Here is a 55,364-nt window from a genome sequence, read left to right on the forward strand (position 1 = left end):
AAAATACTGCCTGTTCTTTTCTGTATGTTACATCTCCTTCGAATAAAGAGTTACCGACTGGAATACATGTATGCTGGAACTCGCAATGTCGGGGGGAATTGTTACTGGCCTTGATCATTGACTTTGAGTGTATGACAAACAGAACTGAAATTTTCTTGACAATAAAGTAGCATGATAAACGATCAAACCTCCTTTCTTAAACCAACTATGTTATTCGATTTCTCATGAGGGGTGCAACCAAATGTCCTAGGATTCGAATCTGGCTGAAAGGACGTAGCTGACATTTCCTTATCCGGATTACCCTCATCTGAACTGACCCAGGGGAGAAACCATACTGCCTGCAATTAGCCATATAACCAAGCGAGTAATGATCTGCCACCTGCAGCCTTTTGTAACTGATCTTGCTACCTTTCAACCAATATCCAACATGTCCGAATACTAGTATCCCAGACTGCCACTTTGCTGACCAACATCCTGTTATAAGCACATTCTATTAAACAAAGCTTTGTTCTCTCCACCCCCATCCCCACATTAACAAAAAAAGAACCAAACAAACAAAAAACAAGAAATAAACAAAGAAAAACAACACTTTTTTTTCGACATTACTCTATTTCTATTTTGTGAGGAGGATGGGGTGGTACATGAAACTGGTATATCGTCTACACGCAATGTTTTTATTTGTTGTTTTCGAGGGTTTTATAATAATTTTTAGATGTATATTTTCTATTTCTTGAGGGGATTGGTATATGAAAATCGTAAACATCGTTCAATAGCAACTACTGTAAGAACAACTATGCTCATAGAAAAAAGCATGCGATGATGCACTTTCAAAACTTTCATTATCATCACGAGTCTCATTTCTCTTTCTTTTTTTCCAGTTCAAAGGTATTTGATCTTTCTTCAATCAGCAATGCCAAAGTTTAATCATTCAAAATGTTCTCTTCAACCAAATGAAGCGCAACACGTTTCTTGTTTTCCCCTTTGGAGTCCTAGCATGAAGGCATGTATACAGTCAACGGAACAAATCACACTACCCCAAACTGTTCATGTTCTTTCTTGAAGACTCAATAAATATCTGAACCTAGAATTCCACTTCACTGATACTGATTTCACAATACCGCAGAGTAAATTACGTTAGAATGAGCACTTGCATTTTTAACACTGATTGCGTGTGTTCACAAATCTGGAATTTTCATCAAATATAGTTAAGATCACAGCCGAGCTCCCAATTTCCGGTACAAAGTGATTTCCAAATTGAGGTTAAATGAAAACTCGTTTTGCTCGTAATTAAATTGCGGAATCAGCTATTGGCCACACAAAAACAATGAATAATCAATATATTTAAATTATATTTGTTAGGTTTACAATCAAATGGATAATGTAGTGAGTCAGAAAAGTGAAAGTAGCAATGAGGGGGTTAGGGAGTGAGTGAGTTTAGATTTACGTACTCTGCAATATTCCAGTCATATGGCGGAGGTCTGTGAACAATCGAGTTGGACCGGACAATCCAGTGATCCTCTGAACCTCGATCTACGAGACATGTGTCAACCAAGTCAGTGAGCCTGATCACCCGATCCAGTTAGTATGGGTTACTGAAGATGAAATCTAACCTGGATGTCTAGTAGCAATGATGGACTTGCCACAGAAACATACAGGATGTTCAGAATACTGTCTCCAATAAATGTTTTGAATGCTGTTGGAAACTAACAGGGACTCGGTGTTTCCAAATAGGTATTCAAACTGCAGTGTGATCGGAAAATGTGAGTGAGTGAATATTGTTTTACACCACCTTAAGCAATAGTTAAGCAATATCGCGTATGTGATACCACGGTTAGGGGCAACAGAAATGGGTTTCACATACTGTACCCATGTGGGGAATCGAATTCCGATTTTCGGCATGACAAACGAACGCACTGACCGCCTTGCTACCCCACCGTCCCTGGGAAATATGAACGATGGTAGGTCGAATAGCCTTCGCCCCTACGTTCATGAGAACAGCAAACGTTCAAGAAACTGTCTCCTCTAGATATGATGTAAGATCACGCCCTTTCAGCTTCATCAAACCAGACTGAATAACTGCTGCAAACATCGATTCTTCTCTTTGTATGTCAGATCTGCATCACAGTACTGACATATCTTCCATTATTATGTATTATCTATACAAGCGTTACCATAGCGACGATGGAATCAAACACCTTAATTACAGGTTTGTCATAAATAAATCTTGACGGATAATTTCATTATACATAACTGAACCAAGATAAGGCAAATGTCATTGAATAGTTGTCTTTTCCACGTCCTTTGGGGACAACGGCAGTGTGTCATGCACATCTTCCATTACGTACTTAATTTGCTGACAATTTAGACAGACAGACGAGAGTTGACGGTTAAACTTTCAGCAGCTGTGAGATTCTCAGGAACCGGCTAGTGACAACACCTTTGAAACAGGACGCGTGCTTCCATTAGCCTGTTTCAAAATATATATAAACATATAGGATTCACCAAGAAGACATATTTCAAAGTCGATTTTCAGATCTGATTTTGAAACACACACATTAGATCATGATCATTGCTTGACTCCAGGAACTGTGTATAATATTGCATTGTTATCGACGTACAATTAAACAAATTTGTTCGCATAACTTTTCTGTGTTGCATCACTTAATGCTTGAATTGATTACTTTGAAAACAACATCTTAAAGTGACGCACCAGATGTAGGTCAGTATTCTCACACAGGAAGCCGAGTGAGGATGGTGTAACGCCCTACGAGGGACATCAGAAATGGGCTTCACACATTGTACCCATATTGGAAATCGAACCCAGGTCGTCGGTGTGACAAACGAACGCTTTGACTACTAGATTACCCCACCGCGCCCTTAACAATAAATATAAGGGGAGTAACGTAGCGGACAAATACTACTATCACCCTAAAACAATCCACCTGCCACCGATTTGGACACGGGGGTAATAGTTTTAAAATCCTGAGTAAAGTTTTCAGACTAATTGTCCCGACTGTGTTCTCGTTCCGACTTGCACCAAATGACCTCACTTTTTACAGATACGTCCTATAATAATCAACGATACTTTTATCTCGTGGAAGTCTTTACAAATAACACACTGTCAGGAATTAAGAACATATTTTTTCCAATGAATACTTTACTTAAGTTAAGTCAAAAAATGTTGGTTCGTGCAACGAATACTACCAACGAATGTCACATCACAATATACCAGCCTACTTACATAGCAAAAACAACTGATTGACCGTTTAGATATTCCTGTACATGCATCTAATAACTATCTCTCCCTTTCTGCGTCGATATTCCTTCTATTACCAGCTGGCTGAGCCTAACAAAGTTTACGTTCCCTCCTAATCCAGCCAGTTATCATGTGAGCTTGTGAAAAGGAGCATGTTAAGGTTGGGTATTTGAGTGCTAATTACCGCAATTTGGGCTGAATTCCCCGTAATTGAGGAGTCACAAACAGGACAGCTGGACCAATCGATGCCATTTTCTGACAAAGGCATCTCAAATAGCTAGTGCAGTGAAATCGATGTTATTATTCCACAAGGACTAGTGTGTGCCGGACACGGACCACCAGTCGCTCAGGAACATCTGTGGAGCCTCTGCTTCCTATGGCGCCTAAAGTGGTGGTTATTCTTTAGAATGTATAATGTGCCCAACCAGGCCGCAGAGTCCTGTGGAGCTGTGTATAGAGTAATACTCGTTCGTGTTGACACTACTTCAAACAATGGTCTAAGTGGAGACTCGTACTCTAGACTTGAAGAGTGGAGCAGGAGTGTTATTGTCTCTCGTTGACATCTCTCCGCACAGAAACGAAAAAGAAGACGAAGTACTTAGCTCTAGAATCAGGCTGATGAAGAAACTCCCCAATGTGTAAACCATGGTACATCCCATTAGTGTGTTATTGCTGTGCTTTATCCACAGGATTCACCCCTTTAGGTGGTATTTCAATCTGTTAACGCAGATTACCGTACTTTTCTTCACTTTCTTTTTCCCAGTTATTTCCCTTTGACGACCACTCTGAAGCAGTAGAAACTGGTATCCAGTGAATATCATCTCGTCTGTTCTCGTACTCCACATCTGAGTAAACGAATCGGATTAAACCAGCTACCTCCACCTAAACATATACATTGTCAAGAGGTTTATTTCTACAGACTAGAGCTATGCTGTGGTAAGACAAAGTAGCTCCGTAATTGTCGATCTGAATGGTCTTTGTGGAACAAACCTCGAAGTGCTTGTTTTAAGGCCGGTATAGAGGGTTAATTACCCACGATTAAAATACAGAAAAAAATTTGGCTAAGTCGTCTCATTTAATTTTTCGAGTTGTTGGGTGGTTTAGCACATGTGTACTATTCAGGGATAAATATGATGTTTTACGTATATGCATATGTTTATATATTTAAGATGTGTCAGGAAGACACGTACCGAATCGAGTCTAGACCAGGAAATTGGTTGGCATTATCAGAGAGGTGATGTAATCTACAAGCAATACTCACCACGCGAGACCACACGTTGCGGGTACTCTCCTACCATCAGAGGGTATTTGGGGATTTGATTTCGTGTCCTCATGTAAATGAAAACATGCAACAAAAACATCATGAAATATTCAGAGATCATCCTATGTAATATTAATGTTTCACTGTAGTATAAAACAGAACAGATACACAGCAAGGTATTGAACTGACATTGACTTGAGAATGCATGTTTAAGCACCATTCCTCTGCCCATACATTAAAACGCCATAACGTACACATGCACATACACATTAACACATAAAGACGCGAAAGTAAACAATGCCAGTGATTTCCATTTCTGCAAAGGTCACCTCGTCCTCCTTTCAAAATTACCCGATAGAGTGACATCACGGGAAACCAGTCTCAAAACCTCCTTTGGCATTTAATCAGCTAATATGCAGATTTGGTCGGATCTGTGGTGAATGTGGTGTTGGTCGCCCTGCACTAATTCAGAGAGCCATTTCACTGCTTTTTCCATTAGTGGCTTGTCATCCATCAGCCATGCTTCAATCCCCCCTGACCGTCAGTCACGGACAAGCACATTGTTCTCAATATTTATGGGCATTACCAGCTTTCGTTACTTCATGAAGGTCATCAGCAAATGCGTTTTCCATCGCTTGCATTAGTTTAAGAAATATTCATAATCTCCAAAGGCTCCATGGAACTGCAAATACACAACTGAAGATTTCTCCAAAGAAAATATTTTCAGGGTTCACAGGTTAAGAGTCATACCAATGGGCAACGATCTTCTGTTGTCATCACGGATGTTAAGTAATCCACCTATATGAATATGTGGATCTACGGATCTACGCATCTATGGATCTATGAATCTATGCATCTATGAATCTATGGATTAATGGATCTGTTCCCAAATGTAACTCTTTCTAAAGACAGTCAAAACGTCTTTCACATAATGGGATCATTAGTCTGTCGCTGGAAGTGTAACACGCATGACGATTACTGTTATCAGATTCAGTTATCAACCAGGACAGTTAAGCCAGGCGAATCTTGCATACTAATTATGATTAGTGTGTAAGACTGTTGTAGACAATGGTACCGCTATTGACGCCAGTCAGTAACATTCTGCCACGTAATTCAGACGGTGCTGACAAGGAACAGTGCTTGTGGGTACTTCACAATACACCCAATTCGACACTTACTCTTGTCGACCTAATTAAAATGTTATCGTAAGTGAATAATTCTTGAAGCCACAGCGTTTACGTGATCGTGAGGTCACGACATATAAATGAGTGTGTTGGTATAGTTTTACGCCGCTTTCCCGCTGTTCCACCAATATCACGTCTTTGAAAACTAGAAATGGACTTCACACATTTTACCAGTGTGATGAATCAGCGTGACAAGCCAACGTTTTAACCACTAGGCACAGTGAATCTAATTGGTCATGATGAAGTCCAACTCACACCTGCTAGATTATTCACATGTGAAAAGGCTTTGACGTTTATATTTCCTGAACAATTATATATCCAATGTTTATCAATCAGATATATTATTTTCTGAACTCTTCAAACTGTAGTTTGCCTGTCACATTACTGTTACTGTCTGCGACTATTTTCTGAACACTCCAAACTGTAGTTTGTCCGTCCTAGTGCCGAATACTGGGAGATTATACATTACAGTTCTCACATCTTGTTACTCCACTGCACTCGAAGAAGTCACTTCCAGGCGCCTAGACTATATTGTCACCCAACGCTCTGCTGCAGCGTTGGATTTGCTTTCATATGTTGTTCAATTTCCAGCGTTGTATGGCGAGGCTCTGAAGTGGGTGCGGGTTGTTCTGAGTCATCAGTGTCTCTTGAAACTGGAGTTTCCAGCGATACTTTCGAACTGTGTGATCCGGTAACAAGGTCGGGGAATAGAATCGGCATTTTTGGTTTGGCAGAAAAGGATATAAATGTCGTTTCCATGGTGACCAGTCTATATATTGATTTTGTGAAGAGAATGTGACTGTATAGATGCAATATTTCTGTTTCGTTTGTTTCTCATTTTGGTGTTGATACCGCTGCCCTCAAGATCAGTGCGGATCGGTGTAAACATCAGATTAAATACAAGGCTTCGGGAAAATTGTTTTAACACGGAGGTTCACACTGCAAGAGTGGTGATGAATATTGCCACTAATAACAGGGAACACAGGGTTGTAGTAAGATAGGAATTTAGAATAAAATGGACAAAACTAGACTGAAATTTACCATCGGACATTGGGAATAGGTAATGACACTTACAAAGTAATTCACAGCGAATATTGTGCCGAAAATAATGAAAATGGCGAAAAGTATTAAAACACCTTTGTACAGTCATTATGATACAACGTTACAAGAGAAACATCCGCCATTTGCACCAATGTATCACGGGGTATATCACGACAGTGGTGATAACATGCTCCTTAATGAGAAATAGATGGTTATATGTGCTAACAACCATCAACAATACGAGATGACAGCGATTAACGACTGTCAATAACAGGGGACGTGGAATCATCATTAGTAGGTGACTTAATGACTATCACACCTATAGGAAGAGTATTGAAACACCACATGGCAGTGCTAATATGCCACTTAAGGGGAAATGGTATGGCTGTTAAGATTAATCAGAGAAATGAAGGGAACAATGCTGCAGTTGTCAATAACAGTAATATGACAACGGCACCACGACAGTAATACTCGGATCGCTGATTTGTTGTTACTTTTGAAAAGGAACATGATATTGCTGACCTTTATCCTCCGGTCATCCGACACTAGCCGGCCTTTGACATCAACCAATTAATGATGCCGTCTCATTTTTCATTCTAGCTTGTTGGGGTGCCTAATAAGAACGCTACCAGAATATTTGAACCCTTTAAATATTGTTTACAATGGAATAAGTATAGATGGGTAGTCTATGAAAGCTATCTCAAATGAAGAAGATTGGAGAAGGTCAATACACTCAATATGTGTATAAGGATGAAACAGCTTTAGATGAGTGACTGAGTGGATATGGTTTTAGCAACATTCCATCAACATCATGTCGAGGGAAACCAGAAATGGGCATAGCTCATTGTGCCTATACAGTGAATCGAACCAGAGTCTTTGGCGCGAAGAGCAAACGCTTTACCCACTAGGACAACCCACCGCCCTAGCAGCTTACGGTTTCGCATAGTCAGCACAGAAGTGAAGATCATGATCGACTACATACTGGCCTAGCAATGTGTCAGGACCATATAATGCGATTTTAACTACAATCTCAAAGGAGTGACATGTCTTCGATACTTAAGCTTAAAACAAGAAAGCAGCAAGAGTGTAGGTCCTATCAGGTCCTGTGTGTGACGTCAAGTTTGGCGTTATGTACGAGGTTCTTCGCGAATATATTGTGTGGTTTGTATGTATCTTTGTGTAATACTACGTGTGATTTTTCAATGTAATGTTATGTACTGTCACTTTATGCCTTATGTCATAACATGTTTGTATTGAATGATTTTGTTCTGTTCTACGGAACATTCATTCTATGGTGCATCTGTGCTTCGCAGGGACAAGATAATTCACACATACATGCTTGTACATGTATCTACAAACGCTTTGTTTAAAAACAATATAACAGTTTTCCCACTAATTCCATTTACGGCAGTTTGAGACAAAACACAATTTCTAACGTTAACACAAACCCCAGACTCTTTTTTCTTATGAACAAATTCCTTTGTATATGATTCAATCACCGAAACAAGTGATGACACCAGGTGTTTGTAAAGGGAATGGTACCGTCTTCCTGAACAAGGCGACGAAGATAAATACATAACTGACTGAACTGGAGGCGTTAGCCGTCGTTTGGAAAGTAATGGTGTTAACCAGAATAGACGATGAGAGACGCAAATGTCAATGCCCTATTCCATGTAGACCTAGCCAAACTAATGCTCCGATGAATATTTAAGCAACGGTTTTCGCGATTGATATGAGGACGAAACCTGCTGATCTGACAGACAAAGGCAACCGGACATGCTTCTGCTTCCTCCAGTGAAGCTCACACTACTTCATCAGTCTTTTGCCTTCTACACTCATTAAGTCCCGTCAGGGAAATGTCGAGACCACTGTGTCACTGCTGTCGACGTCTTGAATTTATGTGACTGATACGTGTCCGCCAAGGCAGTTTGATAGTTTGAGGCATCATCTCAACGGTGCGGATTGAAAGAATTATGGTAATATTTTGAAATTAAATCAAACTGGACAAAATTCATACTGTACCCAAAAACATCTTAACATACAGTGAAGACACCTGGTGTTTCAGAAGCGTATAGCGCGACTTCCTGATTAACAACAAATACGAAGCGAGCAAAAACGTTACACGTGAGAATAACCCCCTTTTGTGGTTTTCATAACATGCTGGACTATAAATATATTTAGTGGTTATAACCACAGGTACAAGTTAAAATAACCACTGCAGTCATAATAAAGGTATTTTATTTAGCGTAAGGATCAAACCAAGTGATACCCCTGTACAAAAAAATGGTTCTGATATCCAATACACAGGTGGAAGGCAAACCTTGACAGATATATATCGTGGTGGTGTCACAGACTGTCAACGGCCTTTCTGTCGAGTATACGGATGTACGGGTTTGTTAATATCATACATATGCAGTAGAAGTATATCAGTTAAAAAGACATTGTCGTTGAAAAACGAACGTTTCTAGTCGACCTTGTCGACCCAGACGGTGAATACCACTGCAAACAAATTACATGTGAAGATCATGTGAAAATAATTCTCCATAACAATGGCATGTTATTTTTTAAAAAAACAATGTCGTTAATAACATGTACATTTCAGTACAAACATGACAGACAGATTAATTGAAACATATTAGCCAGCACTGCTCCATCTATCACACTGATGCGCAAGCTTGTAATAAACCAATGTTTGAATAAACCGTTCTGGCAAAATTGGTCACGACGGTGAAGTGGTGAAGTTTTTCAACAAATGGTGCCTTCATCAAACACGACCTACAGCGTTCGCCCACAATCCTCCTCCAGGATAGGGGAGCTATTACCCGGGTCAAATGGGGTCAATACTCATAACTGCGACTTCTGTAAATGTGTTTTAGAACAATGAAAATAACAAAGGGAAATGAACACACTCCATTAAGCGATTCTGTTAATACCTTAGGCTCTTCATTTATTACCTTGATATTGTGATGCAAATTTGCGAGACTACAACCCACTGTCCTCTGGTAGCAAAGAATTAGATTGGATCTAAGGATTTCAAATGTGTGTTTTCTTCTGAATATAACAGTTCCCAATTACTAACCTGATATTATATATAAACAAAGTCTCACTGTGGATATTGTTAGTAAACATACACATAAAAACTATGAAATAATGAGTTTCATGAAAACGTTTCAAAGATTCTTTTGCCTTAGGTCCATGTTTCAAAACACAATCAAGACAATGACAATGTACATCATCTCATAAAGAAAACTTCATTTGACATATTATGAAAAACATGACTTTTAGCATATATACACACATGACTGCGGATGTTTAACATAGGAATATATAGATGGTATTCGTAGAAAACAAGAGAAGGGGTTCTCCGAGTGGGACATAGTCAGGTCTACTGCTGCTCGTGTCTCTGAACGTTTTTTTCTATCAGTAACCAATTGAACTGTATGAATACGGTTACTCCTACTGTCCTACTGAGTGTGTTACATATTACATATTCGACGTTGTCATTTAGGTCACGAGTGCGTGTCATACCTCGAAGATGAGATGCCACCATTTCTGCCGAAGACTTACGTAGCGAATCTTAATGCTACAAAGACTGTCCGACATACTTATCTCAAAGTTATGAATGCCACATCTCGTGATGAGCAAATGTCTGACACCACAAAGCTATGATTATCACCCCTTATGCTAAACGAATGTCTGACATAATTATCTCAGAGGTATGAATGCCAATACTCATGTTGAACGAATGTCTGACATAATTGAATATCCGACATTATCTTTGAGCTATTTCAGAGCTATGTATGGAATCACTCCTGCTGGTCGAGTTTGTGGCAAATGTTAAAACTATGAATGGAAACACTCCCGCTGGTCGAATTTGGTCACTCCTGCTGAATACTGTCATTCCTACAGAACATTTCGATTACTCCGTTTAAAGACAAAGTCATTTTCCATGAACTTTCATAATCGCAAATTATATCTCCTGACTAAGCATTTATGTGGGATGTGTATTGGCGTTTGCTGTGTGACATACCTCAAGTTCATGAACAACATCAGCTTGTGAATATCACAATAAAATTATTCACTCATACAACTCAGAAATCAAATCAAAATTTTCAACATAACGCTGATACCTTCAAGCTAACACTTGAGGTGGACTTATATCACATGATCCAGCCAGGTTATGTGAAGGACAATTATGTTTATCTCAAAGCAGTCCTTTAGTCCTTAACCTTGCACCATGAATCTCCAAGCATAGTTAGTGAACGTGCATGAGTTATGTCCATGAACTGAAGGTGTGTCTTACAAATATATCGTGTTAAAAGAAGGAGCACCTATGTGCACAGTTGTGATTTATGGCAAGGTGACAGCTATCCAAGTGCTGTAAAAATATCAGTTTGATTAAACGACATAAAGTTGTAAATATACATGTCAAATATGTGCCTCACGTAAGGCGAAAAAGTAGATAAACAGTACTACATGAAATATTGCAATTTTTACCAGGGACTCACAAAATAAGAGCTAAATATAACTCATTCATCAAACATAGTGCTTTCATTCTCGAATGAATTAAAAGTCGTCCGTACTGGATACATACGTTATGTTTATGCTTTTACGGCAAAAAATGTAAGAAACATCAAATATGTCATTTCAAGACGTCATGGTTAACTCTGTGAAGCAAACAAGGTATTCTGCAATGATAGGATAACAAACTATGAGGCATAAAGAAGGAGGACTCTAAGGTTTCTCTGGGTGAAATGAAGATTTGAATCTGGTATATTGGGAGACAGATATGGAGGACTGTGAAAGGATGGATCCTCCAGGGTGGGGTGGGAGGTTTGTAGGGTTTGGGTGAAGAAAGAAAGGCATAAAATACTTACGAAAAGAAACACAAGTTAAAGGTAAAAGGAAAGTATGTTGAAGGAGTAAGGTGAGAAAGGGTGGATCAATGAAGAGGTATGGAAAGGTGAGAAAGGAAAATGGACATGAGAGGGACGGGACGGGACCAATAGAGAACAAATAAATCAAGTTCAAGAATTGGTTTAAACGGAAAGTATGTTGAAGGTATGAGTTGAATCTGATAGAACGGGTAGACAGTCGAGGAGTACACACCTAATGAGGGAGGGGGTATAGAGGGATGAAGAAACATAGATTGTAGGATTGTTTGACATGGACGCTGGATTGGTTGACATGGAAAGAAAGGAAAGAAGGCGGGATGGACTGTAGACAGTCCATGGATAACAGGCATGACGCAGGAGAGTGCTGACAGGACTAGTAAGGGGAAACGAGTGAGTGAGTGAGTGAATAGGGTTTAATGCCGCTTTTAGCAATATTCCAGCAGTATCCCGACGGGGGACACCAAAAGTGGACTTCAAACATTTTACCCGTGTGGGGAATCGAACCCGGGGCTTCGGCGCGACGAAGGGTAAACGAACTGAGAGTAGGGTTGGCAAGTTCAAGAGGAGGATGTAGAGGTGAGAGTGTGAAAATAAGGTAGGCAAGTTGGAAGCGGAAGGAATGGAACTGATGAAACGATTTGGAAGGGAATGGTTTGTATGCAGCTGAGAATGGTGAGGCGGTGATTGATGAGGATACTGGTTTGCCAGGTGATGAAGACAGCGTTGATACATATTGGAATGGGAAGTGCTGGTTTGGTAAAGTGAACAGGGCACGATGAAGCATCTGATGAATACAGACGGATGAGGAAGGTGAAGAGCTGCTGAGAGCAATGTTAACGTTATGGTGCGCTGAATGGTTTGGACAGAGGGTGTGTAAGGAAGAAAGGTGCATGTTACATGAGGATGATGCTTGTATGTAAGGAATTTAGACAAGGTATCGTTGGGTGAAAACATGTGAAGGGGTGGAGGGGAACGATGTGAGAAATTCAAGGGTTTGTTTACACGAAGACATGTGTGATATACTACCATCACACATCACATGGTCTCCAAGAGTCACTTGCTTGGACTGCGTGCAGGACTCATGCATCTCAGTCCAGCCTTGGTAAGACATCTCCAAGCTGTGGTAAGACGTATTGTCAGTGAGTATATTTTCTCCTCAGTTTGTCCTGGTATTCTTCTGCTCCAACTGTCTCATGTTTAAACATCAGCGGTAACAGGGTACAGGCTATCATCACACAAAACAGTTTTTGTGCAGTTGGTACTATCGAAGCATAAGTTCCAGTCAAGTTTCGTCATCGACATCGACACTGATTGTCGTAGACCAAGAAGCAAAGACATATATAATGCAATATTGCACGCCTTTGACCATTACATACAATTCCTTCTAAATAACTTGCAAATGACATATTTTAAAAATATTTCATGTGCAAAATGTATGTTATAGTGCGACAGCACGTTCATTAAAAGGCTCAGGTAACATTTGTTGTACTGAAAGTTTATTTTGCCGAACTGACTTGCACAACGGTTTGTGATTTTATGCAAGAGGACCATGGATGTTTCCCTGATCGAATATCAACATTAGGCTTTTCTGTTTCGACGCCATGAAAAATATGACTCATTGTCTCCTTAGTGAAATATCGCAGTGTCGTTTTCCACTTGTAAAATATACACACACACGAAACACAGAATTATTCCATATGGAAGCCATTGAAATTGGAGGCAGAATCAGTGAGCAGGGACTCCGGTGCGTGGACATATAAACATGTGCCCAGATGTTTAAACTACGTTTAAAAGACGCCAAAACACTGTCACAAATGAAAAATGCGAAGAAATGACGTGTAGGCTATCCATTGTAATCTACAACCAAATTCGGTATCCTAGATCGTCCTCCAGTTGGTGCGTTGCGAAGTGGCAGCGTATATTGGTGATATTTGTATCCAGCCTTGAGGTGCTTCTCCGGCTCGTGCAGGGCTTGTGGGACGCAGGGCCTTCCGCCTTCTGTACGCTGCATTGCCCATAGACACAGCTACAACTACCGACGTACAAAGAACTCGCTACATGCTGAGACCATACCTCTTGGTATCAACTACAACATTTATCTTAATGCTCTAGACTTCAGTTCCACAACCAGTCTAGTTTAGCTCAGCCTGCTGCCCTGGGAAAGTCTTTCTATCAGAAGGCCACAAAATATAGTTTGAGCAGGATTTATGTAATCTCCCATCACCATTAGGAAACTTCAGACTTTAACACTATCAGTCCTTACACCTCCGTTGATCATCAATTCCGTCTCATCTGTGTGACGCATGGCCGAGTCGGACACATCTTCAACAGTTATAGACACCGTGGGTTTGGAGGGCGACCTGGAACATGCAACGACAGGGGACATTGTTCAAAACCGTTGTTTAGAAGATTGATTTAAGCCACATAGCTAGCCAAGGCATACCTTGGAGGGATCATTGTGAAGGCTGGTTATTCTCTTACACTTATATTTACAATACACTATCCTCCCTAAACAGCTTAGTGGTGTTCAGAATGGGCATGTGGGTTTGGTTTAACACAGGTTTTAATAGTATTCCAGTAATATCAGGGCGTGTCTGCTTTTAAATGTGGGAGACCCGAAGGTGAAGCAGGTCTGGGATGTTCACTACTTCGAAGAAATCTGAGCGTGAGTGATCTAAAAACAGAATTGTCGCGAACCGATTCGATGCCAGGCTTCTGGTGTACCCAAGGGTTTAACTCAGCATGTCGGAACTGGGATGGGAAGGCATCTTAGCGACCGCGGCTATCGATAGATATTTCGAGAGAATAGCTTGTGTTACTTCTTTCCTCTGTAATTATGCTACACGCTGTGCCATATCTATATCTACATAAGCGACTATCCGTGACGATCCGGAATAGAAGTGGTCTTTAGTAACCCGTGTTTCTCGTAAGAGGCGACTAATGGGATCGGGTGGCCAGGCTCCGTGATTTGGTTGACACATATCATCGGTTCCCATTTGCGTAGAACAATAATCACGATGTGGGTAAGTGGATTGTCTGGCTTGGACTCGATTATCTAAATATTACCGAATGCGTCGTAAAACTGAACTTGCTCACTCACATAAACGGAGTAAACACAGCTCCCTTCAGATTATTCCCCAATGCCATAACATGATTTAGATCACGGAGCTTGTGATGTACCCTTCATGAACAGAGTAATATTTGTGTTTCAACTATGGATAGTTTCATGAATAATTCATATCACAGACTCAATGTATTTGACAATCAGACAGTAATCAATAAAGCTGGGTTACTTACGAACTGTCTATCGTTGAGAAGTTTTCCGATGGAGCAAGGGGTACTGCCTCTTCATCAGAGCCCATGTTCGCGTGGTATTGGTGGTGGTGCGATGTGTGATGTTGATGTGGAGAGTGATGCTCTCCCTTGTAACTAGGGCGACGAATGACTCCATCAGGCGATCCGAGATGGCTACCATTTTCATGGTGACTTCGTATACTAGCATGCGTTCCTTGGTTTCCTTTCGATTCGGATGACATCACAGAACTCTGTCAACAAAAAACAGCTCATATTAACCCTTGACTATATGAGATCCTGAATTATTCTTTTGATCGTAATACATCTCTAAATAACGAAGCATTGTACTTTTCACATAAAATCCACTTACTTTTCCAAAGTTAATCATAGCAGTATTAACATTTGACATCCCCGCCTTTTGTGTGGGCATAGGGGTCAAGTGGTCAGACTCGGTGAACTTTCGACAATGGGGTATTTCCAGATGTCAACAGTCGAAAACAGAGTCACGTTCGTGTCAATTTATGATTGACTTGTCCGGTCATACTGACAAAGAATTACATTGCCAGACAATTACGTATATTCCTGATAATATATTGAAGTTATTTAGCAATATTTCAATTTGCAAGCAAGCAATCTTTTTGCGGTATGGTTCCACAAAACGAAGTATGGAGGCAATGTCATCACACCTTGCACACACTTTCCTAAATACGATGAGCCGATTTACACTTTAGACATATCTGTCCTTACCTCTTAACCTTCGGAAAAAAAACAAAACAAAAAACTCTTATAAAAAAACACAAATGTAAAAATTATACAGGAAATAATCCCGACAAAAACAGTCGTTACATTAATGTTACATAATGTCTTATATGAAGTCAACACAGTGATGATACGTCAAAACAGCGCTTAGTCCTAGAAACATTCATCCAAGTGACGACCAGAACAATGATTATTGTACGGTTAATAGCTGAGGCATGAGATGCACCGTCTTCCTGGATTCGAGTTCCTTTCCTAATATACCTTCTTGGGTCAGGAAGACGGAAATAAGGACCATGGAATCAGTAACTGTTATTGATGCTAAAACATTCCTTGACATGACATGCACTATCCACCATGACCCCTAGGCCAAAGCTCCATTAATGGCACCCGCTACATAATATTGCGGTCAAATCTAGTTTATAGACAAATATATTGTGTGTATTTTGTTATGAGCTGGAAAATACATCAATATACTGGACTGGTTAAGTGTAGCTCTCGAAGTTATTACCGAATGACATGTAGGTCAAACAGATAAACACAGAGCTCAAGGGTTATATAAGATCAAACTTTGTAGGCTGTTTCTTCCCACGTGCGCAAACTTTCATAAAACAGCAAACATGGTATTATCGTGGACGTATGATTCTAGCGTCCCATGTAATAATTGTCCACATTTGACCGTACCTTTTAATACATCTGTGTAATTGTTCATCTAGCCTCACACCTCAATTGCAGAGTGCTGCACCACCCAGACCTTTAATCAAGAACATACACAAGCCCGAACGTTGGATTCACAGTTATTCGCTGCTGGCTATAGATTTCCAAATGTGAAAGGATTACGAACAAAACCTCCTCTGGTAAAGTCAGTCAGTAACATTAGAGGACCCGGCACCGACAGCGCCTGACACGGGAGCTGGAAAGCCACCCCGAAAAATCGATCAGAAAAAGTACTCTCGGGAAAAGAGACACTGTGCTTCCATGGTTGCCAATATCGACGAGGCCTGATAATGTTTTCCATCAGAATAAGCCAAAATTATTGATTCCATTGGTCTTCCCATGCTGTTTCCCTAGCAGGGATTTCCAGACCTTATGCTGCTTCTGAGTTAAAGATGTTGTTTCGTTTCCGAACATAAGTATCTATAAATCCCGACAACTGAAGCATCTTTACCAACGATTTACGTAACTGCCCCATGGTCAAATGCCCTATTCAAAGACGGCTCTGGTCAAATACCATTAGTAAAATATTGTAATGCCAAGAGCCACAAACAGTACGAGGTTTCAATGGTTCTTCAAACTCGGTCAGCGCATTAGGTATTTATTTGACAATGTACATAGCTCTGGAGATATCTGCACACTGAATTGTTAATTACAGGTACCATCCATTATTCATGCAGAAGATATGTCATTATGTCCAATATAGTACCATATCAGATTGCACTATCAGGTTACTCAGACATACACTACATGGCGTTCACTTGGGACAAGAATAATTCACGACTTCGCATCGCCATAGCCTCAAGTACAAAGAAATAGTAATGGCATACTGATGTAAATCCTGTTCATTACAGTCCCGCCATTAGGCATCAATAAACACAATCAATGCTGTTCATGAACCGTCAGGATGCTCGATACTATTACTATTCAGGGATTTGGCTAGAGATAGATGTCTCTTGAACATGTCAGTGTTATCAATCTTTATTAGGACTTTCTTCTTGGAAAACATCGTTTAATTACTGAGGATGTTTCGAAACGTGTGTCTGAATGACCCAGAAATTGACCTATTTGAATGAAAACAAGTGTTGAGTTGCATGGGCACGATACCTTGATATAGACCAGAGCGTCATATAATTGCGGTGCTGACAAAAAAAAACAGTGCTTGTGGATACTTCATAATAACATAATAGATCCTCATTATTGTCGACCTAATTGAAATGTAAGTGCAGCTTATGCACTTTTGCAGATTTTACATGATCGTGAGGTCATGACATATGAGTAATAGAGTTAATATAGTTTAACTCTGCTTTTAGAAATGTTCCAGCAATATCATAACGTGAAACACTAGATATGGGCCTCACACGTTATCCCCTTGTGTGGAATCGAACCCCGGTCTTCGCCGTGACGTGCGGACGCTTTAACCACTTGGCTACCCCACCACCCCTCACAAAATATGACCATGATCTAACAGCGTCATTGTATTGCACAGGCGACGTTCATGCAGTCAGCCTCCGGGGATGGGGAGTTATGTTTACATTATAGGGAACTGGATTGTTGTGATGACTATAACGACTTGTTCCATAGTGGTCTCTCATATTCACATAGCTAATATTTTTTGGCTTTAACAATCGTACTATATTTTTCTTTGATCCGTTTAACGAGTGCAGAGAACAGAAAACTCTCTTTACTGTATTTGTTTCCAAATCTGACCTGCTATTAATCCAAGAAACGGCAGATTGCTGTACATGAAAATAATTGCTCAAGGTGATAGAATATACAAGCTGGTGTGTAGTGTTTGCGCCAGCGAAGAAAGATAATACACCTTTGTCGTGTGACAAAACCTGTTAACCCTTCTCTCCCCTTGTCTTTTATCGTATTTTCATTTATTTGTGTGTAGAAGATTTTTCGAAAAGGTAAAAATAAAACATTTAAAGAAACCTTTAAAAGAAGCCTTGTTGTGATGGCCATATTACAATGGTTAAACTCATCCCGCTATGCATCAAGGTGGAACGGTACAGGTTAGAAACGAATACTTCTTGAGTTTAAGGAATATAACTTTTAAGTCAAAATAAGCAGTTGTATTGTGTACGTTCAAGTGCTCTTCAAACACCATTTAAATAAAGAGATAATGGAAGATCAGGCCATGGTGAAAATATTCATCCCACCTTTATGATAATACTCTCGAACGTGCAATTAAGTAAGAATTTATCCATCTACCCGCCTCTGGAGTATTCCCCCACTAATCACACAGAACGAATTCTATCCAGCCAACCATTAACAAGATTCCACCATATTGATCAACGATGAGGCCGCATATCCATTCATCTGGCCGCCATAGAAGTCAAAGCCCACTGGTGATTACTTCAGTGCTAAGGTTGTCTATATTACTAAACACGGGGCACATCACGTCTTCTGCGCTATAGGATGCTAGGTATAGCTGGCAACAACAGCACCAGGAACCTTCCAACAGACCTCATTTTCTGGTAATTGCGCATTCGTGTTGTAGGGAAAACCGACGGCAAATAGCTGAGGTCTTCCATCCCAACGGTAACCTCATGACCGTGGAATAGCGCACTTAACCGTGGATTTAGACTTAGAATATCGGACAACCTAATGAAACAACTAGCTGTTGAATAACCGCATATCTCAAATGCCGGCTTTTCTGGAAGTCTTTAATTTGCTGACATCTTGCTTCTCGTCACATTACCTTTTCAGAGTTCCCTTGTTCTTAACGATTCCCTTATCACTGTAATACATATTCACATATTTGCCTGGATGACTCTTGAAAAATTTTCAATCCTCGGAGCCTTTCCAGTTATCAAGGTACTGATATGATAGCTATAAAAGGGCAACACCGAAATTGAAACCACATCAACATGTATCGTATCAGGTGAAGGATTTAGCAAGCTTAAAAGTCAATACATTCAGAATAGTGCAAACGTTTAGGGTTAGAATCAGTATTTGATAGTAAACAGCGGTCTTGTAAAACATTTTCCCTAAACTGCCCCTTGTGCCATTTCACGACATTATGCATTTATGCACAGAGGCGGGGAGCTGGGAGACAGAGAAAGAGAGAGTTTGAGAGGCACAAAGAAAAACAGACAGGGAAAGAGAAACACAGAGAATGTGAGAATGTGAGAGGTACACAGAGAGAGACAGAGTGAGAGAAAAACAAAGTGGAGTGAGAATCAAATTACATCAAAACTATAAAATGCCATGAAATTGTAACTTATAATCTTTCACACCAATTCCGGAACCTATTAAAAAACATAAATACATAATTTCAGTTATTATCACATAATTCAAGTTTAATAAATAATGCATATTCTGTAAGCGTTCCATTTTACATGGTGCTTTTAGTTAAAGTCTCTTCTGGAATAGCTTGATAATTATATTTAGGTGCTTGGAAACATTTTGTCCTTTCTCTAACACGTAAAGGCGCATCTAAATTGGGTGTGCAAACAAATAAACGTCGAATGCATCTTTGAAGAAAATGTCTGTAATACCGAAATTAACACCGACAATATAGTGAAACGATCCCGATTAATATATTTGCCCGTACATTTTAGTCAACCTCGCCGAATTTAAGCTATCCGTGGGGTATAAGCCGTGTCCAAACTTCGCTAGAAAAGATTTCACAGGGCTCAGCGGTATGTTTATACGAGGGCATCACTAAAAGTCAGTGATGACACCAGTTGTTCGCTAAACGACGGTCTTTGAACCAAGGGAACACAAGGGCTCGTTTCCTATTATGGTTCTACTGAGAGTGAAGGACAATATGGTGATGACAGTTGTATGAATGGAAACTCACTGGTGACGTAAAGCGTCTGTCAAAAAGGAAATCATGCATCATCCGCCAATCAGTAGCATCCGCCTCTCACACAGCTCCACTATTTAACCATATTTAGTCATTTCCATTAGTCATTGTCTTGAAGCCAAGGTTTCCGTTGCTTCATTATAAACTGCACGTCATAACGCCTTCAAACACAATAATATCAACTGGTAACATGAAACGATAGTCAAAGGCAATCAATGATTTATGAGGAAACATATGATAGTACACAATGTTTTTCAAACCCCCTTTCACGTGAAAGTCACGTGAAAATGACCACCCTCATAGGTACATGTAAATGTATATACAGGTACCCATAAAATATCTCCTGATAATTACAATAGTTACTGCGTATTTGGCCTTATTCTTGAAGTACCTTTCAGGTGTATAATTACCGTATGGACTTATATTTCTAATCTCAGCGAACATCTGTGCATACAGGTGTATATAATCCATATCAAGTGGAAGGTCTGGCTCGCTTTCCCAGGAGCCGACTTTTTACATAGTGTATATACTTCACAAATGTTCACACAAGAACACAACCCCTCAGCATGTGTTCCACCTGACCGTAGCAGAAGAGGAGATTGGAAGAGAGGGGATGGGAGTGAGTACAGGTAGACGGCAGAAAAAGTAGGAGAACCGGGGCTAAGGGGGGTGGGGGTGATTCATTCCTCTGTGTTCAGCCTCTCAAAACCTCTATTTCTTCCTTTGTTCCTTTAGAGCATATTGTCTTTGATTGTTGTGGATATTACGAAGCGGATGTTCTTATCTTGACAACTTGTACCCAAGGTTTTCGAGCGAACGGCATTCGAAAATGATAAACATCAAAGGAAGAAATTTGGGAATTCTGTAATCTGAGGAACACACCGTGTTTGGAGTATTTTCTTACTCTTTCATCAGGAGAATGAAAGGTAATGTACGGTTTGACCCCAAACTGATTCATAAACTTCATGCGTCTATTAACATCAACAAAAAATCGGACAACCTAAAAATTTGGGAACATATTAAATTTTGTGATTAATAGTAGAAAATTGTCTCGTAGATACTAGAGCACAGAAGACCCGAAGCATTACAAAGGGAGACAATGCTATCGAAGCAGACGAAACATGTAGTGAGACATGCATATGTGGAATAACCAGTGACATGATTTCAAAAAAGGTTTAAAAACTTGTACCGGTCTGTTTCACAGAAGATATGTTTTGTTTAAACTGAAAGATATATTTCCCTTGCTTGTTAGCTTCTGGACATTTCTACCGGTAATTACAGGTAAATAAAAGTTTTTTTCTGTGACTTACCTGTTGGTTGACATCTCTCCGGATCTGATCTCCCATTCCATAGCAACAATAGTAAACCACAGCTCCAAATAGCATCCCCACTCCGAGAGTGCACATTATAGGGCCTACCGCTTTGTACATACTGGAAACAGCACATAGTTACAATCAGAATTATTGTTTAACGGCGGATCTGTAGCACAGTAGATGGCACATTAGCTATGTTAAGCAAAATATTAAAAACGTACCAAACGCCTTGTTCTCATTCGGAAGTTATCTCACAGAAACATCTCCGTGTTGGAACATTGTTCACAACATGAGTGAATGAGCTAAGTTTTACGCCGGAGTTAGCGATATCCCAGCTATATGGCGTGGGACTGTAAACAATCGAGTCTGGACCAGGCAATCCAGTGATCAACAACATGAGCATGGATGACCTAATCTGGAATACGGTGACATCTATCGGCCAAGTCAGTGAGTCTGACCATCCACCTCTTGTGACAAGCATGGGTTACTGAAGATCAATTCTAACCCGATCTTCAAGGGTATATTCATAAGAAGAGAAAATTATATATCAATAAATATTTATCCAGAAAGTAATGTTTTGTTTAATGTCTAAACTTCAGATCGAACTCTTTCCTAATATTACACCATGTTCACTATTTTGGAGCACCATTGCTTACATAATTAGGTCTGTGTTACACAAAATATGTTTACGAGACTACTGATATAAATGTTGTTCTACAGCAATCAGCATGGCGGAATTACCAGTTGTGAAGTAATGGGTTAGAACGTTATTAATCAACGGCCAAACGTTGGTCACATAAAAGGAAAAGTTGTCACAATATTCTTTTTCTCATACTGTACGCCATAACATTGGGATCGGATATTCAAGTACAATAAAGCCATCGTAACCTGCCTGCAGACAACGCCGTTCACAAAATGTTCGGCTCACCAGTAACTGTGTACCCAGTTTCAGTTTCCTCACAATTTTAGCCCTGAATACTTACAAATGTATTTAGCACTCAAACTGCACTTTAGTCCGTGTGACGGATTTACAGAGTAATTTTCATACATTTATGATTTCAGTTTTGCTTGACACAGATGTTTTCAGAATAAATCGTGTAATGGCTGTCTGACTACACTCAAAGGCTATTAGACGTGGGCATTCCTACTAACTAAATCTGGTGGACGACATTTTCCTGAAATAGTAAAACAAAAGATCATATTGTCCGTGGTATTTTTGTACATGTGAAATATGTGTACGTGGAATTTTCCTATACATTAAATGTCGAACTATCGAACGATATATTATGCCAGCGATATATTAATAATATTATATATTTGACTGTGTTCTTCCTCTGTACCTTTAAACTAAATACACCAACAGGGTTAATGTACGTTATATTTACGGTTACATTGATTAGTACAGATTCTAGTACTTTGGGTGGGTTGAGTCCCATCCGGGATTCAAACCAATACCCACGTCAGGCATCTAATCACCAGCACACCAGTCAGGCCTAACCCGTTTGGCCGACGCGACTTCCGCTGGCGATTAGGTGCCTGACTCTGAGGGTGTGGATGTGAATCCGGAAAGGGACTCAACCCAATAAACTACTTGAATCTGTACGTTACTAAGAAAGTGTAACAGCAAATATAACATGAGTTAAATTTGACCACTTTCAAAATGGCATTTTCTAATCTAAAGTATTGTACTTACATCCCTTTGCCGGGAGACATCGAGTCCGTATCTTTTGCCTGCTGTAATCCGAGAATCGTCAAAGTAAGCCCCGGAATAAAGAGGATGGATCCAACAAGTATTATCATTAACAAGCGACTGAGTGAGAAAGTATGGGGTCTGTTGTAGAGTCGCCGGGCCCGCTGACTGCGGTGCCGCAGCATATTGGCGTGCAACGCAGGTCTCATGACGACACAATGACGTAATCACAAGTTATGAAAGACTGAGAGTATCCAATTGGTGTCACTTGAATCCCGACACTTGGCCTCACATGTTGACCTGGAACAAACAGACATACACATATACGTAATAACGACTGATAGGTGAGTGGGTTTACCGCTGCTTTAACGGTACTGTAGTTATTTCTTCAGGAAGAAAGCCCGAAATGGTGCTATTAGGTGAGGCAGGCAAAGGACGAGATGGGATTCGAACACACGGTCACAGATTTCTGGTACACGCAAAGGGACGCAACCCTGAAGAACGAGTATCACGATAAAATCAGAACGAAACGTATCTGTGAAAAAATTAATTCGTGCTAATTATGAATTTGCAAAAGGGACTTCGTTTGTAATGGGCAAATTATTAAACGCTTTATGCAACTGATGGAGATCCGTTTGGCTGAGTATTTGTCAGTCATTTGTTGCGCAGAGCTACCTCCCTCACATCTGCCAGAATTTGTCTGATACCCATTGGCAGCGGAATGTACGGAAGGAAATGTGTTCACCTTCGACAAAAATGGAACACATTCAACACAACTAGATATAGTGGTGGATATACTAAAGGAAACGAATAAGAGAGTACAAGAAACAGTACAAACATTCCTGTGTGAGTTTCCAGAATTTCACTGCATACCTTGTGAAGAAAACTGGAAAAGGAGAAAGAATAAAGGAATATCTGTACCAGCATTTGTTCCCTTGCTCGTGTCCAGGGGTCTATATGTACACAAACAGGTAGAAGTATTACAGGACATGCATGGAGGAGTCTATATCCATTGGCACCTTGGTAATATCGTCTTGATGAAAGTTGACAGAAACGTTGTTATGCCATATGTGAACAAGTTAACACAAGTCTCAAGTATCCATTGTAAATCTAACCAAGCATATTCGTCAACGGTTATCCAGTGCAGGCAATCTACAACTGGATTTTTCAAGCCGGCGTGGTACAATTGTAATTGTGCTTGAATAATCTAGTGTGCACATGGTTCACAAACCACACACGCATTAGCTATTTCACAATGCCTGCAGCCAAGTTGAGCTAAACACCACCGCCTATGTCCACATTATCCTGTTTGTTTTGTTTGATTGCTGTTTAGCGCCGCACTCAGCAATATCCCAGATAAATGACTCGCGACATCATACTGATAGCACCCATGACGTCAGTACAAGCGACGAATCCTTTCCAGTGATTGCAGTTGATGTTACATAATATGTGTTATTGTTGCTGTGTTGGCAATATTAGCCTCCAAGCACGGCACTCTCAAGAACAAATTGTTGCTCGTCCGTCCAGTAAATGTGAAAGTACACACGCTCGAGAAAGTCAGATATCACAAACATTCATGTGTGTATACTTATCGATACAATTATAAGCAGAATAGGAGCTTCGTAAGTAACTTATAAGAGAGTGCATCATGAAATTACCCCTCAGCATGAACTGTCGTCGCCAGTGCCACAGAATCAAGATGTCCTCATATTATGACAAGATCACATCATGTGCAATGTGCAATTACCGTGACAGCAAATAGCTCAACATATGTCATATTGGGGTTTCACTTTCTTAGTAAAGTACAAATTCTAGTACTTTTTTTCGGTTGAGTCCCATCCGGGATTCGAACCCGCACCCTCAGAGTCAGGCACCTAATCGCCAGCACACAAAGTCAGCCGCCTAGCCCGCTGAGCCACCGCGACTTCCAACCGAAAAAAAGTACTAGAATTTGTACTTTACTAAGAAAGTGAAACCCCAATATGACATATGTTGCATTTGACCACTTTCTAAATGGCATCGTGTAATCATAGCAAATAGCACCATAACAACAGCACTGCAGAACAAATAATCATGATACTAGACTAACAGTATGGACAAACCGTCATCAAATAATAGGAGCAGCCCCTCTCTCCCACTCTCACGATGGATAGTTGTTCACAGTATCACAATCAACAAGGTATTTTGTAAAAGAGTGATTTTGACCGTTCAAAATACAAAAAGACATTACTATCAACATCAAAGTAAATCACACGTGCTAATTAATGTAAGGTGAAATGATGTGCGGTTGCTTTTATTGTCTTATCCTGGTTGGATACTCGGACACTCTGCCGCAGTTTACCGTGCCTAACCTATCCAGACAAATTTTACAGACTCTGGCACTTGTGTCAATGTCGAAAGCCAGGCACGGTAACAACAAGATTCATCTTCTATTGTATTTTGGGATCACCAGGGATCGAACCGCCGACTTTTCACTCTGTGCTGACGCTATATCTATTAGCCCACTGGTAAACACCCTTAAGGATCAGATTGACGGAACAGGTGGAACAAACACCCAACATCCACAGAGAGTGTGGGAGACCTGCCATGAATAGGATCAGATGTTTGATGGGCATTTAGAACTTGGAAGATAACATAACAATGTGTGGTGTGGATTTACAACTTCTTTGTTATTTACAGCATGGCGTTTCTAGGTTACTTCTTGTCCCTACATTCACCTGATGACGCCAAGAAACGATAAAGAACTTGTAAACCAATGCCAGACGTTGTTATACCATAAGTCTGTTAGTTTCGTCGGCAACATACACATAGGACTGCTTAAATGATACGTTATTTGACCTTTTTATATTGGAATTGCAATCGGAAGCTGCTACATTGTTGCATTGTTAAGTCATCTTCCGACAGAGTCGTCTCTTTTCAAATTCAAATTGGTGTGCAATATTCAGCACAGGGAGATGGAGCAACAATGTCAGTTCTATTTAAACGACTAAATTGTTTTCATAAATGTCACTGGGAACAAATGCCATAGTCTTCACGATTCCAACTAAGACATCAAATTTTGACAGAAAAAATATGGACGCAGTCAGCACCCAACTCTCCTCTTATCTGATTGTTTAAGTCATTCTTGTTGAAGACAAAACACTGAAGCAATGGCATAGACAAATACAAAACACCTCTAAAAGAACGAAGACCAGCGGTTCTCCTGCTCCAAATGATGATTTAACATTACGCCGCTACCAGTGGCTAGTTTACAAAACCCGTTACTAGACTTAATTTATTGGAAAGCTAATGTTCCTGTTCTTGTCTAATGCGAGCTTTCGTATTCGCATTATCTTTTATTTGGTATAATTGTTTTGATATAAACCTATTTATTCATTGAAGTAAAGATTGGGAACAAGTTATCTCAATAACTTTAATGACGCCCTCTCCCAATATTTACAACAAATATATTTACATGAGACACAAAGAATATATACATGAGAGGTCTTGTGTTTGAGAATATATACACGAGAGGTCTTGTGTTTGAGAATATATACACGAGAGGTCTTGCGTTTGAGAATATATACACGAGAGGACTTGGGTTTGAGAATATATACATGAGAGGTCTTGTGTTTGAGAATATATACATGAGAGGTCTTGCGTTTGAGAATATATACACGAGAGGTCTTGTGTTTGAGAATATATACACGAGAGGTCTTGCGTTTGAGAATATATCAACGAGAGGTCTTGTGTTTGAGGATATATACATGAGAGGTCTTGTGTTTGAGAATATGTACCTGAGAGGTCTTGTGTTTGAGAATATATACATGAGAGGTCTTGTGTTTGAGAATATATACATGAGAGGTCCTGTGTTTGAGAATATATACATGAGAGGTCTTGTGTTTGAGAATATATACACGAGAGGTCTTGTGTTTGAGAATATATACATGAGAGGTCTTGTGTTTGAGAATATATACATGAGAGGTCTTGTGTTTGAAAATATATACATGAGAGGTGTTGTGTTTGAGAATATATACATGAGAGGTCTTGTGTTTGAGAATATATACATTAGAGGTCTTGTGTTTGAGAATATATACATGAGAGGTCTTGTGTTTGAGAATATATACATGAGAGGTCCTGTGTTTGAGAATATATACACGAGAGGTGTTGTGTTTGAGAATATATACATGAGAGGTCTTGTGTTTGAGAATATATACATGAGAGGTCTTGTGTTTGAGAATATATACATGAGAGGTCTTGTGTTTGAGAATATATACATGAGGGGTCTTGTGTTTGAGAATATATACATGAGAGGTCTTGTGTTTGAGAATATATACATGAGAGGTCCTGTGTTTGAGAATATATACATGACAGGTCTTGTGTTTGAGAATATATACATGAGAGGTCCTGTGTTTGAGAATATATACATGACAGGTCTTGTGTTTGAGAATATATACATGAGAGGTCTTGTGTTTGAGAATATATACATGAGAGGTCTTGTGTTTGAGAATATATACATGTGAGGGCTTGTGTTTGAGAATATGTACATGAGAGGTCTTGTGTTTGAGAATATATACATGAGAGGTCTTGTGTTTGAGAATATATACATGAGAGGTCTTGTGTTTGAGAATATATACATGAGAGGTCCTGTGTTTGAGAATATATACATGAGAGGTCTTGTGTTTGAGAATATATACATTAGAGGTCTTGTGTTTGAGAATATATACATGAGAGGTGTTGTGTTTGAGAATATATACATGAGAGGTCTTGTGTTTGAAAATATATACATGAGAGGTCTTGTGTTTGAGAATATATACATGAGAGGTCTTGTGTTTGAGAATATACATAGGATGAACATAGGAATCGTTAAGTTTTATTCATGCAATGATGGACATGTTTGAAGATATTCAGATGTGTACAACAGCTGAAACAATATAATATGATAACTACACGAATTGAAATACGTTTAAGGAATTTCTTTAGCTATCCATGTTTGTTGTAAAACGCTACTTAAGAGATCGATGGGTCAGGCTGACTGACAAGGTTGACATACATGCCATAGCATCCCAATTGGGTAATCGATGCTCATGATATCAACCACCGGATTGTCTGGGCTGTTATTTATAGAACGCCGACTTATGAGATCTGTTGGTCAGGCTCGTTGACATGGTTGACATACATTTCATAGCATCCTAGTTGGGTAAGCGGTGCTCGTGATATCAATAACCGGATTGTCTGGTCCATTGTTTATAGACCGCCGTCATATAGCTGGAACATTGCTGTCTTCGGCGTTAAATAACCAACAAATAACCTGAACCGAACATGCCTTGACGGATCAGGTGAAATAATTTCCAGTATGGAAATATCTCCAACGACCAAGATGTTTGGTGTGTAACGTGCTAGTAGTGATCTTTGAGAAGCATTAATAAGTTGAGGTAGTAATGATGAACTATATGGATGAACATCATTGTAAAGACAGAAGGCTTTCATCCATATATCTCATCCTTACTTAGCACGACGGACCATGATGTAGTGTACCTCATGGACATAATAAGCGGAGACCGGTGTATGCCTTATTCTTATCGACATAGATAAGATTCAGTATTACTGATTGATAAGTCGTCTCGATGCTGATCTTAAAGAGAGAAGGCGGCATGTCATATAATGACCTAGAAAGAGCAGTATTGTGTTTATTGCCTATCATAACCCAGAACGGCGTGTTGAAGGGATAGCGGGATTCTATAGATTAAAAAATAACATGAAAAAGCAGTAGAGGCTTCAAAAGGATAGCAGAAAACAGACAGTTGTCGATTCCAAATTGATAACTGAAGAATGTGTTCTATTCTGATCGCTGTTGATTGATAATAAACTCGGCATGCAAGATTGGCACACTTTATGGATAACAACTTCGTTATTACGATAGTGTGACGTTTCGGTACAGACGTGTCGGTACAGACGTTTCGGTCCTGCTTGACAACGGTGCAAGAATCTGTACCGACACGTCGCACTATCGTAATAAAGTTGTTAACCATAAAGATTGTCAATCTTGTACTCCCCAACTTCTAAAAGGCCTCTCAAAGAAGAAACTTGGCATGCTAAACATATATACAAAACTGAGGTGATGAGTTTGAGAGGTGCTAATGCAAGAAGGTGTTGAAATGGAGAGGTGCCGAAATAGAAAGATGCTGATATATGAGGTTGCTAAAATAAAGAGGTGCTGGGGTAGAAAGGTGCTGAGATAAGAAGGTGCTGAAATAGAGAGGTGCTGAGGTTGAAAGGTGTTGAAGTAGACAGGTGCTTGAATTGAGATGAAATCGGGGAACGTAAAGGTAGGGCGTCTGACACACAGACAGGCACTAATGGTATTGCACACTGTTCGCGGGTGAAAGAGGGATTATGCTGCTTTTAACAATATTGCTGCAATATCCTAGCGAGCACAAAACACTCAGGGGGAATCAACTCGGGTCCGGAGCGTGACGAGCAAATGCATGAACTACAAAACTACACCATGCCTGTTGCTCTACTAAACCATCGGACAACCGAAATTATATACCTTGAAAATTATATATGAAATACAGCACCATCGAAACACTAATTCTTGTTTTATTTCACATTTAGCCGGTGTCAAACATGGGCCACTATGCACATCTTCCTTTTGTGCCACCATGCACATCTTCCTTTTGTCTGGCGTTCATTTGAGGAAACAGCTGATATGAAATAGAAAATACCTATCAAATTCAATAACGATGAAACTACATTAGGTATATTTAATATAGAGGTATGGACACTTTTTGCAATACCTATTCTATCATTTATGTAAAAACAACTATTATGCGTTACAAGTCAAATCAGATTTTAAACTAAACTTTCTGACAAAGAACTTATCTTGATAGTCAATATCAGACATGGGAGTGCCAAATGATAATTCAGAATGTTAAGGTGAAACTAGACTGGAACTCGCTAAATGTTAACTGGACTACCTTGCCCAACAGGGAAACAAAGTTGCAATACAAGACTCGATAAATGTTAACAAAGAAACAAAGTTGCAATACAAGACTCGATAAATGTTAACAAAGAAACAAAGTTGCAATACAAGACTCGATAAATGTTAACAAAGAAACAAAGTTGCAATACAAGACTCGATAAATGTTAACAAAGAAACAAAGTTGCAATACAAGACTCGATAAATGTTAACAAAGAAACAAAGTTGCAATAAAACGGCCGCTACTCGGTATAGACTGCTAGAAAGAAACTCCAGAACCTCGTCGGTATTAGCCGCTAAATGAAGATGATGCACATACGTCACAAGGAAATGATGCTCGTTTCAGGAGAGTGGCTCCGCTGCTGAATACGACAATCGCAGAAGAGAGATCGCAACGTGAAAGTGGGGTTCTTGGCGCATTAGGGGTAAAAACGGCCCTCAGGATGACACTGAGATGGCAGCCCCGTTTCCAAGAATGCAGTAAACGACAGCGTCAGATTTAAGGGTCTTTAATGTCAGTAAAGCAAGCCCTCGTCGCTGTGCGGAGATTAAGACAGTGTTAGCGTTTAGATTGCTTCTTGCCTGTTGGGCAACGGCACAGGTCATCCCACTGTGGTACAACAGGAAGTCATCAGCCCTTATATCAAGGGACGTGTCTGCATTGTACTCAACAGATAGCACCATCGCATGACGAAGGAAATGTCAATATGGCCATCGATCTACGTATCTCGTCGCCCTCGCCACTGCCACCACTATAATCAAAACACATCGCTGGAGTTGACACAAATTAATGATTGATTTCGACTGCGGTAATTTGAGCGTCATTAGTACTCCGCGTTCCACTGAGGATCAAGCAGTTGAAATCTTCTCTGCTGCCGTGTCTAGAGATCATTTCGCGACATCCTCGCAGACAGGGATATTGGACACTGGTTCCAAGTTGAAATTTGGGTATTGATCAGCTTGGTGTTGTGACATAGAACTTATCTTACAAACTGTATCATTGTTTATTACGTCTGTGGGGAATGTAGGTCAGCTCTACAGCCACGCCCGTGGCTTTCACCAAGGTAGTAAATGGCAAGCGTCACTGAGGGTTTACTTCCAATATTGTGCTGACACAACTTCATGGTGTACAAATACCCATCCAACGTTAATTAACTCTGTTGAATGTTAAGGTGAATATTGGAGTGCCGTGTACATGTATGTGTCGGACAGGAGCCATTCTCTAAACTGCAGTCCACATTTTACGGCTTTCTACGTCCGTGTAATAACGGTTTTTTTTCTCTCTATTGTTCGTCCTTAGTGTACAGATCACATGACCTTCTTCTCCCAAGGCAAATGTGCCATCTGTTCTCACACATGAGCGTTACTGATAGAAATTAAATGTTGTTGATGTTGTTGTGGATTATATCAATAAGGTGGCGTGTGGGAATAAAACTGAATATAGATTACTATTTTATGTGAATACAGAGTACCTGGAAATAGCAGAGTTAGGGACTCTAGTTCCTCATGACACTGTCACTATGGTTAAGTTGTATCACTGTTTTGTGTTCTGTTGTAACAGCTTAGCAGGGTGTGGAATATTGATGAAACAGCGTAGTTCCAGTCACGGAGAACTGGGAGGACTTAGCATAGATTCCAACTGGGATGCACTGTTGCTTCATAGTTCAGTTAACGTCATTTGATATTCTGTTAGGGTTACAGGATAACTAGTTTCGAACAAACGATGTAATAGTGTTCAGACGTACACGTAGTTCAAACAGACGATGTGCTATTGCTAAACAGGACAGCAGACATGGTGTTGCTAAAGGAACACCTCACATCCATCACCAGATGTAACGCTGCTCCAGATGAACATTCATCCTCAAGTGATTTGGTATCGGTACACATTCACCTCTATCCAAAATGGGATTGATGTTGTACAAGATAGTTGTTCCTACTGAGGGATGCAGTACTTCAACAGGGGACGTCATGCTATTACTGGTAAACACATATAAGATGATCCACGACCTGACAAATGACCCCAATTTGCATACTTGAGAACGCCCCACAGAACGATCCACTTGAAACAAGAGGGAGACAGGTTGTCTGATAAATATCGAAATCTCTTTAACAGTATTGAGACAGGTGTAAAACAGTAGCGAGACAGGTGTTACACAGTAGCGAGACGGGTGTTAATCAGTAGCGGTGTTGATTTCATGTCACGGTTAGCATGTATTGCACGTGCATAATCGTCAAGTTACCTGTAGCAGCCAAGTGTACTCGCCCAATTCGTTGTACCACCTCTCTTGTCACAAATACGTTTAGTGCGCAGGATCATCTAATATGTGTCTAGCAGTATGTTTGACACATTTCCTGTAGACAATATTATACTGAAGGTTAGCATACTTCCTACTGACGATATTGTATTTCTGCTGTAATATTTTTACTGATTAATATATACCCTACGCCATATTGTACTAAATTAACACACATCTAACTGACGGTGTAATGCTTATATATGTCAACACATTTCCTGCAGAAAACACTATATTGTAGATTAGCACACCGTCTACTGACAATATTCTACGTCTACTATAATATACTCTCTACACCATATTGTAATAGACTAACATATCCAACAGACGGTGTAATGCTAATATATGTTAACACACGTCTGACAGACAAAGTCACACTCTGATAGGTTAACATACATAACATGTCGCTCTAAAAGACAATGAAATAATTAGAGTTTGCAACGTAAGATAACCGTCTAATCGTTGCTATATCTATTAAGTGGCAAATTTCAATATTTATTTTTGATATATTCGGAGTAAAAAAGTGTTATCTGTGAGGATGAATTTGTTCGAGCCTTCTGTCTGATACAAATTAGTTGGATATTGGATGTGATATGGACACATTATATAGAATCCTCCAGCTGATATAAGAATATAAATGCTGATCATGCAAATAAAATTTGCATTGCAGAATAACTGCATCAAGTAATGGTGTAACAAAAATCAATGAAGTATCAAACAAACCATTAAGATCTGGAGAATGCGCTCCTATAACAACCTACTTATATCTGTAAATCCAAAATGTCACTGAATGATAATAACATATAATACTGGGATAACTATTTCTTGTTACCGTTAATGGTTCTATGTGTTGGCGACATTATATCATAGCAAATACGTAACCGAACTAAGTTAATCATCTAAAGATGTGCTATAAGCGAGCTATAAATCCATTCACGTAATCAACGAACAAAGACTTATTGGCAGTACTTCGATGGATGTCCACGTCCATGGTAATGGTGTTGACAGTCACGTGTAATTATTTTACTTCACCAAATTGCATCTTTCTAACCTGGGAATATCATAATGATCTTAACACCCAGATGGCAGCTACGTGTAATGTTATATCTAGCCCAATGCATCAAATTACCCGCACTGTAGACTGCAGAAAGAGAACTCACACCGAGAAAATGACCTTTATGCGTGCTATTGTGTATGCACTGTCAGATCACTGATAGAATAGGATAGATGTTTCTGCGCTTGCCGATACGGATGTGAAAAGACTATGGGCCTGTGAGTAATCCCTGTAACGTGAAGAATTACACATTCATCCAATTTCGCTGAAATTCTTTTAATGCCATCTCACTTGATTTGTTGGCATGATCTAATTTAACAGGAACGGTCCATAATGGAATGATGGAATAAAAAATGAAAATACGCCAAAGGCGTTTGCATGTGTTTCGACACACAAAATCCCATCTATTTACCAAATTATTACAATAATCATATTACGGAATTCATCTTGGACTTAGGAGAGGCTTCATGAAGGAGGTTATTCACAAGAATGAGCATTCAAAGTCTCACTTTTTACTGAGGAAGTCATGTACGACAACGAGACATTCGTTGCTCTGCTCAATCAATTATTATTCAACTGCTAATATGCAGTATGTTATAATATTGCTTAGTTTATTTTACCCCATATAATATTTTGTCCAATTTTATTCATTGATTTGACTAAAATCATTGATTTGAACTGTTTCAGTGAAGGGGTTGGTAAGAATGTTCATTATACATTTAGGTGTCAAAATGTCATGCTATCTGAGCAATATTGCAAATTTAAAATAAATTTTTAGGATACATGCATAATTTCATATTTAATGTTTCATCAAATTTCTTTTAAAATTCAATTTGAAGCAACTGCAAATTTCAAAGCCTAACAATTTCGGATACAAGCATAATTTCTAAATAAATTCTTCATCAAATTTCATTCAAAATTACAATTTATGCAACCGCAAATGTTTTCAGGAAATGGCTCCGCTGTTGTCCATGGAGGCCGACAGTCGATAGCTCCACACATAGTCTGAAACACGCCTGTGATACATTCCCTGATTCACTACACAGGGGCAGCATGGGGATACGTGTAAGAAAGACGTGGTTCGCAGACAGCGAGAAAAGGACAGAGTGACTGACAGGACTGCTCAAACTGTTCAGCTTCATGTCATGGAATACATGTATTGTAACTGGCACAACGTACAATATCTAACTTATGTTTCTTTTACCTCAGAGCTTGTACAAGGGGACACGCCAGTGAACGGTTACCGGAATGGCCATTTTGTCCACAAACAAATGCTACAGTTTCTAGTTCACATGTTAACCATACGCACCGTAATCAAACCGCACAAGATTCATCTGCTTGTGCGGCCCCGGAAAAAAACACGTTTCATTGTCTGTTGTATCCTTGGATACCACAGTGGTATAGATTCTAGTGTTCTACGTTGTCTGCTATGGCACAGTGTTCAGATTATAGTGTTCATTGTCGCCTTAGATGACAATCCACTGACTGTATATTATTCACCTTGATGACATATTGGGGCAAATTTGATATTTGTTTGTTCGTCTGGTCCGTAAATTATGCATATTATGCTAAAATGGGCAGCATGGTAAAAAAGACAGTTTTAACGCTATCCACATTCAGACCATGGTAACGGCATCGAACAAAGGTCTCGGAATTCATGAATTTCTAATGAATCCTCTTGGAGATTTAGCGTTGTTCAGATCTCTGAGGGAATAATAAAACTAGACTGCTACAATTGTTGCCAAGCTCATGTGTGGAGTCCTCGACTACCAGTCTGTAAGCGATAGCCCTCCAATGGAAACACAGCCGAGTCTGATGCTAACTACGATTTCATGGTGCCGACATCGATGGTTCATATCCATGCTGATTATGAATACAAGATATGAATACACAAAGCTTCAAAGCTGCTGGCAGAAATGTGAGAAAGACTCTCAAAGCATGCTTCCCGTACAAATATGCGTCTTCAAGTAGAAGCAAAACAACACCCACATGTCTGGTGTTACAGTAATAATATAATCCTAAAGGATGGTCCGATTGAATGAATGTGTACTATATAATTAGTCCTTTGTAATTCCTTTCCCATCTTGACTCCTGTCCTGCGTTGTGTCGTTGATAGAGCGTTTGGTCGTTGAACGGAAGTTTGGTGGTTACTCGGATACGTCATATAAAAAGGAATCTTACGAAAACGCATGTTGTTTTACGACGCTCGCTTTATTTGCTAAACGACCAGGGATTTCTATTGCATACTGCATTCTGAGTCTAAGTGGGGATCCATGTAAAGCTGCTGCATGGTAGCTCAGTGGACTAGCCAGGTCAAACTGCGGCATAGAAGTTTAGTGGGCTAGCCATGTCAAACTGCAGCATAGAAATCAGTGGGGTAGCCAGGTCAAACTGCAGCATTGAAGTTCAGTGGGATAGCCAGGTCAAACTGCAGCATAGGGGTTCAGTGGGGTAGCCAGGTCAAACTGCTGCATAGGAGTTCAGTGGGGTAGCCAGGTCAAACTGCAGTATAGAAGTTCAGTGGGGTAGCCAAGTTAAACTGCAGTATAGAAGTTCACTGGGATAACCATGCTAAACTGCAGCATAGAAGTTCAGTGGGGTAGCCAAGATAAACTGCAGCATAGAAGTTCACTGGGATAACAGCAGCATACGTTGAACACAAGTTTGGTCGTTGGATGCCTCGGACAGGTAATACAGAAAGAAACCTATTCGAAAATACATGTTTTTTTACGACGCTCGCTTTATTTGCTAAACGACCAGGGATGTCTACTGCATACTGCATTCTGAGTCTAAGTGGGGATCCATGTAAAGCTGCTGCATGGTAGCTCAGTGGACTAGCCAGGTCAAACTGCAGCATAGGAGTTCAGTGGGGTAGCCAGGTCAAACTGCTGCATAGGAGTTCAGTGGGGTAGCCAGGTCAAACTGCAGCATAGGAGTTCAGTGGGGTAGCCAGGTCAAACTGCGGCATAGAAGTTTAGTGGGCTAGCCATGTCAAACTGCTGCATAGAAATTCAGTGGGGTAGCCAGGTTAAACTGCAGAATAGAGATTCTGTTGGGTAGTCAGGTCAAACTGCAGCATAGGGGTTCAGTTGGGTAGTCAGGTCAAAGTGCAGCAAAGAGTTTCAGTTGGATAAATATGTCAGGTTAAACTCCAACATAGAGGTTCAGTGGGGTAGCCAGGTTAAACTGCAGCATAGACGTCCAGTGGGCTAGCCATGTCAAACTGCAGCACAGAGGTTCAGTTGGACAACCATGTCAAACTGCAGCACAGAGGTTCAGTTGGACAACCATGTTAAACTGCAGCATGGAGGTTCACTTGGACGACCATGTTAAAGGTAGGTTAGGTTAATATATGCAAAACTTGTGCATGGTAATAACAAGTAACAAATACTACATCTAAAAGATTGGATATTCGCAACGGCGGTCTGTGTTCCCTTGCAGGGATGTAAATCTTGGAACATTACATCCTATCACAGACATGATCGATCAGCAAAAACAGACTGACACTATGTGAAAAACCTTGCTCGTAGCTTTTAACTTAGTAAGACCCTAATCCCTTGTGGGAGAACCCTTGAAGTCATGTCATTAACAGAAACGTCTCTCTCTCATCTGTGGGATAAAAACAGAAAATATTTGAAGTATAAAACTATCCCCGACATCACACATGCCATCGTGACAGATGGACTTAAAAAGTTAGTGTATGTAACGTTCTGAGGCATGTGTCAAACACGTTTTAAAGAACTTTGTGAAGAAGCAACTCTTGTGCAAGGCTTCTTGGATGTATATTTTGCAAGCAATGCAAACTGTTATTCCACAAGAATTTTAAAAATGTATTTTTGTGATCTTAATGGAATTGGTCTTCGTCATATGAAACCTGAAAAACGGTAATAATATTTCTTTTGGTAGCTAATTCTGTAGAATTGTGGAACGGGTATTGAAATGATAATTAATAAAAGAGGACTGAAAGATACAAGTTAAACAACTACAATATCATCTTAGGACATTGTTAACAAACATCAGCAAGAATAATCCTCCATGGTAAAGACAGTCAAAAGAAGCAAACGTCAATTTAAATATGTCAACCACCCTGAGGCAGAATAGAAGCACAATAACAAGTGTCAAACAAGTGTCTTCATCTCCAACCTTGTCTAGTGCTAACCATGAGAAGACTCATCCATGTACTCATGAGAACATTCAGAACAACTTAACATAAAACACAGGCTTGCCTTCACGTCAAAGGTTCTGAAGAATATTAAATGAAGTTTTAAAAAAGATGCATTTATGTCACATCTTGTTTAAGTTATCCTCGACAAGAACAAACATGTTTTAGTCACAATGCTCCAAGCCTCAAGTATCTATGAAGTTTACACCTTCAAACCACTGTACAAGAATTCCTGACAAATCGATGCTTGTTTGCTCATCATAGAGGCAGAAAAAGCCGCCAGTTACAATCGATACCTGGCCTGGCTGTTCGCTTATCCCAGTGGTTTCATTACGCCTGGCATTTGAGACAGTTACATTAACTTAAGAGTCCTTATAGGAACCAAATATCATTATGTCCGTTTACAATAGCGTGTAATACATAGTGGATGGTCGGCACTAACTGCTATGGGAGCAGTGTTACTTGTTACTGTGCATTCCAGCCCCGAGGGAGTTGTAGAGGATCTGTACTTGTTTATCAGAATCTAGGTTACTTGTTGTTTGCATCGCTAGGTTTGTTTCTTTCCTGACAGTTTGAAATGGAATCTTTTCGACAATCGCGTTATGAAGGAGCATGGCCAATATCTGTACAATTCTGTCGCGTTGTTCGGAGCGTGGAAATACGTTCGCACGTTTCTTACACTTCGTTTTCAGTGTCACACATTCAGCTCACACCGTATGCTCGTAAATAAATCTCGAATGTTCTCTCACACTCGATTATCGTATGTACTTTTCACGTTTCGTTATGTCGAAATAATCTCACACTCTCTCAACGCACAAATCTCACAAGTTTCCAAACGCAATCAGTTCACAAATATTCCCGACGCACAAATCACACAAGCTTATACTATATACTCACGTTATATAACACGTAGCAACATGTCATTGCAAACAATATCTCGCTCATGTCTCACATATCATAATGTTCTGACACACGATCTTCACACTTCTTCCAGGACAGAACTGTCAAACCGATGCCATCAGTGACGTATGAGTTTAGGGTCGGTTTAAGTTTGCAGTGATAGCGGCAGTATCCCACACTGTCTTATCTACCCTTAATTCCACTCACTGTCTCTCTTTTATTACTCTCTTACTGTCTATGTCACATTGTCACCTCACTGACTCTGTCATTGCTCTCTCACTGTCTCTCTTTCTCATTGTGCTTTCAATGTCTGCCGCGCTTGGCTCACTCACTATTTCTCTCTCACTGCTCTCTCACTTTGACACACTTTAATGCCAGAGCATTGCCATGTGTCTATCAATACATGGCGTGCTTCATATGCAAATGTGCCAGCTGGCTATCAATGTGGTATTTCCCATGGCCGTAAGGTGGCCTTAAACCTTGTCTGCTCAGGTTGTTATGCTTACCAGGTCCTTTGTTACAGACGAGGCACGCTTTCGGTTACTGCTTCGTAACACACAATTTTGTTTCTGATGGTTGAAGTCCAACTTCTTTATTGCCCAACAGGACATACGTTACGTATGCGTTTATTTCCATTATTTAACGTTTGTTGTATCATCACATATTGTTATCTTTTATTTTATATTTTAGCTTGGCTGTGTTGGGTTTTGTTTATGGGTTTTACTTTTGTTTGTTCTGGGGGATATCTAGGACCAAATCATTGTTTCAATGAACACAGGTAGGTTCATTTTAAGTTGCGTATGATGAAAATGAATGAAAGGATAATAGGAATGAGATTAAATGCTCGTCGACTTGAGCCACTATAATTCTTGCTCAGTGCGCAAAGTCAGAACATAGATGTTCTGGAGATGATTACGTCCCTTATTCGTATCTCGACATGGCAGATTTACAATAAAATAGCTACAACAAATTTAAACCCTGCACAAATGATGTTTTGTTTGAACTTTTGTAATTCTGCTGATGCCAGCGTATGGGTAGCACTTATTGTGTGCCAAGGTCAAGGTCAAGATTTGCTCTCGAGACGTCCGTGGTCAGCTAAGCCCAAGAAGTAGCTTTCTTTCAAATGACTCGCTTAGCGTGGCTCGTCTCTAAGCTAATTTGTAAGCCAGTGCTTGAGCTTTGGGTGATGGCAAATAGTTCATGAATTCGAGCCAGTGGGTAGAATTGCTTTTCCACTCTCGAGACACAGGTGAATGAGTTCGAGTAGAGAGGACAATGTACTATGAGTGCGTAAACAGTGTCCACTCTCCAAAACCATTTTATAAATACATACAAATAGCAATCAAGGCCAAATGTACCACGATGCTTTTGTTGGCTACACCATAAACCCTAAATACGACAACCATTGCCTGTGACGGGGCCAGGGTGAGATCATTTCAAACATCGCTCTCTACATGACTGAGCATCAAATATCGAAACAAAACAGATTTCAATTTCATGAACCACCGCAAATCAATGATACTCTCAGTGAAAGGTAAGGAACACTTCTCACATGACATGATACATTATATCAACCTATTCTAATAACAGAGTTTGCGACTATCCATTTCTACCATCCAAAAACAGCTTGTGACCTCACTATGCTTTCATTACTTTTCATTACTCCGTCCTGCAATGTCCAATCTTCTTGTCCTGCCCAAACTATCCGTCTTGCAGTGCCCTTTCTCTTGGTCCTGCATCACAGACACCTGTCCGATGGCTGACAGTCTGCAGTTCCAAACCGCAATACATATTAGACATGGTACCAGTGCATATTTGTTTTCAATAAATGAACAATACTTTCTACAGGGTGGTGTTCTGTATGAGATAAACACCACTCAACGCCGGACAACTAGTCTCCAACAAAGAAGTAATACGACATGGTTCCATGACTCGAGACAACAATGGACCCGAGCGGAGCAGCACAACTCAGTTCACTATTGACCCCTGTGTGTTTGTGCGCGTATGACTTTCCTCGTGTCTCTAGGATGCTAAATCCTTTGTTTCGCCAATGATCAATGTCACTCCCCTGACCTACTCAACCTAAGTCTAGAGTATAAGTGAATCTAAAGCACTCATATGCATGACTGTGAGAAGACGTGTACATACTATTGCAGGATGTGCTTCATCACTGGCTCCAAGGCCTGTGGAAGATGGGAAGAGGTTTGGGCACATTTAGCAACAACGCAGCTACATAATGTCGGCCGACCAGTACGATAGAGCTGGAACTAGGGAATGGGGGAGGGGGGTATATAGCGTTAGTATCGATCTATATAGGCGGATAAGATGACACAGAAGCAGACAGGTTTCAGCTAGTCCTCCGGATGGACCCTCCAGCATCTCTCGCATAGTCACGGGTACCATGCATCACAACTATTGACAGACTCTGGGATCCTGTACTAACGTGTATGCTTAGCGGGTGTGACATGGATCACAAGGGTAGATATATTTGTTCAAGGGTGTAAAAGTATAACATACATGTAAATCCGGGAGAATTTGTATCCACACGTATGCTTGTATGTACGTACCTTCGTGTCCTACAACATACTCTTGAAATAATGACTGAGATCGACTTTCAATTTTGCCATTACCTAATGATTGTTCACAACGACTTTACATTGAATCCGTAATGAAAAGAAAATAAAAAAACCTTAGTATTTCTGTCAGTGAAATAAAACCTCTATGAGATACCAATGAAACCTAATGGCGTGTGTTTATATATGTGAACATATAAAAGCATATTTATTCAAATAATCAACACTCATAAGAGAAATTGATTTATTTAACAGTCTGGTCAGAATAAACGACAAAAGATGCTTTCTCGTATAGCTATGAAAGAACAATGACAGATTCTGTGATAAACTAGGCCATGTGTGCTCTGCTCTTGCAAGACAAACACGTTATGTTTACACGAGTCTCTATGCACTGCCCGCTACTTTACAACTGCCGTTCACCGATCCTACTGTATCGATTGTCACTGACATCGTTAAAAAACAATAAGTGCAATACATGTGCGAACCAGCTGTAATGCAAGGAAGACGTGACATATTTCTTTATCCGACACCTGTCACAAGTGCATATTGCGTGACTACACTACAATGACCTTTTTTATCTATAACCGATTTACGCATGACTACCTTATTCTTTTATATAATCTAAAAGCTATAAATCTTGTGGAGAACGTCTTTTGTGTTTCATTATACATTTATAAAGTTTCCTAAGATCTTCCAAGGGAAATATATAACTTATTAATCTTGACTCAGCTTTATAGAAAATCGTGTCATTTAAACGTATTCACTTGTGTAACATTAATTCGTTATCACGTCACATACTACCAAACGGTAATAATTTGTACTTGTGAATATTTATGAATAATTCATGTGAGCGCATTTTGGTGAGAGAAATGAATGCAAGAATGACGTCACGTGCCACGAGGTGTCGATATCGAACTTTACACTCATAAATGTCATGGAACTGTCTACTGAAACAGCTCGGGCACGTATGTGCTTGTTTGCTTGTGCTAACTCAGATTAATGCCGATTCTGTTGTGATACGCTATAGACCAAAATCATACACACAAAATGACTCCGAGCTCCAGCTCTATTTGATCTTGCTACGGTCAACATCGGGCAGGGGAACAACAAGTAACTTTTTTGTGTCGTCTTTTGACTGGCTAGTATATGAGACCTTCCTCTGTCCAGACAACGGGTCCGTCAACTGGCCCAAGGCTGCGGTAAAATACACGTGCATGTTATTATTGAAATAAAGGCACGCAAACGCACAAGCGTGAAAACGTCAGTTTAGTCTTATTAGTGTTTATCGCCATATTTTCTACGTACTTGCTGATATTCAGTGTTTATGTGAAACGAACGAAACGGGATACAATGTGCAAAATAGCCCGTGGCTAGTAAAATTCCAGTCGGGCCAGTAAATCTGGCCAGTGAACTTTCATGGGGTCATATTTTAATTATATCTCCCTCTCCGACTTGGTTTCATGAAAATGTTCATCCGCACGAAACCCGAATCTACATTCAAATGTCGGAATAGTGACTAATTCCGTGGGCTAGTAACTTTCATACTTAGCTATCCCGAGTGGCCAGCATAATTTGGAACCTGTTTCGCACATTGCTGGGGTACCGACAAAGAATCCCAATGGAATCCTAATTCCCAGTCTAGAACTCAGACTGCTTGTCAGCAGATCTTGGTACGACTGTGACAATGCTGTGACGTATACAAATCAAAACAGATTCATGTACTGTCAAGTATACAGTGCACGGAACGCCCCCGACGTGTTTTCATTATTAATTGAAAAACGATGTAATATCCATATATTCAGTTATGCATAACAAAACAAAATCAAATGTCAAGGACGTCCACGTGTGTCCATATGAAATATTGTTCCATACACGTGTATATTTCATCTGTATAACAACAGTAGACATTAATGGACTCATATGTCAGGTCCCGTGGGAGTCCCGATGAAGAATACAGGTCTACTGACACCTACGTGCTAATAGTAAGAGACTACTGGGTTGGGCGGTCACACTCGATGACTTGGTTGACAGTGCCACCGTATCACTATGCAGAGATGGATGCTAAAGGTACCAGTTACTGGACTCGACTATTAAAGAGCCGCCGTCTGAACGATTGGTTATTTGTGAGTCTGGCTTTAAGCAATAATCGAACAAACAAACTTACGCTTTAGCCACTGACACACTGGGTACTGAGATGAAAAATATGACTGACTTTGGATTAGCCCCTTGGCTTACCTTGTACAGACATTGTGATTCAGTCTGTGTCAACTATAGGATGCAGCCTGTATTCACTATTTGGCTTAGCCCCATGTAACTAATTGATGCACATTGTATCAACTATAGGATGTAGTTTGTATTAACTCTAACACCTATTCTGGTTTAACAAGCTGATACATCCTGTATTAAATACAAGATACCGCTTGTATTAACTATTAGCCCTACCCTGGTTTAACTACTTGATGCTCCTTTTATAAACCGTAAGCAGTAGCTTGTATCTACTATTTGGTCTATCCCGGAATAACTATTTGACACACACAAAATTCACTATGTGTTCCACGTGCTTTCGGAAACCTGTTCTTTCAACAGGACCACACCACGACCGCTGATATACTGGCCTACATTCAAAGTGTTCATTTAGCTACCATGCAGTGTATGCAAATCAATTTCAGATGCTCCCATGGACCGTTCATGATGATGACGATTTATGTCGAGAAGCAGGTATTAGTGATGCCCCACTCTACCCACCCATCCATCTCTCTCTCTCTCTCTCTCTCTCTCTCTCTCTCTCTCTCTCTCTCTCTCTGATTATTGTCCATGACGTCAATGTGAACCTTGGTAACGCTCTCTCTCTCTCATCCCCACTTCTTTCTCCTCTCTTTCTTTCTCTCTCTCTCACTCATCCCCTCCTTCCCACATTCCTTTTAAGATCATCATCCACCCGAGCCATTTATTATGGGCCGTCCATTAGTATGCAAACCTTCCCTTGAAGAGACAAAGCCACGAAAAAGCCACTATTTCGTTTGACTAACAGAGACTACCATCGACTTCCAACAGGTTCAGGCTCATATTTTCACACTGCATTTTCAGACAATCTGTTGATTCTTGTGGAAGTTTAAATTCTGATAAAACTTGAAAACTTTATTGTCCAAACAGAAAAAAATACAGCATGTATTTGTCGTAAACTCCGCGACCCGGCGTGGCATCATGAGAGTGGAAGTCCCATCATGTCGCATAAAAACATGGCGTATTGCACAGTACAGCACCCACTGTCACAGCTACGCAGTTATGACACATAGAGCCATCTTGCCGAGATGTTTTTTTGTCATCTCCAACTTTGCCATTACACGGTTATGGCACATTCGGCCACGTGACTGATATAAAACGTGCCCACTCTGTGCCGACGGCACCTTCGTTATTGCACGAAAAACGCGTTGCCGCGTACAGTATCCACCATGATCCCGTTATAACGCGATTATTCCACCTGTTGCCATAAAGCTGAATTGGGCTCAAACATTTGGGCGCTTGCTCTAACATGTATATTTACAAGGTTTCTGTTATTACACATATCGCCATGTCGGGTTTGTTCGAAAATGTTTACTCTGAATCCTCAGTATAACACGATTTCCATACCCGAACCTGCAAAATTATATTCACAATGGACCGTCTAAAGTACACGACCAAACACCAGCAACGATGATGCAGAGGGGATCACGATATCATCGGTTTCCGAGGACATTATTATTTTACAGTGTTTCATTAAAATCCGATCTGCGTTACTGTTAATATTACCACGGGTTAGTTACCATATCTAGAAACGACCATGTGTGTTTATTTGCGATGACAATAATTTCCATTACTGCTTCAATGAATTCTAGTGCAAGCATATAAAATGGATAATAGGCTCATGGAATGAGTGGTATTTTAATCGATCGTGCAGTCCGCTGCTGTATATATTTGACAAGAGAAATATGGATGCAACATTGGGAGTCATGTCATTATTGTGTTAAAATCCATGCGCCATAGGCATCGCCTGACCCAACACCGTCTCTCCAGCAGAAGAAGGCAATACACAATGACTGAAACATCCTGGAACCATCAGCAAGAGGACCAGATTATTCGCATATCAATACAGATAGGAAACAATCGTTTAAGCCATGATTACCGCTTTGTTCCATATCCTGATGTTGAATCCTTCCAGAGTCCAGACAGCAGGCGCCCTCCCAGCTGCTATGAGTGGGCTGTGCCCCCAGCATCGGATGTAGTCCCCTCTTGGGGATCATCACCATGCCAGCGAACACGTTCCCAGACAATACATACACTAGGTGAAACAGGATTTTCATCATATTTCCTGTTATAGATTTTGTTTGAAAATGGTCATGTTTGTTTCCTTGTGTAGATGAGTTCAATTAAGTTTTCAGTTAAGCGTTTTTAGGGTGTATCCTATATGACATTTGCACAACCAGATAGAATGTATCCAACTTCAATCGGTATACAAGAAACGTATAAATATAACCCTTCTTATCAGGTCGTAAAAAGTAATTTCTATAAATAATACAAACAAGGGATTACAGGTAAAATTTCACAATCCGCCTTTTTGTATCAATCAATGTTCCGGTCGCCATGTAAAGTGACGTTCCAAAGAGCAATGGAAAGCTACTTTTCATGTTCTTTTCCCTTCAGATGGATTTCTTTGCGGTAAACAGTGAAACGTAATAAAATATTCATTTCTCAGTACTCATCGAAAATCAAAAGGAATATCCAGCCAAAGTGTTCTTTCATTTCCAGGACAGTCTCAGGGTTTCCCTGGAGAACCCACCATTGTATCACCAAGTCGAAAACCGAAGCATGGCGGATAGCACGGTACTGCTTAAACAAATTTAAATGTGACAAATACCTGGATAGACAATCGATCCGTTATGCTATTACAGTAAAGTGGCCCTGGGGAGAAGAATCTATTTTCCATCTATTCACTACTAGAAGAAGCTAAAGGAGATTATATCCATGCTGAAGGAGCGGTAAACCCACGAGGGTACACGCGAACTTTATCGTTGCTAGTTTGTGCAATGTATTCAGGGTCATGATATTGCAACCTATGTGAATTATGATCTCGGGACATAGTTTGTCACTACCGCCTTTCGTTTTGTTTTTATCAAACAAGATTCGCGGTGCTGATAGTAATAGGTTTGTGGTTCGATCCTCTGGTTGCGTCATGCAAACGCTAAAATGCATTAGTTGTTGTTACCATGGCGAGAGTTATTAAACAGCTTAAAACACGCTCTAGTCAGTTCAGAGTCAGTAAATTTGTGGCGCGAGCTTCCTCGGGTAATCTGGGATATTTGGGTCTCAGCGAACCAACGCTATAAAAGCGACAATTTATTAAAAGTGCATACCAGGTGTTAGTACCCTGCTATACGAATGAATTACGCTGTACTCCATTTGTATAAGTGTTCAGTAACCTCTTGCAAGTTGTATGATGACGGTACGAACTGAGTATCCACATATCTGTGGATGAGTCTCATCAACCTATTCAGACAATGACCTACTACTGTTCAGCCCATCCGAATTTTCTCATGTGAAAGTGAAAATAAACATCACAAATAACTCTGGTTACGCTGAATTTCAATTTCTTGTTTCATAAGAAAATGCAATTTATAAATAAATATTAATCTTAAACTTTTGTAGCACCGTATTTCTAACGACGTAAAGGCAATATCCCTGTTTGATGAGGTCGTAAAATGCATCTGGCGCACTGGTTACACCTTTTAAGTGTCTTTTTGCGCTTATTCAGTGTAGTTTTGTAACGCACAATGAGATTGATATAACATCAATTCCGTACCAGTGCGCCAAACGTTTCTAGCGGCGAAGCCTCGATTTGAGATTTCCACTATTTCCAGGTTTCCGTTTGTCAGAGCTCTCTGTTCGACAGAGTACGCTCTACGACGCGTTTGCAAGGATTAGAAGGAGCGTAGTGTTGCGATATACAAGTGCTTAGATGTATCAATCGTACTATCTTTCTGAATGGTATTTATGCATCCAGTTAAATGAATTAGTCTAAAATTCTGAACTGGTTGTTGCCGAACGGGACGGAAACCAGTCAGTAGGAAACGAGACTGTTATGTAAGCAATGTTTTGACTTGATTTCTCTGTGTGGTGGTAGATTTGCTTGTGTCATTCTTACAGAACGTGGCATGTTAACCCTATCGAGCCTGGATCAGGAAAGTCAATGGTGGAAGTTATCCCTAATAAACTGAGTCTCCTCTTTCACTCTCGCCACCCCCACACTCAACCCACACAGTCACTCGACACACGCGCACGCTCACACACTCACACGCACATGCCATGGCATCTAGCTCACTGACATCTGAATATGCAGCTGTGGCAAGCACTAGCGATGCTGCGACGAGTCACGAACGAGGATGGCATTATGTGAATAGTAGAAATAGCAGTGTCACAATATCGAGCAGAGGCCATGTCGTCGTAAGCTTCCAGGAACCCCATAAGGTTATCAGAATCAGTTAGTATTAGTTTCACAGATATCATTAAAACTTCCCCCAAAGTTAGGCAGGCCATCAGACTTCAGTTGTAGTGATGCAAAGTAGCCTTACCTCCACCAAGAACTCATTGTCGGGGCAACAAAAACAGGAGCAAACTACAATCTCTTTATTATGTGACATGTTGCTTATTATCCTCAACATGATGATGAACTAATGCCTACCGTCAGCAGTCCTAACGGGATCTCCTTCGTTTCTCCAGATCTACTTCATGTCAGCAGATGAAGATGACGAATATGGTAGAAGGGCTTGTGTCAGTCCACTTGATCTGTCATCTATCATTCCCATGTGGAGGCAGAAGTTCACACTCAAGTTCCTTGCAAGACTACTCGAGTGTGCTATAATCCCGAATCGTGCAAAACTCTGTCAGACATAACCACTGGCATAACTCACTCAGTGAGCATCCCTTGTTATCAATCAATAAAAATATGATTGACTTCGTTAAACGTTAACTTTCATTGATGGTAGATTGCTACTGTCTGTGAAGAGGACTGCTGCCTGTTCTCTTGATGGTCCATTTCATTTTCGACTTCAAGCGCACAATCGGAATCTTTCTGGGGGCCCATTAGAATCGAACAAATCTCACCCAGGAGTTTCACAATAATATTACTCGCAGCCTCGATCTGATGTCTCATTAGAAAGCTATCAGCATCATTCCAGTTAAAATAGAATAAGCCTCATCCCAAAGTCCGACCAGAATATAATCAGCTTCACCATGGATTCCTACTATAACACACACAACCTCCATCTGAAGTTCCTTTATAATGCTGTCAACATTATCCTGAGTCCTACTACAGTACAGTGAGCCTTATTTTGGAGAACCACTGGCCTCCCTCTGGAGACCAACAAGAATACACTCATGTTTATATTAGAATGTTAACAGTTTCATACCATCACTAGGCCACACACAAACTGACACAGATGAAGACGTTTAATTCAGATACAGTCTCGCTTGTTAACAAGCTGAATCCAGATACGCTCACACTGGTGGACATGATGCATTAGGATACGCCCACACTGGTGGACAAGATACGCCCACACTGGTGGACAAGATGGATTCAGATACGCTCACACTGGTGGACAAGATGGATTGAGATACAAACTCGCTGACGGGCATACTGAATTGAGAAACAAACGGTGGGTAAGCTGAACTGAGGTAATTTGAGTGGTGGACTATCTACATCTTCACTGAAAGTCTAACCGTCTACAACTTAGATGCCCAAACCCTTACAGACCACCACAGCTGAGATATACATAACGTCGCAGGTCCAGCCACTGGATACAAACTTACTGATTTCTGATTCTCTATGCTTGGTATCGAAATGCAAACAACTTAATCTCATAGTCTGGAGTTCGTATTTAACATGTCAAAGTTTGGAGCTCAAATGAAAATGATACATAATCGCTATGAACTGGCTTGCACCATTGACGTCTTCTGGCTACATGAAGTATTGAAGACCTACCCAATGGACAAACAAACGCCATATGATTTATGTTAAACTAACGTCAGTTTTCCCCACTGTACTAATATACAACACCAAAAGGCTCTACAATTCATGTGTATTACCAACACAAACTATTCCCGCCAACTTGACCCACTAACTAAACCAATGCATCTGCGGAATGGTGAACAAGGAACATGCTTCGAAACCCGTTGAACTGACAAAGGCTCAGAGTGCCCCTTCCCACTGTAGCACTGCCAGTATCTGCTGAAAATACACAATCCAAGCGAATATCAACTACTCGAACTGAACGAGGACACTGTAGAAAATATGAGTTATTCCCGCTTAATATCAAAACCACAGTAAATGATATGTGAACGATTCACCCAACAAGAACACTGTAAATCGAAACACAAGTAATCCTCCTGAACAGGAGCACAGTGCGGACATCAGCTGTTCCTACTAAACAGGGGCTCAGTGCGAATATTAACTATTCCTCCTGAACAGGGGTTCAGTGCGAACATCAGCTGTTCCTACTAAACAGGGGCTCAGTGCTAATATTAACTATTCCTCCTGAACAGGAGCTCAGTGCGAATTATCAATTATTCCTCCTGAACAGGAGCTCAGTGCGAATATCAACTATTCCCCCTGAACAGTGCGAATATCAACTATTCCTCCTGAACAGGAGCACTGTAAATGAGTACCAACGTTTTTCACTGAAAAGAGCCAAAAACATCTTCTGTTTTGAATTGAAGCTATATACCACCAACTTCTATTCCCACTGTAACTGGGAAATCAACAAATCCAGCTGGTTGTACCATAAAATATTGTGCAAATAGTACCTCTTATTTCCACAAAACTGGAACATGAATTGGATCTACTGGTGTATAGATGACACTATCTATTCCAGCTGAAACTTTACGCAATCAACACTATTGGTTCTGCTGACGGATAAGCAGTACTAAATATTCACGTCTATCTGGAACTGAAGTGTTTGTCCTTACAAGCAACACAAGAGCCTGGTTCAAAAATGATTAAAAAATCATGAGAGTTAAGGGTCTAAAGCTGTAGCTGAAACAATCGTACTTGATTGTGTCAAACCGGCAGCAAAGACAATCAACATCAATTGTGATCAAAACTACCCCGGAGCCCATGAGTGTGTACATAGAATGGTCATACTGACAGCTACTAGCCCACCGCCAGCCACACACAGTCAATCCCACTTTTCGATGCCAGTTCTAAAAGAAACGTATCAATACTACGAACTGGCCTTGCCTCATCCGAAATACACCGAAACATGCTTAGTTCGACAAGTACAACTTGTAATCATGAAATATTCATCATATGAACTTCGAAATTTCAACGAGTCCGCAAGTCATATTGTTTACCTTCGTAATCTCCTCATAGTGCGCTAGTGGAGTGGTTGTATGCGCGAGACTTCATGCGCCCAGTGTTGACATTAATGGAGAATTGTCTACCACCCCAACCAAATGAATGGGCCATAATTAATGCATTCCTTCACAAGTGCCATAATTTAGTTGAATACGCTCATTACAAACTTAGTCTAGGGTAAAGTAGTCTTGTTTTCAGCCAAACTTTACTCCTACTGTCAAGTGATTCGGAGAAACTGCTATAAGGTCATCAATTAGATACATGGCCGACATTGAAAAGGCAACACAATTCTCTCTCCCTGCAGATATTACTGAGTTCTGCTGCAATGTTCCTCTATAGAACACAGTATATTTCACAGGGTCCCATCGCGTCGAGGGCCAGGTTCGTTGCATGTTTTATAACAATATAGAACAAGAATCACAAATAAACCCAATCGATTAGCAATGCAACACTAGCTTCACAACCAACAATCCATATGGATTTCAGACAGACTACACCCAAGGGATAAAGAATGGAAAAGCCCTGTGAATTTCAGGCTCATGGTAATTTTTCTACCTACACTCATAGTACATAAGTGCGCACATCTATTTAAAATTTAATGTTCCTGGATATTCACACAAACAGTATGCCTCATTCAGACGACCCTCACTCACCAATATACATGAGTGTCTCTTTTCTCACATGTAATATACATGAGTGTCTCTTTTCTCACATGTAATATACATGAGTGTCTCTTTTCTCACATGTAATATACGTGAGTGTCTCTTTTCTCACATGTAATATACGTGAGTGTCTCTTTTCTCACATGTAATATACATGAGTGTCTCTTTTCTCACATGTAATATACACGAGTGTCTCTTTTCTCACATGTAATATATATGAGTGTCTCATTTAGACAACCTACTCCTGTGGGTGTCGTATTCAGAAAAGATACAAACGTGTAAAGTATGTCTCTTTCTGAGAATGTACGAAAGATCTACATGCATGTAATATACCCATTCAAACAGTCTACATGAGTGCAATATACAAGCGTGTTTCATTAACATAATCTACATGTGCAACATATAGGAGTGTCCCCATCACACAGGCTATCCATATGTAATAGAAACATATGTCTCATTAAGACAAGCTGAACACATGTAATATACACCAGAGTATTATCAAAACAATCTGCACTCATGAACTATATGCATGCCAGTTCCATTAGGTCTATCTAAAAACGTGTAATATACACATGTGTCTCGTTCAGACAATACACACACATGCAACAGACACAGGTGTCCCATTTGCCACAAGATAATATGGTTAAAAGAAAAGGAACCATATCCCAAAAAGATTGTCAAACAGACTGTCAAGGATCCACTTGTAATCATGTCTACCTACATACATGTAATCTGTAAGAGGATTCATTATATAAGGATATTACAGGCGGATCCACTTGTCATCCAGGCTGCCTATGTGTATGCAATGTACACGAGGCCCCCGTATACAGGGACGTATTACAAGAAGATCCATCTCCCATTCAGACTGCCAGCATGCATGTAACATACAAGAGGGTGCACTGCCTGAACAGATGGAAGACAAGATGACTCTTCCCTGACGTGTGGAACAGACAGGAGACAAAGTAACTGTTCCCCGACGTATGGAACAGATGAGAGACAAGATGACTGTCCTCTCAAAATGACTGTGGAACAGATGGAGGACAGGGTGACTGCTCCCTGACGTGTGGGACAGCTGGGAGACATGGTCGGTGTGCCTTGACGTGTGGAACAAGTAGGAGAGAAGGCGCCCGTTCCCTGACAGGTGGAACAAATAGGAAACAATGTGACTGTTCCCTGACGTATGGAACAGATAAGAGAGAAAGTGGCTGTTCCGCGAGCTGTGGAACATATGGGAGACGCGACTGACGTTTAGAACAGATAGGTGACAAAATGACTGTTCTGTGACATCTGGAGCAGAAGGGAACCTTGTTGACTGTTTTTAACGTGAGACACAGTTGCGACACCGTGACCGTTCAGTACAACCGGTTGTAGACAATGGAGATAAACTGACCGAACCCTAACATGGTTTGAACAGGTGCGAAAGATATGACCATATCCATGACTTTAATGACTGGGAAACGTGTTGTATGAAAACATGCTATCCACCAGACAATTATTACATCAGTGACTTTCACGTAATTACTTTATATGAGACTAATAAGCAAATTGCGTGATGTCGGCACTTCCACCACTGACAGTCTACACAATCAAATATTCATAATGTTCTTAATGCATTGTGCAAGTCTGAGTGTGTATCAATTAGGTTCCAGGTTGCACAGTGTGGATGCACCAGAGATAACACCGACACCCAACGCCAGTGTATACACAGTGCCTAGTCTCCTCTCACGGCGACCTCCGACAGGCAACCTGGTGCATCAGCAGACTCCGTTAAAGTCCATTTCCTCACTCAATATTCATTCAGTATTTGGAACCATTTGGTAATATTATACTACTGTTTACCTAATTGGTATGCGCTGCTTGCCCAAAGCAAATTTCTGGTAATTAAATTATGTCACTGTCCAATTTCGATATTTTGGGATCTCATAACCGCTGCGTGAAACTGAGTGCTATCATTTACTTTAGGTAATGCAGGTTTTCAAGGCTTTTTCAGTCATGGGACGAAATTGACGAGCGAAACAGCTGACTTAATGATTGTCCTCGTCTGTAGTGGGAGCCAGTACTTATTTCATGGTAATCTCCTTGATCAATGCGCCTATTTGCCAGGCAATGAATATTGCCGACATTATGATTGGGTTCTTGATAGTCTTGGCGCCTATTGGGCACAATAAAAGCGTTGTGCCTCCTCCACCAGAAGGCTATGGTGTCCGCATAGAAAATTTCAGATTCAACACCACTGAATCTAAAATTATAAATATGTGTTTTAGGTTGAAGGGTATCAAGCTCCATCAAGGCGTAATCTTTCATAGTGCCCTGAAATTCGTATCAACCTCAGAAGCAGAAATATGGAACCGTCTGCATCTATGTGTTCCTGCAGTTAAGAATCGTCGTTTTATTTTACTGGCCATGCCTTGATAAACACTTGTATTATGCGGGTTGATCATACGATGAGTTTAAGCGACCTTTGGCTGGTCTTAGTGCAACGGGCAGAAATTCTGCAATTCCATCTTATGGTTTATCGCTTGACGTAATACTAATATCGTTGAACAGTTGCATTTGACGGTGCACGGTTTTGCGATACAGCTTTCAGCGCCTGCCGGAGTTATACTTAGCATAATAGATAGTAGTGGCCGTGATCCACCTATGCATTTGAATCCAGTTGATGGAACCACCGCCGAATTGTATCAGCAACAGAGATTTGTCAATATTTGCACATTTATGGTAAACATTCTATCAAATATGCACTGGCCTGATTATGAAGACAGTGTTTGCAGCTCTCATCTCATTACATTATTATTTGAATGCATATTAAAAGCCTAGTATCGCGTGTATCGCGGGCACTATGGCGAAGAATGGCAGAGCGGAGATGTCAACACAATGTGGTGCTGTCATCTCCCTGAACGTTCAACAAAGCGACACAGACAATCAATCAAAAGATATTATCAATGTTAAGAATAAGAGAAACTCGACGTGTGTCGTGTATGTGTGGAAAATAAACTTGTGTTCATTCAACGGCCATAACATTCATATGCCAGGCCCCACTCTCATAATGTTTACAAACGTCAAAATCAATGAATTTGACGTGATTAACACATGACACCATACTATAAGAATCGTAGAGGGAACTCACCATGACAAGCCTATCCAAATTGTCCCATGAATCAGGCCTCTGGTGTTGCAGCAAGAGCACTACCATCGCACATGGTCTGTTGCCTAGGCATGGTACCAATAACTAGGCTAGAAAGAGGCGAAGCGCCAGATCGGCGGACTCGTCTGTAGCGATCGATACAGAATTATGCATGATTTATAGTCATATGTAGTTGACAACAACGCATCAGCTGTTGACGATAACGAACACAGCCTTTATAAATGCTTGTTTCCAGTAGATACAGTCGGTGTTATATTCTCTCTGAGACTGCGCTTCACTCTTCTTTGCCTGAAACTGTCGTCTGCCGCTTAGTGTCAACTGCAGAAGGAGCAGACACACATTGAGTGTCTGGGCGCGCTTCCTCCGCTTTCAACGAACGAGAGTATTTTTCGAAGCGATGGCACAACAGCAAACCGAACGGTCCATTCTCTGTCCTCGATGTGAAGGGACTTCATAGCATCATGTTCATTTCAGAATCGATCTGATCACTGTTGGAATGATTGTGGCGCGGTGGTAGTAACTAGATAAACTGGCACACCATTTCTGTGACCAAGCTCAACCCCTTGCGCGCCAGGACTTCCGTACCTGTTGTCAACGCATAGGGTCTCTGCCTACAAGTGCTCTGTCGATTAATCAATTATCGAGAGCGTAGTATTGCCTTCCGATGTATTAATTCCACATGTAAGCGGAACCGTGAGGTTATGGAAAGACTTTTTCCCAATATCGACCGGGTTGTTGAGAGGGTTCTCCGAGCCGCTGTGTTTCACATATTTCTCTTCCAAAGAAATCGATGTCTGCTGTTATGAATAGGATCGTTTTCATCCATAGGTTCCATTGTGGAGTTTGCATATCTCGGTTGTAACGATGCTCATATCAGCTATATAATCCTTCTTGGGGCTTGGAAGCGTCGTTTACATTCCGATGAATGAAAACTGATGCATATCCCGAGGCGAATCCATGGACATCCATGTGATGCATCAACATGGCATACAGGATATGTGGTCCTG

The 55,364-nt window shown here is 40.4% G+C and overlaps 1 protein-coding gene across 1 annotated transcript; it reads right to left on the minus strand.

The window, feature by feature from the left end:
* Positions 1-8,962: 8,962 nt before the first annotated feature.
* Positions 8,963-54,734, minus strand: LOC137285162 (uncharacterized). The gene is made up of 5 exons (XM_067817401.1): positions 54,340-54,734; positions 23,225-23,521; positions 21,529-21,649; positions 14,935-15,182; positions 8,963-13,997 (listed from the first exon to the last, which is right to left on the minus strand). The coding sequence occupies exons 2-5, from the start codon at positions 23,428-23,430 to the stop codon at positions 13,874-13,876; spliced, it is 699 nt and encodes a 232-aa protein (XP_067673502.1). The 5' UTR covers positions 23,431-23,521; positions 54,340-54,734; the 3' UTR covers positions 8,963-13,873.
* Between the last annotated feature and the right edge of the window lie 630 nt (positions 54,735-55,364).

This window comes from Haliotis asinina, chromosome 5, assembly GCF_037392515.1.
Source record: "Haliotis asinina isolate JCU_RB_2024 chromosome 5, JCU_Hal_asi_v2, whole genome shotgun sequence".
Lineage (NCBI taxonomy): Eukaryota > Metazoa > Mollusca > Gastropoda > Lepetellida > Haliotidae > Haliotis > Haliotis asinina.

Coding starts and splice junctions, on each gene's coding strand:
- LOC137285162 (XM_067817401.1), bottom strand. CDS start 23,430: ATGAGACCTGCGTTGCACGCCAATATGCTGCGGCACCGCAGTCAGCGG. Junction 15,183..21,528: donor GGAGAGATGTCAACCAACAG/GTAAGTCACAGA, acceptor TTTTGTTGACAG/AGTTCTGTGATGTCATCCGA. Junction 13,998..14,934: donor TTCTCAACGATAGACAGTTC/GTAAGTAACCCA, acceptor TGCATGTTCCAG/GTCGCCCTCCAAACCCACGG.